Consider the following 72,089-nt stretch of genomic DNA (forward strand, 5'->3'; position numbering starts at 1 on the left):
CAATTCATACCAGTGGCTCCAAAGTAGGAGTTGGTGCTACTCAGAGATTATACGAATCAATGTAATGGGGTACAGAAAGAAAATGTTCAAGCTTCTTGTATCCAGAAATAAGAGTGTTAAACCTTAGTATACAAATAGACACAGCCCATGTATATAAATTAATTTAAAATAAATATACATATATTGGGAGGGTGTGCTCAATGTTATTTTATTAATAGAAGTAAATAATAACATGTAGAGAACAAGTCTAAATTGCCAAAATCCATGAATGTATTATTTATATTAATACAATTCAGGTGTCCAGAGTATTTAGAATGCTTTTTACTATATTATCGAATTGTGAAGGTGAGTCATACCTTATCTATCCATTCATTAACTCAAATTCATTATTTCAGATATTAGCTCACAGCCACTATGGTGAGCTAAAAAAAAAAAAAAACACCATGATAAATGCTAGGAATACAGCAGTAAAGCAGTGTAGTCCCTGCTCTCAGGAAACTTGTGCTCTAGATATGGGAAGTTTGAGGTTTTAAAACTAGAGAAAGAATTCAGAGATAGTACCAGCCAAACAAATCCCTCTTTGTATAGTGCAGAAACCATCTTAGAATAGTTAGATGTCTGATATGTGGCAGATTAAAGGATGTTGTTTTTTTTTTTTAGAAATGTCTCAGACTTCCATCTGCATCCATCCCCTTCCCCCTGTTACTACTTCTGTCCGTACCCACTGGGCTCTCAGTGGGTATCTATCTCCTTCCACTGCCCTCCTTACCCATTTGGTTTCCTAGAGGCTTTGCCAGTGCTGGCTACCATAGAACAACTGGTAGTCCACTGCATCTCCCCAGTTACACTCAAATTCTCAAAACTAGTTATTGGGAAGAAAGTGTCTGATTATGGAAGTTTCCACTAGGCTTCAAAGTGGGTCCAATACTCAGTTTAAGTTTGCAGGAAAGCTAGTTAACAATAAGTGGAGTATTTGTGGTCGTATTTTTGATTTATTCCAGAAGAGCTGGTAGGAACAAAGCTTTATTTTTCTAATTTATTTTATTTTCCTTTTTTAAAAACATTTTATTTATGTGATCCAAGGGCTATAAAAACCAAAGCGTTTGACAATTCCGTAGTGTTTATGACAGAGTATATAGCTCCATAAATTCAACACACGCAAAGTTGATGAGAAAAGGAAAATGCGTGCTTGTTTATTTAATTTGTAAGGTAGATATTTGGCCATAGCACTCATACCAAATTCAGAAAACAAAATACAGTTGAATCATCAATTCTTTGGTTCTTGATTAAATTCCAGTGGTTTACTTGGAGATGCATGAGGTTAGCAAAACTTTTTTTTATAAATTCAGAAAAAGGCAAATAAACGTTTCCATTTTAATATTAGACAGGGGAGTAAACAAATACTGTTTTAATTCAATAATTATTCTCACACAATCTTATGATACCCGGATTTTATTTTATGAGACCATTCTGTCTTTTAAGTCATATGATGAAGTGAATATATAGAAAACAACTGAATGATAAGAAGCAAAAGAGATAAGTAAAGGTGTGACCGGTAATGAGGCCAATAATTATAAAATAACTATTAAGGATTTTGATAACCTGTATTGTAATGAATTGAAGAATGGCAAATTAAATTGTACCCCAGTGTATTCCTGATTTGATTCAAAGACTTCAAAACAACTAAAGCTCGTGGAGGCTGCTTCTGCTCCCCGTGGTAATCTTAGGCACTGCAGAACGTTAAGGATGAAGGAATTACTCTGCTTTAGTAAATACTGGGGCAGTTAGTTCTGGTGATACCATGTAGAGTGGAGAAAGCAGAAACTTTCTCAGATGACTACTGGACAACTAAGCCAGAAGTAGAATGATCCCACCTCATAAAAACAAGTCAATCAGGCCAAGAAAGCAGTAGTTATTGGGTGGAAATATTTAAAAGAGGGTAGGGACATATATTCATTTAGGGACATATATTCAGTTTAGATGTAAATTTGGAGTCCCAGGGTAACACAAAAGTTTAAGCTCTTGGCTACTAGCCAAAAGGTTGATGGTTCAAATCCATCCAGAGGCACCTTGGAAGAAAGGCCTGGTGATCTACTTCCAAAAAATCGGCAAACGTTGTGCAGCACAGTTGTACTGTGAAAATATGAGGTCACCATGAGTTGGAATCAACTTGACAGCAACCGAAAGAAAAAATTAAAAAGAAAAGATGTGGAAAAATCCTTCAGGATCCTCCTGTCCCTGCTTAGAGACAGGGTTCAGATACTTTTTAACTAAAAAAAAAAATAAGTAAATAACTACCATATTTTTATGCAAATAATGCATGCCTTTTGCTTTGTTTGCTGGCTGTGCCCTCTCCCAGCGAGGCACCCTCACAAGTGCTGCCAAGCCAATCCTATTCCATATGTTGCTGTAAAAAAATTTACATAATGCCCTTACAAAAATACCTCACGAGGGAGAAAGTGAAGCTAGCAAACAAATGCAGGAAGAGCGTGTTATTTGGTAGAAATAAGATTTCATTAGTGTTTAAGTTAAAATACATTTATTTTGAAGATATTTTAATACAAATTGTGTACACACTTCAATGCAATATATGATTTAGAACTTAGGACTTCATTGACAAATTAACCAATAAGTTTTACCTGGTTAACTAACTTTTGTGTAGATGGCAACATAAGGGTTTTCCTGCCTTTTATTTATGATTTTCTTGACTTTGAAAGATATAATGTAAGAAAGTACCGTTATCATTTTAAAATACTATTAGTATCAATCAGGTTTTAATTGACATTGCATAACCAAAACCAAATAATAAAAGAAATAATATTTTCTGTTTTTTTTTTTAAACCAACAACAGTCATTCATAATCTCTGATCACAGTTTTTATCAATGTTTGTTAAAAAATCTTACTCATTCTTATTGATTGATTCATTCACTTAATGAAAGTTGGCCACCATGTTCCAGGAATTTTCCTCAGAATTCAATAATGGAAGAAACAGAATTTATTTCTCTGATTTTATTTTATATGGACACAATAAATTTGAACTAATAAAGTAAAATATATAATCCAAATATTAAAATTGTTTTCTTACGAATTGAAGCTTCAATTAAGATTTCATAAAAATTAAAAAAAAAAAAAGTTTCTCTGGTTAAAATGGTTTAAATAATTTAGTCTTACTCAGTTTATTTACTTACAATGATTACCAAGGGAGATAACATGACTAAATAGTGGCAAAATAAAAACTCAAATACAATTTTCTGCCTTCTTCATTTCCTTTTCTACTTAATTTGCAAGCTTACTGAATTTGAGCCTAGTTGAAGACCCAGAGGGGAAGCAAAAATATGGCATGCTCTCTGTGCATCATAGAGCCTGGAAAGGGGACAGACATTCTTAAGTTGGCTAAAGTAGGCCTTTTTTATCTCTTAGGGTTTGATAATGAAAATGTATTGTCCATTTTGAAATACTAGACACTGAGCTTGGTGCTGGGGGTACAATACAGAGCAATTTTTCTACTCTCCGTATTAATGGAAATGCACACAAAACCTCCTCTTGTTATTTGAAATGCTGTTGTTTCTGTAGAGACTATTTTCCTTTTTATAGACAGACCTAAGTGTTCCTTCTCTGCTCCAGTGTACCTTGCAACGTTTACATAATAGCAGGATCCTTACGGTATTGTCATTATTTGAGCATATGTCTGCTTCTCTGCTAACATGTTATCTACTCATCTTTGAATAGGTCTTAGTGTGCTGAAGATTGTTACTGAAAGGGAGTGCATTTAGCTCCTGAGATATGAGTTACTCTAGGCTTATTTGAAAGGTAAATCTTCAAGTATCTAAATTAAACCATGACAGCATGACTCAAAGGGAACACATTTTTAATTCTCTGTTTGATAGTATATGTTTCGTCGGTACATTGAGAAGCAGTAGGGTGTAGTGTTTAACGTGTAATGCTCTGAGGTTAAACTTTCTATTTGAATCCCCTTATACCCCTTTAGAGGAGCCCTGGTGACACAGTGCTTGAAGTGCTTGGCTGGTAACCGAAAAGTCAGAGGTTCAAACCCACCAGCCACTTTGCAGGACAAAGATGTAGCAGTCTGCTTTTGTAAAGATTACAGCCTTAGAAACCCTGTGGGGCAGTTCTACTCTGCCACATAGGGTCACTACAGGATTGCTGTGGGGTCACTATGAGTCAGAATAGACTTGATGGCAATGGATTTTTATACTCCTTTAAGGAGTACATGGGTGGTGTACACCGTTAACACACTTGGCTGCTAACCAAAAGGTCGGCACTTTGCACGTACCCACATGTAGTTTGGAAGAAAGGCCTGACAATCTACTTCTAAAATATCAGTCATTGAAAATCCTATGGAGTACAGTTCTGGTGTGACATGCTTGGGATCTCCATGAGTCTGAATTGAATCAGTGGCACCTGGTTTTATACTCCTTCAAGTAAATTTATCTTTCCATTGCCTCTATTTCCACATGTACAGCCTACACACTGAAGTTAATGTAAATCAATGAGTTAAACTCTCTTTCAAAATGTGCACAGTGGGGAATGGCTTGCATTGATTTATTCTGTTATGGTCAAAATTGGTATGGTCTAAATGTTTGGGATATTTGGTGAATTATAAAAAGTTAATGAATTATCTGCTATCAGAATATTGATTATAGGGTATTCAGATGCTAAAAATTAGGTAATATCTCAGGAAAACTTCCGAATAGGTTTATGAACCATTGTTGTTGTTGTTGTTAGATGCCGTCGAGTTGGTTCCAACTCACAGTGACCCTATGCACAACAGAACGAAACACTGCCCGGTCCTGCACCATCTTTACAATCATGGTTATGTGGGAGCTCATTGTTGCAGCCACTGTTTCAATCCACCTCGTTGAGGGTCTTCCTCTTTTCCGCTGCCCCTGTAATCTGACAAGCATGATGTCCTTCTCCAGGGGCTGATCACTCCTGACAACATGTCCAAGGTATGTAAGACACAGTCTCGCCATCCTTCTGGCTGCACTTCTTCCAAGACAGATTTGTTCGTTCTTTTGGCAGTTCATGGTATATTCAATATTCTTCGCCAACACCACAATTCGAAGGCTTCAACTCTTCTTCGGTCTTCCTTATTCATTGTCCAGCTTTCACATGCATATGATGTGATTGAAAATACCATGGCTTGGGTCAGGTGCACCTTAGTCTTCAGGGTGACATCTTTGCTCTTCAACACTTTGAAGAGGTCCTTTGCAGCAGATTTGCCCAGTGTAATGTGTCCTTTGATTTCTTGACTGCTGCTTCCATGGCTGTTGATTGTGGATCCAAGTAAAATGAAATCCTTGACAACTTCAATCTTTTCTCCATTTATCAAGATGTTGCTCTTTGGTCCAGTTGTGAGGATTTTTGTTTTCTTTATGTTGAAGTGTAATCCATACAGAAGGCTGTGGTCTTTGATCTTCATTAGTAAGTACTTCAAGTCCTCTTCACTTTCAGCAAGCAAGGTTGTGTCATCTGCATAACGCAGGTTTTTAATGACTCTTCCTCCGATCCTTATGTCCCATTCTTCATATAGTCCAGCTTCTTGTATTATTTGTTCAGCATACAGATTAAATAGGTATGGTGAAAGAATACAACCCTGATGCACACCTTTCCTGACTTTAAACCAATCAGTATCCACTTGTTCTATCCGAACAACTGCCTCTTGATCTATGTAAAGGTTCCTCATGAGCACAATTAAGTGTTCTGGAATTCCCATCCTTCGCAGTGTTATCCATAGTTTGTTATGATCCACACAGTCAAATGCCTTTGCATAGTCAATAAAACACAGGTAAACAACCTCCTGGTATTCTCTGCTTTCAGCCAGGATCCATCTGACATCAGCAGTGATATCACTGGTCCCATGTCCTTTTCTGAAACCAGCCTGAATTTCTGGAATTTCCCTGTCGATATTCTGCTGCAGCCATTTTTGAATGATCGTCAGCAAAATTTTGCTTGCATGTGATATTAATGATATTGTTCTATAATTTCCACATTTAGTTGGATCACCTTTCTTGGGAATAGGCATAAATATGGATCTCTTCCAGTCAGTTGGCCAGGGAGCTGTCTCCCATATTTCTTGGTGTAGACAAGTGAGTACCTCCAGTGCTGCATCTGTTTGTTGAAACATCTCAATTGATATTCCATCAATTCCTGGAGCCTTGTTTTTCACCAATGACTTCAGAGCAGCTTGGACTTCTTCCTTCAGTACCATCGGTTCCTGATCATATGCCACCTCTTGAAATGGTTAAATATCGACTAATTCTTTTTGGTATAATGACTGTGTATTCCTGCCATCTTCTTTTGGTGCTTCCTGCATCGTTTAATATTTTCCCCATGGAATCCTTCACTATTGCAACTCGAGGCTTGAATTTTTTCTTCAGTTCTTTCAGCTTGAGAAATGCTGAGCGTGTTTTTTCTTTTGGTTTTCTATCTCCAGCTCTTTGCACATGTCATTATAATACTTTACTTTGTCTTCTCGAGATGCCCTTTGAAATCTTCTGTTCAGTTCTTTTACTTCATCAATTCTTCCTTTTGCTTTAGCTGCTTGACTCTCAAGAGTAAGTTTCAGAGTCTCCTCTGACATCTATCTGGGTCTTTTCTTTCTTTCCTGTCTTTTCAGTGACCTCTTGCTTTCTTCATGTATGATGTACTTGATGTCATTCCACAACTCGTCTGGGCTTTGGTCACTAGTGTTCAATGTGTCAAATCTATTCTTGAGATGGTCTCTAAATTCAGGTGGGATATATTCAAAGTCATATTTTGGCTCTCGTGGACTCAGTCTGATTTTCTTCAGTTTCAGCTTGAACTTGCATATGAGCAATTGAAGGTCTGTTCCACAGTCGGCCCCTGGCCTTGTTCTGACTGATGATATTGAGCTTTTCCATCATCTCTTTCCACAGATGTAGTTAATTTGATTTCTGTGTGTTCCATCTGGCGAGGTCCATGTGTATAGTCACCGTTTATGTTGGTGAAAGAAGGTATTTGCAATGAAGAAGTCATTGGTCTTGCAAAATTCTGTCATTCGATCCCGGGCATTTTTTCTGTCACCAAGGCCATATTTTCCAACTATTGATCCTTCTTCTTTGTTTTCAACTTTCGCATTCCAATCGCCAGTAATTATCAATGCATCTTGATTGCATGTTTGATCAATTTTAGGCTGCAGCAGCTGATAAAAATCTTCTATTTCTTCATCTTTGACCCTAGTGGTTGGTGTGTCAATTTGAATAATAGTCATATTAACTGGTCTTCCTTGTAGGTGTATGGATATTATCCTATCACTGATTGTATCGTACTTCAGGATAGATCTTGAAACGTTCTTTTTGACAATGAATGCAACACCATTCCTCTTTGAGTTGTCATTCCCAGCATAGTAGACTATATGATTGTCCGATTCAAAATGGCCAATACCAGTCCATTTCAGCTCAGTAATGCCTAGGATATCAATGTTTATGCATTCCATTTCATTTTTGACAATTTCTAATTTTCCTAGATTCATACATCGTACATTCCAGGTTCCGATTATTAATGGACATTTGCAGCTGTTTCTTCTCATTCTGAGTCGTGCCACATCAGCAAATGAAGGTCCCGAAAGCTTTACTCCATCCACCTCATTAAGGTCGACTCTGATTTGAGGAGGCAGCTCTTCCCCAGTCATCTTTACAGTGCCTTCCAACGTGGGGGGCTCATCTTCCAGCACTATATCAGACAATCTTCTGCTGCTATTCATAAGGTTTTCACTGGCTAATGCTTTTCAGAAGTAGACTGCCGGGTCCTTCTTCCTAGTCTGTCTTAGTCTGGAAGCTCAGCTGAAACCTGTCCTCCATGGGTGACCCTGCTGGTATCTGAATACCAGTGGCATAGCTTCCAGCATCACAGCAACACACAAGCCCCCACGGTACGACAAACTGACAGACACGTGGAGGTTGTGAACAATATCAAAGAAATAATAAATTATAGATGTGTTTGTGACTTGTGATCTTGCATAACAAAAATACAACTCAATGATCAGAATATTATTATATTTGTCAAACTATCCAGCATGCTGGAGAGCTGTCAGAAACTGCCTGGAGTGTCACCTGGGCATGGCTTTGACACTGAGGTCCAAGAGCGTGGGTAGTAGAAAAAATCAAAGGCATTTGAGTTTGTGTTGTTTAAATGAATTTTATTAGCATAGGGCTGGTCAAAATGCATATATTTTGCTAAAGCAACAAAATCTCGTACAATAAAATCAGTCACATTTATACAATTAGAAATTTTATTGACATCAGTTGTGCAACTTGTTCTTATCAGTGTGATTTTTTGTTCTTAAATTCCTTTGTTCCCTACATGGATGAACCAGGATTTGTTGTGCTATGTTATCAACGTTATCAAAGCCTGTCCTCATAAATTGTATACACAGCTTGATGAGTCAACTGATGTTGATGATTCTGTTTAGTTATTAAGATGTATGAAGTAGGTAAAGAAGAAAGTGATCACAGAGGAGTTAGCATGCTTTGAAAAATTGTAGTTAATATAAAAGGAATCAATGTGTTCAATCATATCATAGACTTCTTTAAGAAGCCTTGATACCTAATGCTGCTTTTAGTTGGCTACAAAAAGCATCTGGGAATATTTGTGTCTGGGGAAAGAAAGTATGATGCATGTTGCATCATCATTCTCTTGCTGCTTAGGCTTTGCCAACAAATACGAAATATAGCTTTTTCTACTATGTGGTACACAATAAATTTCATTACAGTATACTCTTTAGAGGTTTTTCCAGAAAAATAGTTATCAAGGAAAAGATCATTTGATAAAGAAATGTGATGTGGCTCTCCTGGGGCCAGGTAGTTACTGCCTTTTTTTGAGAGAGGTCGAAATGATAATTTAGTTTAGGACTTAAATGAAAAGAAAGCGGATCCTTCTGCTAGTAAGTGTGATAAATGCATTTCTTCATAAATGAATCCAATGAATATCTGGAAGTAAGTGGGAGGAACACACTAGAATACAATGACACATTTTATGTTTTATTTTTTAAAAAACTACCTCTTTTGTTAAAGCATTCTGAAAAAAATATGTTTCAACTGAATTTCATTTTTTGAAGAGGCATTTGTTTCAGAACATGAAGAATTGGCCATTGCGATTGAAGTGACCATATTACTTGAATCCATTTATTTTTAACTGTGTGAGGAATAGTGATTTGATATATCAGTCTATCTCTGTGCCTGGTTAGAATGTGAATTAATGAAGCTTGAGTATTTAGTGTGTCCAGCCAGCTCTGTTTCCATAATTAGCAAAAGTAACTACATGCACTAGAATATTCTCTTAGGCTGTGGATACTGCTCTCAATGTTATCCCCAAATATAACATACTCTACCTACCTGCCCAGAATGTCAAAAAATCCAGTATCTCTGTCTCCAAAGATGTTAAACCTAGGTGCTTCCTCACATTCAAAGGACAAGTACTGATTGTTGTTAAAACTCACACTATCCAAAGAAATCTTCAGCTCACCCAAGCCTTTGTCATTACTGTCACCCCATTCATTGCACTTTTACTGAAACATAGCACTATTGATTTTATCCAAGGGGTAGTCTGGTTGTGACAGGCTTGCTATGAGAGTTGGAACACAGATATGCCTCCTCGAGAGACAGCCAAAGCATCAAAAGTTCCAACAGTTCGTCCTACCACAGTGTCAGAGGATCATGCCCAGAATTGGTGGCCAGGCTGAGCCACTTCCATCAACCCTAGCTACTGCAAGGATTAAAGATTTCCTTCTCAGGCTATAGTGGTCCTTCAAGGCTCCAGGAAGGAACATTTTCTCTCAGCCCACAGTTTTCTTTGTCGGCTTCCTTACTCCACAAATTTGTCCTGGATACCCTACATTGCAGAACACTAGATTCACGACACATATACTTTTCAGGGAGTCCAGAGAGGCTGAATGGAGCATGATTCAGAGTCAATAATTTCACAGACACAGAAAGGTCCTTTTTAGACCACCAGACTTGATGTGGAATCAACTGGTTGTTTCCCTTTTTACCTCCAGGTGATTTTTTTTTTTTTTTTTTCACTCTTTCTTGTCCCTGGAGCAGTGTCACCTGCTTTAATCCTATGGGAGTTAATAACTTAGATTTTTTGGGATGAGTGATTGGGCTCTTTATTCCTTTCTCCTCAAGAGACCTCTGGGCTTCTTAGTCAAATTGGCCTTTTCCTCTTCAGAAAAATTTAATAATGGCAAATCCATTCTTTTCTCAAAAGAAAGAAAAAATGTTCTGCCTTATTGGGCAAGATACTGTTTGCATTTAAGACGGAAGAATCATCACTTTTGCATATCAGAGCAAAAACTATCAACTGCCTAAAGAGAAGTGATAAGATATATATGGCAATTTTCAAAGTAGTTCCTCATTTCTTAATAATATTGAACAAGGTAAGACACTGAAGGAAAATTAAAAAATGTTTGAGGCATGCAACTTTTTAAAAATATATTATTATTACCTCAAAACTAAAGTATATCATAATTTTATATTTATAATTTTCTTAATACAAATCAGTATAAATAATGTTTTAGAGAGTTGTGAGGAGCAATTTTGAAATAAATTGCAATATAGGTTAAGACTCACTGGTCTGTCACAGATTTATGAAATGGATTAGGAAAAGAATATTTTGTACAATGAATGAATGTGTGATTTAAATAGAATTTGCAGTTTAAAACACTTATAAACATTACTTGAAGTGATTCCCTGTGTATGAGTGGAGTGGAAAGTGGGTACCATACCAATATATTTTTAAACTGATACTCAACAGTATTGAAATAATATTGGTAGAAGCACAGTGACTAACATGAATTCTGTGACAAGCAGTCAAGTGAGCTGCAAAGTTTCAGATCCATATTTTAATCCAGAGAAGATTGAGATGACCTCCTGCTTGTTCTGTCTTTATCAGGGCTTCGAATTCAGCTACTGTTATCCTTAAGCTAATGCTGTCTCCACTCAGGCAGTAGTGACTCTGACTCATTGTATGTTCTCTCAAGACCTTCTTAATCCTTATATTTAATTGAGATTTTCTCTGTAATGCAGAAGTGCCTCTCCCATACCATAATGGTCAACAAAGATGGTATTCTTTTGTATCAAGAAGGAGCAATGGATTATGAACATAATAAACACAAAGTGCCCTGGCTTGGGTAAGAGAAATTCTGTCTGGGAGCAGATTTTTCACTCTTAAGTATAAAAATCTACACAGAGAGAAGAACACATTAAAATAGTAATTGAATGATTAGGATGCTATTCAGAACCTTCATATCCTGCCAGACATTTATTTTTCGTATCTTTCCTCTGACTCAGTTAGCAATACTACAGCATAGCTAAGACTCGTAGCCTAAGAATTTTGCCTAAAAGAATTCAGGACAAAACTAACTAACATTGGAATACTTTAGGGTATCTGGCACAAAGTAAATTGGCGTTTATTTTAATAAATTGGTAAAATTTAATATCTAATAAACAGTATGTCCCCAGGATTCCAGACCAGTTCCCTTTGCTGTTGTTGTCAGCTGTCCTTGAGTCAGCTACAACTCATGGCGGCCTTATGGATAACTGAATGAAATATTGCCTGATCCCATTGGAGTCAATTGTTACGGCTATTTTACCAACCCACCTCGTTGAGGGTCTCTTTTGTTTTTGTTGGCTGTTGGCCCTTCACGTTACCAACCATGATGTCCCTTTCTAGCAGCTGGTCTTTCCTAATGATATGTCTGAAATAAGCAAGAAAAAAATCTCACTGTCCTTGCTTCTAAGGATCATTCTGGTTTTATTTCTGATTTGTTCATTTCCTTTGTACTTGGGTTAATTTTACATGAAATTTTAAGCAACATCTCATATTATTTACCAGCCTCAGCCTGTGAGTCAAAATGAAACATAGTATGTATTAAATGTCTTTTTTATACAAGCTGAAATGTCCACTGGCTGCCCTTTATTTTAGCAATGGCTTAGCGTCCCATTTACTCTTTAATCAACGTGACATTCACTTAGTCCTCTGTCTCCTAGCATCATTAAAAGCATAAACATTTTCCACCTAAAGAAGGAAAATATTTTCTTTTCAGGTATAATTCAAATGCCTTAACAATTTTTTTTTTTTTTTAACATCCTTATCCCTATCATTGTATCCTGAGCCCAAAATAGGAATACAGTTTCCATTTGGCAAGCTCTGTTTGACTTGTCTTTTATTATACATGGTTTCCTCCTTAAAAGGCCTACCTTGTTTGATAACATTCTCACCAATTATAGCACTCCTTTGTACTAAGGCATTGTTTCCAGAAGGCCCCTGTTAAAATGCAAATATGCCATCTGGCCAGTCCTTACCTCATTAGCTCACACCGTCACAGCAGCACATATTATGTATCATATTAGATAGAGAAAAGACACTGAGCTGATGAACTCTGACTAAGAGAAGACAGTTGGAAAAATCCCTAGTAGGAGATATTGTGGAAGGTCAATAGGGCAGAAAAAGGAGACAGAGATGTGTAGTGGGGGGAAGTGAAGACAACATTTAAAAGTTTTGCCATTTCATCCAGGGACTGCCTGTGATGGATCCATATAAATACAGAATGTGAAAGCTGGAAGAACATTTTGAGAACATGCAACCATACATCTTTACCTTTGTTGTTGTTGTTTGTTAAGTGCTGTGGAGTTAGTTCCGACTTCTAGTGACCATATGCGCAGCAGAACAAAACACTGCTGGTCCTGCGCCATCCTCACAATCTTTCTTATGTTCAAGCCCATTGTTGTAGCAACTATGTCAATCCATCTCATTGAGGGTCTTCCTCTTTTTTGCCGACCCTCTGCTTTACCAGGCATGATGTTCTTCTCCAGGAACAGGTCCTTCTTGGTAACATGCCCAAAGTAAGCTAGACAAAGTCTCACCATCCTCACTTCAAAGGAGCATTCTGGCTGTACTTCTTTACCTTACAGATGAGAAATGAGAGTCTGAAAATGGCTTAAAGACCTGTCCACAGCCAGATTATCATCATTACCTCTAGAAGCCCACAGGGCCAGCACTTACCTAAGGCCTTAGTGTTTAACAATGTGTAAAACTCCATAATTTTTCACATGTAATGTCATATGCACATATGGATTTTACTTTCTCCAGCTAGTGTTGAAATCCCTTAAATTTCCTTTTATTTCTTTCCACAGTAGCTGATATAGTTAGGGTTGTGCTTGTTCTAAGCACTGTTGTCCAAGGTCAACCTCCCAGTAGAGTTAAGAATTCAGAGGAGTTAAGCTCCCAGGCTGATGCAAATGGTTAACTCACTCCACTGCTAACTGAAATGTTGGTGGTTTGTGTCCACTCAGAGGAACCTTGGACAAAAGGCCTGGAAATCTATTTCCGAAAAATCAGTTATTGAAAACCCTGTGGAGCACAGCTCTCCTGTGACATACCTGGGGTTGCTTTGAACTCAATGACAACTAGTACTTCTATCAGTAAGTTCCCAGGTAGCCCTGTCCCGGTTGCTGGGTGTTAAAGCACTTAGCAAAATTTCTTCTAGCTTCTCAATCCCAAACTAAAGTCCTGACACGGAGAAGTCTTCTTTTCCTGTCCTGAACACCATCTGACTCCCCAGTTTCCTGACTGCCGCACTTGTGACTATGAGATAGATGCCTAACGGATTCAAAGGGTTGTATTCCAGAGGTTTTTTTTGTAGGAGAGGCTTTCTTTCTGCAAATCCATGCAAGTATTGTTTTCTAATCTTTGAACAGGTGCAGTATTCATACCTGAAGAGAATAATTATGGTTTTGGTTTTGAGACAATGACAGATAAGATTTAGCAGAAGGTACCCAGTAAACCTCTGAGATTCTGACATGTTTTTATAAAAAAGATAATAAAAATTTGGAATTTTCCTCAAAAACCCTAATTTCAAATATTCTATTCCATTGTCCATCCTCACTTCTGGAATTAAACAGTTCCACCTGTGGAAAATTTAAAAACTTGGAGAAGTTTATTAAGTTATTAAGAAGACTATAGAAGCCTTTTCCACTGAAACCTCACTAAAAAACCTTACTGAAACCTCACTAAAAAACCTTAATAGCTAGGAATAAATGTCATAAACATCATAGGTTTTATATTTCTGTGCAGAGATTGCCAGTTGCAAATTCAACAGTTCCACCACCCCCTTGTGAAGTCTCCTCAGCATGAGTGGAGAAGCTGAGCACTACATTTCTGAAAATTCCTTTTTCTCTGTGAATCCAGGTTAGAGTTTTGCAAGTGAGAGGCACTGGCTGGAGATTCGAGCAGCAGAAGAAAAGATGTTATTCTTTGGAGGCAGTGGCAGAGAGACTCAGGAGCACATATAAGATTCAAAATGGCTCTCTCAGTGGGCACTGAAGAACTACACACTTGACTGCTGCTGACTGAGATAATTAGGGGTATTTCCCAGAGATTACCCAGAATTGCAACAGCTTCTTATGGAAAAGCTAAATCCTATGATAAAGCCATTCACATCTGATGCTTTCTGGTTCCTAGACTGAAACCTAACAAATATGTATTATTTATATCATGTGAAAATATCATAATCTATATAGAAAATATTTTTTTAAGATTCTGATTTTGTTGTTTAAAGTTATATTAAATACACTCTACCATTAAATATTTTAATGATTTTATATTTAATCATTTTTGGGTATTTAATCATTTCTTGAGGAAGACCCTCAACGAGATGGATTGACACAGTGGCTACAACAATGGACTCAAACATAGCAGCAATTGTGAGGATGGCACAGGACTAGGCAGCGTTTCATTCTGTTGTACATAGGTCTGCTGTGAAGTCAGAGCTGACTTGCGAGCACCTAACAAACAACAACAAAATCATTCTCCAATATTTGGCCCTTAATTTTTTTTTATTTTTAGTATCACCAGAAAAGGTGAAATTAACAGAAAGCAAGCATATTTTTTGTCTATAGTTCTTATTATTTCCTCATTAAGGAAAATTTTTTTTTTTTTAACCCAGAAATAAGTTTACTGGGGTAAAGAATAGAATCATGCTTTAAAGCATTTAAAATATATTGTTGATTTTTGCATATAAAGATTATACAGATTGAACCCTCATTAGCAATATTTGACTGCTTTCATTGTTCTGCCCCATCGTTACTATCAAGGAATATACTCATTCTTGTCAGATGATGTATTACGAAATGTAGTTTAGAAAACATAGCCAGTCACCTGTTGTGCTTTGCACAAAGTCCAATAGATGTCTGATGATCAATGATAATAGAAAACTTGGCAGGGCCTTTCCAGAGAATAGAGTGGATTTTCAAACTGATACAACATGTAGTTTGTGCCCAGGAGTTCCAAAATGCATCTAAACATGTCCTTCTCAGATGGAGAGCTGAAGGTTCTCATTGAATATTTTTGTTTTGATAGCATACTACTACTAAATGAGTCTCTAATCATCAAAGCAGAAACCCTGGTGGTGTAGTGGTTAAGAGCTGTGGCTGCTAATCAAAAGGTCAGCAGTTTGAATCCACCAGGTGCTCCTTGGAAACCCTATGGGGCAGTTCCACGCTGTCTTATAGGGTCGTTATGAGTTGGGATCAACGCGACGGCAACAGCAATCATCAAGGCAATTGACAAATGTTTGAAGAGGAGCAACCTGTTCATTGGGCCATGCAAGGAGAATACAGCATGAAGCACCAGATGCAACTAGAATTCAATAAAGCATTAATGGCACACAATCTTCCTTTAGATTATAATCCATAAACCTGGTATTAGTGCGACCTGTAGATTTTAAGTAAAATGTTTAGTTTTTTAGTCCTTTGAGGAGTAGTGTAGACCTCTTACAATATAGAACTTGAACAATAGACTGTAAAAAAGAACCGTCATGACTTTTCCTGTATCTCTAGCCCATTGCCTAGTAGTGTGTAAAGGACTAATGTCTTGAAAAAAGCTAACTTTTGTTGTGATGAGTTGAGATATTTAGAGTCAAAGTAGAAACGAAGAGAAGCTATAAACCCAAAAAGAAAAAGAAGAAGCCCTTAAAAGATATCTGAAAGACAGTTTCACAAAAATGGGGGAAATTTTCTAAGAAAACAGATGAACAAGCAAACAAACAAGAGAAAAAAACCAACAAATTAGGTTGGCTCTCAATAGCCAGAAGCACTTTCTAGGCCTTGAGTAATTTGAATGTAGAATCATGAATAATGACATCCATCAACTAAAACTAAAACCAAACCCATTGCCTTCGAGTCAATTCCAGTTCATAATGACCCTATAGTGACCCTATAGGACAGGATATAACTGCCCCATAGGGTTTCCAAGGAGAGCCTGGTGGATTCAAACTGCCAACCTTTTGGTTAGCAGCCACAGCTCTTAACCACTACGCCACCAGGGTTTCCATACAACTAGAAGCTATAAATTTCTGAGTCATAAAATTCCTATCACTTCATCACTTCTTTTAAGTATGTCTACACAAAATTTATGCCATCACTTAAAATATTATGTATAAAATAATTAGGGCAAATTTTAGTTAAATGTGCACTAATTGAAATTATGCTCTGGTACCTTTGTGACTAACCTCCACTGCTTCTTCCTCCTTCTCCCTTGATTTTGTTGTTGTTAGATGCCATGGAGTTGGTTCCAACTCATAGTGACCCTATGTACAATGAAAGAAAACACTTTCCTGTCCTGTGCCATTCTCACAATTGTTGCTATGTTTGAGCCCATTTTGTAGCCACTGTGTCAATCCATCTCATTAAGAGTCTTCCTCTATTTCACTGAACCTTTACTTTAACAAACGTGGTGTCCTTCTCTAGGGACTGGTAACTCCTGGCAACATGTCCAAAGCATGTGAGATGAAGTCTCGCCATCCTCCGTTCTTAGGAGCATTCTGTACTTCTTCCAGGACAGACTTGTTCGTTCTTCCGGCAGTCTGTGGTATATTCAATATTCTTCATGAACATCAACATTCAAAGGTATTAATTCTTCTTCTCTTCCTCTATGTTGATACCTTATTCTGCATCAAAACTCTTTGAATTTTTGCAAAGCCAAGCTCTTGGTCTATGTGGTCACATTTTCCTTCACAGAGAGGAGTGTAAATATATATATCACACAGAAATTCAGACATACAGACAGACAGATAGATGATAGATAGATAAAGACAGAGAGAGAAAGAAAGGGAGCGATAGAGACATAAGAGAGGCAGCAAGAGAGAGAGGGAGGGAGTAATGAAGGGGGGGAGAAAACAGAGAGAGAGAAATCTTTTAAAAATATTTCTCTTAGTCCACAGCTCCCTTTCTTGCATATATTATTTGTTTAAGAGGAATGAAAATGACTCTTTAGTCTCTCCCTATCCCTCTCCTCATTTTCCTTTGATATAATTTTACTTTTGAACTCTTTGTTGAGTTTTTTGTAAAATGAGTTAAAGTATATTCCTTAACAACTGACTGAGAATTTTTTCCCTCAGCACTGCCTGATTTTCATTTTGCTTTCTATATAAGAGACTTTTGCAGTATTACCTTAGCAAAATAAGTCCTTAGAAATTCCTTAGAATCTACTGGTTTCTCATTTAGAACAATGCATTTAAAAACAAAGTAATACTTTTCACAGAAATATACCATCATCCAGAACAAATTACATAATCTGCAGGACCCAGTGTAAAATACAACTATGGTACCCTTTGTTAAATAATTATTAAGACAGACAGCAGCAATAGCAGCAGATCATTAAACCAAATGTGGGCCCTTCTAAGTGTGGGATCCTGTGTAACTACACAGTTCACACACCCATGAAGTGGGCCCTGCCCTCACCTGTAAGAGAATTAAGAAAACAGAACATAGAGTTAAAAACCTTCACATGTGAAGGAGGCCAAAGTAAACTCAGGTAAAATCAAAGCCAATTTGTGGTACCCTGCTCCATTCAGGAAAATGGCCTGTGTTAGATAGCCATAAACAATAAATTTCAATGTGTTCTACAGATTTGCCAATGCATATCATTGGCCAACGTAGAACTGAGTGTTTCAATCATGTCACTATTGGCATGTTGAACTGGATAAATTTTTATCGAAAAGGGATATCCTGTGCATTGTAGGATGTTTAGCAGCATCCCTGTCCTCTACTCAGTAGCATCACTCCCCACAAAGTTGTGATAAACGAAAATGTCCACAGACATTGCCAAATGTGTCCAGGGGCAAAATCACTGAACAAATGCTGTTGAAACGACCTTATTTTCAGACTTTAACGTGCAAGAGACTTCCCTGGGGTATTTGTTACAAAGTCAGACTCTCCAGAGTTTACCTTCAGAGATTCTGAAAGTGTAGGTCTTAAGTGGAGCCCAAGAACCTACATTTAATAAGAACCTTAGGTGACTCTGATATAGGTAGTCTAACTTTACAGTGTTTGGAAAGAAGTAAAGCCAGAAAGGTCCTTAGAAGTGAGAGTGGTGAGACTTCATCTCACATACTTTAGACATGTTATCAGGACGGACCAGTGCCTGGAGAAGGACATCATGTTGATAAAGTAGAGGGTCAGAGAAAAAGAGGAAGACCTTCAACAAGATGGACTGATGCAGTGGCTGCAACAATGGACTCAAACATACCAACGATTGTGAGGATGGCACAAGACTGGGCAGTGTTTCTTCCTGTGGAACATAGGGTTGCTATGAGTCAGAACTGACTCCACAACACCTAACAACAACTTTACACTCAGAGAAATACTGGCGTGTAGATAAATTAATGCAAATAGAGCTCTACCATTAGATGAGTAGAGTTTAACGATGGTTAGATGTTATTGTCATATTTACTTAGGACAACACACACACATATGGGCTCTAGATTAATGTTCAAGTCTCCAATTCGATTTACTTTTGTAGACACAGACACAATCTGCTTTGCAATTAAGTAAGCACCCATCTGGCAGAGAGAAAATTTGGAAGCTGTAAAATGAAACAGGTAAAGATTTTTCTGTGTCAGCAGGGCAGCCTGAAACAATGATTAGCTAATGGAAAGTACTATAGAACTTAGCATTTGTGACTTATTCAGGGTGAATTGGAATGGATGGCCCCATTGAAACAATACCTGCTGTCAGATTATTAATGACCACCCCTTCTTTCTAACTAAGCTTGAGTAGTTAAGTATTTATTGAGCACAAACCAGGCCAAATATCTGAAGGCAAGCTCAACAAATTTGCCCAATCACTGACAGTATAGTACTAAAAAATTTAGAAATGAATTAATTTCCATATGATTGACAGAATTTTCTAATTTGCTTCCAGATGTTTGGGATTTTATTCTGTGACATGTTCAAATGGTTAACCAAACAATAGGGAATCATCCCTTTTTTTGAGTATGCTCCCCACCTTTTCTGTGAATCTCTAAGTCTCTCTCAGTGTATTTCTGCCACAGGGACTCTGATCCAGGTTCCGCCTTCTGAGCCTACTGTCATCTTTGTCCTCATTCAGGAAGACAGATCATGTTTGATTAATCTCAATTTATGAATAAATTAAAACTCAAGAATTTTAGTATTAATTTTACTTTTTTTTCATCTGTATCCTCATAGCCACTGACCAGGAAGTCTCACCCTCCTCTCATATTTAGCTACAACTTCAAGAAACTCAATCCAAACAAATTCCTGAGAAGCTCTCACTATTATCTTACTCTGACCTAGGAGGCTAGAAATATTTGAACCAAGGTTGTTACATCCTTCTTTTTAAATAGCCTCTCTAGAAGGGCTGGGCTTTACAGGAAACTGAAGATCAGCTGAAAAGAACAAGTAAACAAGGAATAGAAAATATTATCATTCTCGTCTTCTAAAAGTACAAGTTTGCAGCATCTTTAGAAGGTATTTCTTTTGAAAAGAATCCATTTGGTTCTCAAAATCGGCAATGCTTTTGTACACATCTGTCATTGCCAAATGGTTTTCACTGTATTTGTTTGGTTTGTTTTAAGGCTTCTATATGTTCATCAGGGTTCATTTCCTTGCTGCCATGAATGTCACTGTTATAGATTGAATTGTGTCCCCACAAAAGATATGTTGAAGTTCTAATTCCTAGCAGCTCAGAGCATGACCTGGTTTGAAAATAGGGCTTTTGGAGATGTTATCAGCTAGGTTAACATGATGTCATACTGGAGAATTGTGGGAACTGATCCTACATGACTGGTGTCCTGATAAAGGAGGAGAAGAAAAATGGGGCATGGAGCCAGAGGAAGGCTGCCATGTGGTGGTGCAACTATAAGCCAAGGAAGGCCTGGAACTACCAGAAACTAGGAAAGAGGCATGGAACAGATTTTTCCCTCAAAGGCTAAGAAGAAATCAACACAGCCAACATCCTCATCTTAGACTCTCAGCCTCCAAAACTGTGGAACAATAAACTTCCATTCTTATAAGCCACCCAGTTTGTAGTGTTTTGTTATGGCAGCCCTAGAAAACTAACTCTGTCACCTATTGAACGAAGTACTTCTGGGAAAAAAGAACATGTGGGTATATATAATTTACAAAGCATAAGATGACAAAATCTGGGCATCCGAAAAAACAAACCCATTACTGTCTAGTCGATTCTGACTCATATTGACCCTATAAGACAGAGTGGAACCGCTCTGTAGAGTTTGTAATGAGCACCTGGTAGATTCGAACTGCCAACCTTTGGTTAGCAGTTGTAGCTCTTAACCACTATGGTACGAGGGTTTCCATCTGGGTATCAGGAGGTTTACTTTTAATCTAAAATGTTCGTTGTTCTTTCCTTCACTTTATTAATTTTCTCAAGGCTACTAATAAGTATGGGTTAAGCTCATTTTAAAACCTTTTCTAATTTGGAGTTTTAATCAGAATCATAATATCTCAGTAAAGACCATCGCACAGGATTTGAAATATACATACCAACAAAAATGGATAAAACTATGAAGGGCAATCTATGAATATTTATGCACATAAACATGGATTTTATGAACATGCATTTCAACTTTCTACACTTCACTAGAACAGTAAAGAATAGACAGTCATGTCCAAAGAAGGAAAAATGTACATCTAGGGGCATTACAAGGATGTCATGATACAGATAGATTCTTCAAAATATGCTTTGCATTGTCACTGGTGGGACATAATACTCAGGGTTACTTTAAGTTCTTCTAGAAAATAAAGAGAAAGAATGCTACAATTTCAGGAAGTATTTGTACCTGGATTGAGTCTGAGAAGGACCTAGTTTCACCAGAAAAATAGATGTCTTCTCATATAAAGTCACAAGATTAAGACAATGCAGATGTTTGAATGGGAGAGGAACTTGTCTGCATGAACTACCACCTTTCCCATGCTGATGGGTTAGGTGAATAATTGTTATAGTCCTCATGGCCTTGGATGTTATGATCTCTGCTTTCCCACTTCCTAGCTGTACAACTTCAAGCACATTTTCTCTCTGAGCTTCACGTTTTCATCCATCAAAGGGTAGTTGCCTATCCAGAGTTCACTCTAGAGCTTTTTCCCAAACCATATGGCTCATAGTTTTCACTGTTCAAACATTTTTAACCTTCTAACTTACTTGTTTCATGTTATATTCTCAGAAGGTCTTCAAAGATAAACAACTAATTTATATGAATTTTTTTTTTCAAAGTTTCATTTTCCTAACGCTTTGGAGAAGTTCCACTCTGTAACACACAGGTCTCCATGAGTTACAATCCACTTGATGGCAATGGGTTTGTTGTTTTATGTTGAAAAATCTCTTTCATACACATGTATCTTATTTTTCTTCTCACAATAACCCTGTGAGGTAGACAAGACAACTATAATTATCTCCTTTTTTCAGATGGTGAAATTTTGTCTAAGAACCATCGTCACTTCCCTAAGAACATATGCAGAGTAAATTACAGAGAGGGACTTAAACTAAGTCTGTGGATTCCTGGCCCAGTCCTCTTTCCGTAACTCCAAGATGCCTGCTTATGCCACCTTAGCCCCAGGGACACAGGAAAAGCAATCATACCTAAGAGACAGCCATGCGTTTAACAGGGAATTTCACTTATCTCAATGGTCTCTCAAGAGTGTGAGAAAGGGTAGAAAGTACAGATTCTCAAACAGGGCAACTAAGTAGTGAATTGTGGAGTTAAAGTCTTTCTTTGCTTTCTATTTTTTATTTATTTTTTTGAACATTTTATTGTGTTTTAGGTGAAATTGTACACAACAAATTAGCTTCCCACTTAACAATTCATACATAATTTGTTCCGTGACATTGATTGGTATCCCTGCAATGCATCGGTATTCTTCCCATTTCCACTCTGACTTCCCTATTTCCATCCCTCCAGTTTCCCTGCCCCTCCTTGCCTTTTCATCTTTGCTTTTGGGCAAGTGTTGCCCACTTGGCCTCATATAGTTCATTGTTCTAAGAAGTACAGTGCTCATGGGTGCTATTGTTTATTTTATAGGCCAATATATTATTTGGCTGAAAGATTACCTCCGGGAGTGGCTTAAGTTGCAGGCTAAAAGGGTGTCTTAGGGTAATAGTCTTAGATTCTTCCAGTCTCTATCAGTCCAATAGGTCTAGTCTTTTTTATGAATTTGAGTTTCGTTCTGCATTTTTCTTCTGTTCTAACCGGGACCTTCTATTGTGTCCCTGGTCAGAGCGATCGGTAGGGATAGCTGGGCACCATCTAATTGTTCTGGTTTCAGGCTAGAGGTGGCTGTGGTTCATGTGGGCCATTAGTCCTATGGACTGATTGTTTCCTTGAGTCTTTGATTTCTTCACTCTCCTTTGCTCCAGATGGGAAGAGAATAATAGTTGTATCTTCGATATCCATTTGCAAACTTTTAAGACACCACACGTTACTCACCAAACTAGGATGTAGAACATTATCATTATGCCAAATGACCTAGATGTCCCCTGAGACTGTGGTCCTTAGCATTGAAGTCCAGTAACTCAGTCCCCCCAAGGTGTTGGGATATGTCAAAGAAGTTTCCATAATTGTGCCCCATATGCTAGTATATATATGAATATATATGCAGCAATACAAATATATGTATAAAAATGCCCATGATTATACCTATACATGCATATGCATATACTTCTATCTACCCTCCTTGACTTATACAGCATACATATTTACCTATGTAACCATTCACAAATTTTTGGTTGTTATTACTGTTGTTGCAGAATTGTATATGACATTTACCATAGTTGTCCTTTATTTTTGCTTACCTCCCAGTGTCTTCATTTACATTAGTCACATTGTGCTGACTTCCCCCATATTGTGTATTGCCTTTCCCTTCACCAGAATTAACATGTGTCTACTGTCTAGTGGGTGATTTTCCCTCCCTCACCCTCCCATCCCTGGTAGCCATCAAAGGGCATTGCTTTCCGGTGACTTTTATAAAAGTGATGACATACAATGTTTGCGCTTTTGTGATGGACTTATTTCATTCATCATAATGTCTTCCAGATTCATCCCTGTTATAAGAAGTTTTGGGAACTCATCATTATTCTTAATTTTTGCATGGTATTCCGTTGTATATATGTACCACATTTTGTTTACCCATTCATCCGTTGATAGACACTTAGGTTGTTTCCATCCCTTTGCTAATACGAATAATGATGCAAGGAACATGGGTATGCATACGTCTATTGGTGTCACTGCTCTTATTTCTCTAGGATATATACCTAGGAGTGGGATTGTGGAATCATATGGTATTCCTATTTCTAGCTTTTTGAGGAAGTGCCATAGCTTTTTCCATAGTGGTTGTACCATTTTACAATCCCCCAAAGAGTGTATGAGAGTTCCAATCTTCTCACAACAGTGCTGGCATTTGTAATTTTCAGTTTTTTTTGTTCAGTGCCATTTTTGCAGGGGTGTGATAGTATCTCATTATAGTTTTGATTCAGATCTTTCTAATGGCTAATGATTGCAAACATCTTTTCATGTGTTTGTTAGCTGCCTGAATGTTTTCTTTGGTAAAGTGTCTGTTCATGTCCTTTGCCCATTTTTTTGATTGGGTTGTGCGTCTTTTTGTTGTTGAGGTGTTGAAATTTTCAACATGTTTTAGGGATTAGACCCTTGTCAGATATGTCATAGCCAATTTTTCTTTCCCAGTCTGTAGGTTCTCTTTTTACACTTTCGGTAAAGCATTTTGATGAGCTTAAGTATTAAGTATTTAATTTTTAGGAGGTCCTGGTTATCTAGTTTATTTTCTGTTGTTTGTGCATTTTAGTTATGCTTGATAGTGTATTTATGCCATAAATTATGATGCCTAGCTTTGCCCCTATGTTATCATGCAGGAATTTTATATTTTTAGGTTTAACATTTAAGTCTTTGATCCATTTTGATTTAGTTTTTGTGTAAGGTGTGAGGTATGGATCCTGTTTCATTTTTCTGCAAACAGATATCCAGTTTTGCCAGCACAGTTTGTTAAAGAGACTATCTCTTCTCCACTGAATGGACTTCAACCCTTTGTTGAAGATCAGCTATCCATAGCTGGATTGGTTTACTTCTGGATTCTTAGTGCTGTTCCTTTGGTCTATGTGTCTGTCGTTTTGATTACCATGGCTGTATAGTAAGTTCTGATATCAGGAAATGTGAGGCTTCCTACTTTGTTCTTCTTCTTCAATAATTCTTTAGCTATTTGGGGCCTCATTCCTTTCCACATAAAATTGGAGATTAGTTTTTCCATTTTGTTAAAGAATGTTGCTGGGATTTGGATCCGGATCTCATTATATCTATAGATCACTTTGGTTAGTACTAACATTATCACAATGTAAAATCTTCTAATCCATGAGCACTGTATGTTTTTCCATTTATGTAGTTCTCTTTTGGTTTTTTGCAGTACTGTTTTGTAGATTTTTCTAGTGTTAGTCTTTTATGCCTCTGGTTAGATTCATCCTAGGTATTTTATCCTTTTGGGGGCTATTGTAAATGGTATTGTTTCCTTGATTTCTTTTTTTGGAGTTCTCCTTGCTAGTGTACAAGAGTCCAACTGATTTTTGTGTGTTGATCTTTTACACTGCCACTTTGCTGAAAACTTCTATTAGTACCACTAACTTTCTTGTGGAATCTATGAGATCTTTTATGTATAGGATCATGTCATCTGCTGATAGCAATAGTTTTACTGCTTCCTTACCAATTTGGATGTATTTATTTCCCTTTCTTGCCTTGTTTCTCCGGCTAGGACTTCTGTTACAATACTGAATAAGAGTGGTGATAATGGACATCCTTGTCTTGTTTCCATACTCAAGGGTAGTGCTTTCAATCTCTTTCTGTTGAGAATAATGTTGGCCATTGATTTTGAATATATGTCTTTAATTATGTTGAGGGATTTCCCTTCCATTACCATTTTGCTGAGAGTTTTTATCAGTATTTTATTAAATGCCTTTTCTGCATTGGTTGAGATGATCATGTAATTCTTTTTCCTTTGTTTTATGTGTTGAATTACATTGATTGATTTTCTATGTTGAACCACTCTTCCATCCCTGGTATGAATCCCACCTGAATACGATGTATTATTATTATTATTGATACACCGTTGTATTCTGTTGGCTAGTATTTTTTTTGAGAATTTTTGTGTCTATTCATGAAGGATATTCTTCTCCAATTTCCTTTTTTGTGACATCTTTGCCTCTCTTTGACATCAGGGTTATGCTGGCTTCATACAAAGAATTAGGGAGTATTCTTCCCTTTTCTATGTTCTGGAATAGTTTTAGTAGAATTGGTGTCATCTCTTCTCTGAATGTTCAGTAGAACTCTCTGGTAAAGCTATGTGGCCCAGGGGTTTTGTTTTGTTTTGTTTTGGGTTGGGTGTAGGTCTTTAATTCCATCCTATGCAACATCCAACCTGAATAAATGTAAGCCTGGCATTTATTCTGGAATTAGTTTTTTCCTAAATTTTCTTATTAGAACTGAGAAGCAAAGTGATTCTGGCCAAAGTTGTCTATAGAGTTTGATCTGATTTTTAGTACAACTTTAGGAAGAACATTTTAGCCTGACTGCTATCATCTTTGCTAATACATCTGTGTTCACTTATATTTCTCGTGAAAATAAAAATGTTAGAATTGAAAGATATTATCTTTTTTTATCAAGCCCTAACACAGACATAATAAATGAGTGATCTTCAGTAAGTTTTATTGAAATCATCTTTCTAGATATTTCTAGGTGTATCATTCTAATTTGGATTATCTATTCAGCCACATTAGATATGTGATTATTGAGGCCATTCTCTGATATGAAATATATTTATTGTACATAGTAGGATGAATTGTGGCCTCAAAGATATCAGGTTCTAAGCCCTGGAATCTATAAATGTTACCTTATTTAGAAAATGTGTCTTTGTAGATGTGATTATGTTGAGGATTTTGCGATAGGTAGATTATCCTGGATTATCAGAGTAGCCTCTAAATATCATCACACTTATCTTTAAAAGAGGGAGATAGAGAGAAATTTGATATAGACAGAGAAGAGAAGGCTCACAGAGGAGAAGGCAACGTGAAGACCCACACAGAGATTGAAAAGATGTTGCTACAAGCCAAGTAATGCTGGAAGCCACCTAAAACTGGAAGAGGTAAGGGAGGGATTCTTTGCTATTACCTCCATAGGCAATGTGACCTTGCCAATAGCTTGATTTTGTCCCAGTGAAACTGAATTGTACATCTGGCCTTCAGGACTGTGACAGAATAAAAAATATCTGTTGTATTAAGTCACCTAGGTTGTGATAATTTGTTATGGCAACCATAGGAAACAAACACAATGAATTTCATAAATTGTTATGTCCACCAAACCTATGAGGTAAGCATTTAAACTTATGGCATTTAAATGACTTGTTTAGAACCAACAAACTATGACACTAGTGTCTTGTTCTGAAGTTGGTCTAACACCTGAGATGTCTCTCTTAATTTATATGATCCGTCACCTCTGAGTGCCATTTCAAACAATAAAGAACAATTCCCTTAATTTAGAGGTTATTTTTCCTAGAGTTAAGTTCTAGGAAGAGTCAGAGTATTGTGATGAGTCAAACAGAGAGATACTCAAGTACTAACCAATAAAAATTTCTAAAGTACTTGAGAGATTTTCCAACTATCTTTCTGTTATTGATTTCTAGTTTAATCCCATTGTGGTCTGAGAACAAACTCCGTGTGATTATTACTATTTTTTTTTAATTAGTTAAGTTGTGTTTTATGGTACAGAATATGATCTATTTTAGAGAACACGCTATGTGAGTTGAAGAAGTATGTATATTCTCTTGTCAGATGGAAGTTTTATAAATGACAATTAGGTTAAGTTGATAGTGATGTTCATTTGTGCCTATCTGATCTATCGATTACTGACAGAGAGGTGTGGAAGTTTCCAACTCTGATGGAGGATTTGTCTATTTCTCCCGGCACTTTTATGAGTTTTTGCTTCATATATTTTTATACTTTATTGTTAAGTGCATACATATTTAGGATTGTCAAGTCTTCTTGGGAATTAATCCTTTTATCTTTATGTAGTGGCCTTTTTTATTGTTGATAGTATTCCTTGTTCTGAAGCCTGCTTTTTCTGAATCAGAAACCACTAAAAGCTAAAACTACTCCAGGATTCTTTGATTAGAGTTATCATGGTATATTTTTATCTATCCTTTTACTTTTAACCTAGCTGAATCTTTATATTTATTTATTTCTCAACTTTTACAGCCTTTATTGATAGGGTATAGCCTTTATGCCAAAATTCAACTCTCAACATACAACCTCGTTTCCCATCTAAAATTAAAGAAAGTGTATTTTATTTTAAATGGGACATAGAAGTGCCAAGGATTAAAGTATAACCTTAAAGTTTTAATTTCACACCTCTAATATTGTAAAAAAATAATAATTCCTAATATCATGAAAACATGATAAAGTAACTACACAAAAAAAGTGGATGTTTAAGTCATTTCATTCTGTCTTAATATTATATAGTGAAAACTGCCTTCAGATAGCATATTTTATATAAGGTACATTTAAAATAGCCTAAATATTTACAAAGAACATTTAACTTAAATTTCACAGTTGTTTGTAAAATGGCACTTGAAAATTGACCCATACAGAGAAATAAAAAGCTCATCAAGAGATGGTGAAGTATAATATAAGCCACAATGTTAAAACTTCAAAGCTCTCTATAGAAAAATCAGTAAAGATAACTCACTCTTTCTGGGAAAAAAGCATTTAGCATTACAAATTTCAAGTGTAAATCTTATATATGAAGTCAATAAGGAATACATTTAAACCTTGCAGTGCCCCGTAGTTATCATCTATTTTGTGGAAAACAATAAAAATGATGTACTTTTTGAATATGTGTATCTCAAAACCAAAAAGTTAGTTTTAACTTTTTCTTTTATTGGCAACATTTGCTGCATTTTTAGGTTTGGGTTCCCATAGGGCATTTTTTTTTACAAATCTTGAAGTTGCACTTTTGTCCAGCTTGCCAGCCTTTTTCTTGTCTGTTATTTCCTTGACTCTGTTCACGTATACTCTCATTCTTTCCAGTTCCTGCTTTACTGGATGTCCCATAGGATTAACTCCTGGAATTGCCAAATAAACACAAAACATCAAATTTAATATGTATATAGAAACTAAATTCACTTTTGCTTGTTCAAGTGGGTCCAGCTTCTGCAACAACTCATTTCTAGGAACAGAAATCTTGGTCTTCAGTATCTTAGCCACAGCACCAAGGGGATTCTTGAACGCTGACAAATACTTTTGAATTTCTACTGGATAAAAACAAAAACCAAACCCACTGCCGTCAAGTCAATTCCGACTCATAACGACCTTATAGGACAGAGTAGAACTGCCCCATACAATTTCCAAGGAGTGCCTACCCGATTCCAACTGCTGACCTCTTGGTTAGCAGCTGTAGCACTTAACCACTATGCCACCAGGGTTTCCTGCTACTGAACAGTCTTAATTTCTTCACTTGCCATTATGAGCAACTCCCTGGACTTCCACTCGGTCTTCTGGAAAGCAGTCATGTGAATCTTTAAAGTGAGTTTCTTGTAGATAACAAATAGTTGTTTATGTGTGTGTGTGCGTGTGTGTGTGTGTGTATTTAATCCACTATGACAATTTCTGTCTCTTAACTGGTGTGATGAGACCATCTTTTTAACTGCTTTCTATTCATTTAGATTGACCTTTGTTTCTTTTTTCTCTCATTTTCATCCTTCTGTGGTTTTAACTGAGCTTTTTATATTTTTTCATTTTATCTCTTCTTTTATTGTGTTACCTACATATTTTTAAAATTACTTTTTGTGGTTTCCCTAGAGTTTACAATATACATTTTTAATAATCTAAGTCAACCTTCAAATAATACACTACTGCTTCACATGTAGTTCAGATATCTTATGACAGAGTAGACCCAATTTCTTCACCTCATCATTTGTGAAATTGCTGTCCATCTTCCCATTCATCCATATGCTATAATTGTCCTTAATCATCCAGTGCATCTTTACTATTATTGCTACTTTAACAGTAGTCTTTTAGACCATTAAAGAATAAGAAAAATGAAATATTTTATTTTGCCTTCATTTATTCCTTCTCCAATGCTCTTTTTCTTTTTTTTCCCCCTTATATCTATAAAGTTTCTAACCACATTCTTTGAGCACCAATTTTTTTTTTTAGGAAAATTTGGCTGTGTCATTTCTATACAGAGAAAAGAAAGGCAACGTTGTCAATCTTCTTGTAAGTTTGCTGTGCATTTGTTTTTATTACTAATAGTGTAGGAAAGCATCTTTTAGTTTTATAACTCATTATTGGTAGTACCACATGAATTTTTAGAATTGTTCGTCAATTGTGGAAACCTGTCTCAAGTTTCTTTTATGTAACAGCTGTAAGATTTCAAGGATTTTCAAATTTTCTTGTGAAATGACTAATCTAAATACTTTGAAAATTGAGAATTCTTACTGAGCGTGCTGTCAACATCCTAGTTTTACCTAAGTTTATTATAAGCTTGTGTTGTTTTCCTTGATAATGTTTTATGGGGATATATATGTTTTGGGAATGCATAAAGATACAACTTTACACATAGATATATTTGATATTTTCTGTGCTGTTATGGATTGATGCCCTAAAATCATTGTAATTCAGATAATTCTATTTTGCATAATTTCTTTCCACAAAGGGATTAAAATTGTACATTTATTATTGTATAAGTTGCATTATCACAGGAGAAAATTTCTATGTTTGAACTAGATGTAAATGAAAACCAAATGTTTCTCTTATGATTTTACACACTGGATGTTTGAAAATGTTCCCAAGGATTGCTTCTGGCTCCATGCATTTCAATCCTTGTCTTTACTCAACAATCCAGAGACTTGCTGAACACTTTGAAACATGTTTGTTTCACAGTGTTCATACCACTGCTGGCCCTGCTGCATTTTTTATTACAGTGGGTGAATCAGAACAGTGGGTGAGTAGTAATATTCTTGGAAAACATTCTTTCATCAGGATGGCTAGTAATAGCTCCCTTATACATGGAGGTGAATGCACTCCACATAAAAATATTTCACTAAATCAAACTAAATATTTTTACAACTCAGCTTTCTCTTTTCCAGGTTCTAAAAAGATTCATGGCTATTCTAAAATTCACTAAAGAAAAAAGGAAATGTGAAGGAATATAATTTTAAGCAAAAAGCGTCAGTAGCCTCAACCAATGCTGGTTAAAAAGCATACTTATGCAGATGGAAAAAAACAAAATGAATGTCAGGAAAGACTCTGAAATTTGCTTTTGAACATAGAGTAGCTAAAGTGAATGGAAGAAATGATGAAGTGAAAGAGCTGAACAGATTTCAAAGGGCAGCTACAGAAGACAAAATAAAGTATTAAAATAAAATGTGCAAAGACCTGGAGGTAGAAAACCAAAAGGGAAGAATATGCTAGGCATTTCTAAAGCTGAAAGAACTGAAGAAACAATTCAAGCTTCAAGTTGCAGTATTAAGGGATTCAATGGACAAAATATTAAATGATGCAGGAAGCATCAAAAGAAGATGGAGAGCATACACAGAGTCACTGTACCAAAAAGAATTAGTCAGTGTTCAACCATTTCAGGAGGTAGCATGTGATCAAGAACCTATGATACTGAAGTTAGAGACCCAAACTAAACTGAAGGTATTGGCAAAAAAACAGGGCTGCAGAAAATGACAGAATACCAATTGAGATGTTTCAATAAAATCATGTAGCGCTGGAAGTGCTCACTCCTGTACGCCAAGAAATTTGGAAGACAGCTTCCTGGGCAACTGACTGGAGTAGATCCATATTTGTGCCAATTCCAAAGAAAGGTGATCCAATAGAATGTAGAAATTATCAAAAAATATCATTAATATTACACGCAAGTAAAATTGTACTGAAGATCATTCAAAAGTGTTTGCAGCAGTACATCTACAGGGAACCCCCAGAAATTCAAACCAGATACAAAAGAGGATGTGGAATGAGGGATATTGTTGCTTATGTTAGATAGAGCCTGGCTGAAAGCAGAGAGTACCAGAAACATGTTTTCCTGTGTTTTATCAACTATGCAAGGCCATTCGACTGTGTGGATCATAACAAATTATGGCTAACATTGGGAAGAATGGGAATTCCAGAACACTTAATTGTGCTCATGAGGAACATGTACTTAGACCAAGAGGCTGTTGTTCAAACAGAACAAGGGGATACGATGTGGTTTAAAGTCAGGAAAGGTGTGCATCAGGGTTGTATCCTTTCACCATACATTCAATCTCTATGCTGAGCAAATAATCCTAGAATCTGGACTATATGAAGAAGAATGGGCATCAGGATTGGAGGAAGACTCATTTACAGCTTGTGCTATGCAGATGAGACACCCTTTTTTACTGAAAGTGAAGAGGACTTGAAGCACTTAGTGATGAATATCAAAGACCACAGCCTTCATATGGATTACACCTTAACGTAAAGAAAAAAAACAGAGGAAATACTGAAGTTGTCAAGGATTTCATTTTACTTGTATCCACAATCAAAGTCTGTGAAAGTAACATTCAAGAAATCAAAGGACAGATTACATTGGGCAAATCTGCTGCAAAAGATCTCCTTAAAGTGTTAAAAAAGAAAAAATGTCTTTGAGGACTAAGGTGTGCCTGACCCAAGCCATGGTGTTTTCAATTGCCTCATATGCATGTGATAGCTGGGCAATGAATAAGGAAGACAGAAGAAAAATTGATGCATTTGAATTATGGTGTTGCAACAAATATTGAATGCACCATGGACTGCCAGGAGAATGAACAAATCTGTCTTGGAAGTACAGCCAGAATGCTCCTTAGAGGCAAGGATGGCGAGACTAGTCTCACATGCTTTGGATATGTTATCAGGAGGGACCAGTCCCTGGAGAAGGACATCATGCTTGGTAGAATAGAAGATCAACAAAAAAGAAGAAGGCCCTCAATGAGATAGATTGATACAGTCCTTGCAACTGCGGGCTCAAACATACCAATGATTGTTTAGGATGACGCAGGATCGGGCTTTGTTGCATTCTCGTGTGCATAGGGTCTCTATGAATTGGAACTAACTTGTAGGCACCAACAACAAATAACGAATAGTAAGTCAAAGTTTCCAGATGCTATAACACCAGAGGATCTCTTAGGTAGGCATGTTAGACAATGGTTTATTAAGGCATTGAAAAAGTGGTAAAAAAAAAAAAATTCTTATTTCCATGTTTTGGATAATTTTCTCAAGACATAGGCTAGATCACCTCTTTACTTTTTAAGGAGCTTGGCTTGATGTATAGGACGATGAGGAATCTGTGCTATTTTAAGCAAGGTAATGGTGGGCCTATTTTACTTTTTAAACTTTAAAACAACTACTCTGATAACAGAGGGGAAGATGAGTTGTACCAAAATAGTTTGGAGATAGGTTGAACAGATAGGTAATTATTGTCAGATTACAGGTGTGTTAGATAGCTGGGAGTGGGAGTATGTGGCTTTGTCATAGAACGGAATTAAGTTTAACTGGTGTTAACTGGGACTGAAACTCTCAAACAACGGACCCAGCTAATTATACTGCTAATAATCAACCTCTCAGGTTCTTTTCTTTGTACAAAACTTTCTACTAAAAAAGGATTCATGGGCTATTTCCCTTTACTTGCAAAATTCACCAAGATTCCACTACGATATACTGAAATCTACTGTATATGGGAAACCAGTTTTGTAGATGTTCTAATATGATTCTGAAGGTTTGTGTTTTTATAAATTTGGTATTTTCCTGTAAACCTATATAATCCCTTTCCTTTTCTTTAGAAATGCAGAATTGTTTAAGTAGTCCTTAGGGGTATTACTCACTTTATAAATGATACTTTTTAAATGTTCTTTTCATTTTGATTCCTCACTAATGGCAATGCTCCAAATAATAAAATATTGCTATCCTTTTAAAAACAAACTTTGAAAGAAGGAAGAAATTAAAATTTCACATAATGTAATGATTCAGGGTTTCTATTAGCATTCAAAGAGTCCAAATGTACTGTGGCTTCTCTTTAGAGCAATGACCTTTCGCCTATGTGGTTCAACTGGGAAGTCAATCCAGTCTTTTAAGCTGGATTTCCCCTGTTGACAATTAATCAACAGAGTATTCCCGAAATATCACTTAACTCATCTCCTACTGTCCTTGCATGAATCATAGCTCTGGAAAGAAAGAGTCAGCACACTTTACTAATAGGATCATAAGACTAAAATGATGGTTCAACCCCAAGATTGTATCTAATTGAATTTAGAATGTCTTATGCTTAATTGAGAATAGAACTTTACCAATATCAGTATATAAGCTATGATTTCCTTCTTGTTGTGTCCTGTTTTCTTTATCTTTGTCCACAGAGAGAACCATCAAGGTCTGCACTTCTGTTTCCTTCAGGCCCCATCTTCAATATCTCTGAACATTGAGGTTAAAATTTAATTTCCAGATAACAGTAGCCTTCTAGTGATAAGCTATAGAAAATCAAGCACTGTACAGATTTCATTCTGGTAAATAAAAGGAAACATAAGTGGATCGGTACATGACGTTATTAGTGTTATTGAAATTTACAATGCCATAATTTGAAGTACCCCAAAATTAGAACAGCCAGACTCCATTCTGGGTGAGCTACTCTTAGAAAAAATAACAAAAGATTCTTTGGGTCAAAGCTGATATCAAAAATAATGGCTGTAGTTATCCACTGGAATTGAGTTGCATTTATTTTCAAGAGTGGTTTTGGCAATTTAAGTTTGTTATATTATCAGGAAAGAATAGAACTACATGGAAAAAAAAAATGCAGAAAACCTTCTTGACAGTTTTCAGAAACCTAATTCCTAGGCACGATTTCCTGTGTGGTTTTACCGTGGTGATAAAACTAGTCTTTTTTTCTGATGCTTGCTAGCTTGTTTATCAGCACATGCCAGTTAATCAAATACTAATGATGGAAAACAGTGAAGTGATGTTATTTGATTTTGGCATATGCTAACAATTTCAACTGCAACTTAACAAAATGTTTCATATTTGGGAAATAATAGCATGAATAGTTCTTACCTCCCAATCTACCTAAACATATAACCCACACATATATAACACATTTACTTGTTACTTGAGAATATAATCTAATTGATATATGGAAACTATTTTTTCTTAATGTTGGTATCATTTTTAACCTCTAGATGTAATAATATTTCATAACTCTTTGGGGAATGCAAAATAGTAAGTAAAAAAAAATGCTTATAAATACTCAGTTCGAAAGATAAAGATTTAATGGAATTCGTTTCTGCTCTCGTCCCCTCCTCGCCATCAAAGTATCTCATCAGAATAAAATCCAATATGTTAAATGATATTACAGGAACCATTTCCTGAATCAGACTATACAAAATTGCAAATCCCATAGTACTGAAGAAAATAATTACAGTATCGCTGGTTTCTAGAACTTGACTCAAAGTTTTATATTAAGTAGAGCTTTGATAAAATATGGCAGGATATCATGACTGAAAAAAGTATTTTTTTCATCCAGTATGAAGAATATCTAGTGATTGAAGACCAGTCATTTTTCTCTGCCCCGTGCACAGGAGTTACAGGCGATGAACCCAAAGAGTGGAAATAGATGCAAAGATGAATTACATTCATTATGTTAAGTGACAAAGGAATGTAATGTTGAAAATGTCTTGGCACAGGAAAGGTCATTTTCAGTAAAGCAAGAACAAATGTAGGTGAAAATAAGCTTATGGTGGTGCAGTGGTTAAGAGCTTGGCTACTAACCAAAAGATGGGCAGTTCAAATCCACGAAGCCATTCCTTGGAAACTCTATGGGGCAGTTCTACTCTGTACTGTAGGGTTGCTATGAGTCAGAATCAATTTGACGGCCACCGGGTTTGGTTTTGGTTTTATTCTTTGATTAACCTTTTTTTTTAGAGGGCTGGTCATACACCCCTTCTCGTAAAGTAGGCATTATGAATACACATGCCTCATATTTTTATTTAAGCCCTTAATAAAAAAATTTGCTGTGATGAATATTATATTCTATATATGCTTAATGTCCTTGTATTTAGAGTTCAACTGTCTTAAATGATTAATAACAATATTAATTATACTGGTTATGATAATAGATAAATTTATTGAATTATTACTATATGCCATTAACCACTCCAATTTTTTTGTATAATTATCTCATTTAATTATCCCTAGAAGGTATTATTAATGTGTCCCCATTATGAATGAAAAAGCAAAGGCTTTGAAAGTTTGGGCAACTTGCTCAAGATCCTATTTCCTTCTTCCCCAAATATACAAACAATATGTTGTGTTTGTTTTGTTTCATTTGAACATCTAATGGTAGTTTACAGAGCTGTATAACTATATAAACTCAAAATGTACAACACTTTCTTGGGTTGTAGGTCTAAAGTATGGTCATCTGTCTCTAGGCGATTTGCAACAATGGTCTCCTACGTTCAGATGATTATTTTCTTTCTTTGCTGTTATTTTACTGTGTAAGTTCTTTTATTATTTAAAAAAAACCCAAACCAAACACTACAAATTTATTTGCATGTTTTTCCTCTCCTAATAAACTTCAAGATTCTATAGAACAGTCACGAAATCTTCGTCTTTGTTGTAATTCTAGCACAAACACAGAATGGTAGGAGATAAACATTTAATAGAATATTTGTTGAATGAATAAACAAATGACTGAATTCAAAGGTAATAATGCCTTGATAGAAGTGGAATGCTGTTTCTCATCCTGAAATTTCAAAAACACACAATATAAAATATGCTGTTTTTTATTTACCAGACCAAACACGTTGCCCGTTGAGTCTATGCAGACTCATGGCAATCCCATGTATTTCAAAGTAGAACTGTGCTTCATAGGGTTTCAATGACAGTAATATTACAGAAGAGCTTTGTGGCACTGCTGGGTGGATTTCAACCACCAACCTTTTGATTAGTCCCTGAGCTCAAATTATTTGTGCCACCCAAGGGCCTATCTACAGAAAATAATATCTATGGCAATTAGTTTTAAATTGCTGAACGATCTCTCACGGCTGGTGATGGGAACAGTAGTGGCCAATAGAAACTGCTTTTTAGTGCCCCTCCTGTAGTGGCGCCTTACCTGCCATGCCTTAGTTACACTTCTGGTGCCACCCAGATACTTATTCTATATTTACATGCAAGTAAATGTTGACCCTTCCTTCCTGTCTCCCTACACACAAAGAGGAGCCATGTTCTGTGATTTCAAGTTCAAGGAGGTTGTTTATCACAAGTCTAGTTTCCATCTACTCTATTTACTCATTCTCCTGTTGCCTGTTTACTTGCAGCTTGAATATTTGTTGCTAGCAATTCCAGTGGAGTCACCAAACTCATCGTTAAAGAATGCTGCAAGCTTTCATCACAGAAATGACCCAAAGACAGTATGATCATGTTAGGTCATATGTGTGTGTGTGTTAAAGTTATCGTACATCTAGGACTCTTAATTCACACTTATACCAAAAAACAAAATTATAATTAGGACTGAAAGTTTCCTTATAAAAAAAAAAAAAAATTTTTTTTTTTAAAGTTTCCTTACTTATCTTTAATTTGGAATTCTTTATACTTCTAAGCACTGATTTTGTTGTTGTTGTTATTAATTTAGGCTGAGAAATCAGTATCAGCTAAAAAAAAGCCTTGTACATTTCTAAAACCAAATTTCACTTTAAACAATAATATTTTGCCCAACTTCTGAGGAATATGTTAGAACAAAATACAGTTTGTGTTCTTGTAATCTTTACTAGCTCTTCAAATGTTTTTGAAAAGTATGTTGGCAGGTGATTAGTCAAACGAAAAACCTACTGCATATTAAATACTTGAGTAAGCTTCTGAGGTGCATACTATAATTTCTTGTAATATGGTTTTTCAAGACACAGACATACAATGTCCATGGGTGGTGAAAATGGTTTGCACTTGCATACTAATCTAAAGGTTGGTGGTTTGAACCCACTCAGTGGTGCTGCAGAAGAAAGACCCGGTGATCTGCTTCCATAAAGGTAATGGCCAAGAGAATTCTGTGGAGCAGTTCCACTCTGTAACATGTAGGGTTGCCATAAATCAGAATCAACACGACAACAGATTTCTTTGTTTGTTTTATAACAAAGGCAAAGTTCCTTGACATTAATTAAAGATCTCATTAATATTTTGTTTGTCCCATAAATATATGCCCCATTAAAATTGCAAAGTGTTCCTACCCTGAAACCTGCTTCAGTGGGACAATATGACTAATATTTTAAAAGTTATTTGTTCTGAAAGCCTATATAAATAGTGATCAATATATTTGTAGGCAAATTTTGACAGAGAGACACCAAGGTAATTCACATATGCCTAAGACAATAAAACTATTCTTCCAAGAGTTCTTAAACAGGAGTCCTTTGGCCTCTGGGAAGTCAATAAATGAGGTTCTGAAATTTTACGAAATCCTCTTACTGTGTGTGTGTGCTTTCCTTGATAGATGCCCTTAAACTTTCTTCAGATTTAAAAAGATGTTCATGACCCTCAAATTGATGTGAACTATAGTAAGAAAGGATAGATGCTTTAAAAATTCTTTGTCTCTTAACTCAAGAACCACAGTGAGCAATATCAGTGATGACTGAATCAAACTGCAAAATATCGTGTTACTGATAGTGTCATCATTGTTAGGTGCACTCAGGTAGGCCACTACTCACAGCGACCCTATTCACAACAGAATGAAACTCTGCCCAGTCCTGCACCATCCTCACGATCATTGCTATCTTTGAGCCCATTGTTGCAGCCTCTGGGCAAATCCATCTCATCGAGGGTCTTCCTCTTTTTTCACTGACACTCTGCTTTACCAAGCATGATGTTCTAACCCAGGGATTGGTACCTGTTAATAACATGTCCAAAGTATGTAGGACAAAGTCTCATTATCCTTACATCTAAGGAGTTTCTGGTTGTATTTCTTTCAAGGCAGGTTTGTTTGTTTTTCTGGCAGTCCATGCTACATTCAATATTCTTCACCAGAACCATGATTCAAATGCATCAGCTCTTCTTTGGTCTCCATTATTCATTGTCCAGCTTTCCCACACCTATGAGGCAGTTGAAAACACCATGGCTTGGGTCAGGTGCACTGTAGTCCTTAAAGTGACATCTTTAAAGAGGTTTTTCGCAGCAGATTTTCCCAATGCAAAACGTCATTCGATTTCTTGATTGCTGCTTCCATAGGTGTTGATTGTGGATCCAAGTAAAATGAAATCCTTGACACCTTCAGTATTTTCTCTGCTTTTTTTATCACGATGCTCCTTATTGGTCCAGTTTTGAGGATTTTTGTTTTCTTTATGTTAAGGTGCAATCCATACTGAAGGTTGTAGTTTTAGATCTTCCTGAGTAAGTGCTTCAAGTCCTCTTAACTTTCAGCAAGCAAGGTTATGTCATCTATACATTTCAGGTTATTAATGAGTCTTCTTCCAATCTTGATGCCACCTTCTTTCTCATATAGTCCAGATTCTTATATTATTTACTCAATGTACAGATTGGATAAGTATGGTGAAAGGATACAACACTGATGCAAACTTTTCCTGATTTTAAAGCAGGCAGTATCCTTTTTTTCTGTTCCAACGACATCTCTTGGTCCATGTGCAGGTTCTGCATGTTAAGTGTCCTGAAATTCTCATTCTTCCGAATGTCATCCGTAATTTTTTTATGATTCACTCATTTGAATGCCTTTGCATAGTCAATAAAACACAGGTAAACATCTTTCATTGATAATTACTGGTGATTGGTATGCAAATTTGGAAACAAAGAAGGATCAGTAGTTAGAAAATATGACCATGGTGATAGAAAGACACCAGAGATTGCATGATAGAATTTTTCAAGACCAACAACTTCATTGCAATAACTTTTTCAACAACATAAATGGTGACTATACACGTGGACTTTACCAGATGGAATACACAGGAATCAAATCCACAACATCTATGGAAAGATACCATGGAGAAGCTCAATGTCATCAGTCAGAACAAGGCCAGAGACCAACTACAGAAAAGACCATCAATTACTCATGTGCGAGTTCAAGCTGAAACTGAAGAAAATTAGAGCAAGTCCACAGGAGCCAAAATATGACCTTGAGTATATCCCAACTGAATTTAGAGACCATATCAATAATAGATTTAATGCATTGAACACTAATGACTGAAGACAGACAAGTTGTGGGATGACATCAAGGACATCATACATGATGAAAGCAAAAAGTCACTAAAAAGACAGGAAAGACCAAAAGGGATGTCAGAAGAGACTCTGAAACTTGCTCTTAAATGTAGAGCAGCTAAAGCAAATGGAAGAAATGATGAAGCGAAAGAACTGGACAGTAAGATTTCAAAGGGTGGCTTGAGAAGACAAAGTAAAGTATTATAAGGAATGTGCAAAGACCTGGAGTTAGAAAACCAAAAGGGAAGAACATGCTCGACATACCTCAAGCTGAAAGAACTGAAGAAAAAATTCAGGTCTCGATTTCCAATATTTAAGGATTCTATGAAGGACGTATTGAACAATGAAGGAAGCATCGAAAAAAAATGTAAGAATACACGGAGTCATAGAACCAAAAAGAATTGATTGACATCCAATCATTTCAGGAGGTAATATATGATCAATAACCAGTGGTATTGAAGGAAGATGCCAAACTACACTTAAGGGAATGGCAAAAAACAAGGCTCGAGGAATTGACAAAACACCAATTGAGATGTTTCAACAACGCATGCAGTGGTGGAGTCGTTCACTCGTCTATGTCAAGAAATTTGGAAGACATCTTCCTGGCCTATCAAGAGGAAAAGGTTCATATTTTTGCCCATTCAAAAAAAAGGTGATAAAACAGAATGCGGAAATTATCGAACTATGTCGTTAATACCACACACAAGTAATATTTGTCAAAGACCATTCAAAAGCGATTGAAGCCGTGCATCTGCAGGAAACTGCCAGAAGTTCAAGCTAGATTTAAAAGAGGACATGGAATGAGGGATATCATTGCTGATGTCAGATGGATCTTGACTGAAATCAGAGAATACCAGAAAGATGTTTACCTGTGTTTTATTCACTGTGCAAAGGCATTCGACTATGTGGATCATAACAATTTCTGGATAACACTGTGAAGAATGGGAATTCCAGAACACTTAATTGTGCTCGAAAGGAGACTGTACACAGACCAAGAGGTGGTTGTTTGAATGGAACAAGGGGATAGTGCATGGTTTAAAATCAGAAAAGGTGTGCATCAGGGTTGTATCCTTTCACCATGTTTATTCAATCTGTATGCTGAGCAAATCTGAGAAGCTGGACTATGTGAAGAAGAATGCAGCAACAGGATTAGAAGAAGACTCGTTAACAAATTGATGTGCAGATGACACAATCTTGCTTGCTTAAAGTGAAGAGGACTTGAAACACTTAACTGATGAAGATCAAAGACTACAGCCTTCAATATGGATTGCACCTCAACATAAAGAAAACCAAAATCCTCACATCATGATAAGTGCAGAAAAGACTGACATCAAAGATTTCATTTTACTCAAATCTTCAACCAGCACCTACGGAAGCAGCAATCAAGAAATCAAACTACATATTGGAAAAATCTGCTGCAAAAGACCTGTTTCAAGTGTTGAAAAACAAAGATGTCACTTTGAAGGCTAAGGTGCGCCTTACCCAAGCCATGGTATTTTCAATCGCCTCGTAAGCGTGCAAAAGCTGGACAATGAATAAGGAAGACCGAAGAAGAATTGAACCCTTCAATTTACGGTGTTGCCAATGAATATTTAATATACCATGGATTGCCAGAAGAATGAACGAGTCTGTCTTGGAAAACGTACAACCAGAAACTCCTTAGAAGCAAGGATAATGAGATTTAGTCTCACATACACTTTGGACTTGTTATCAAGAGGGATCAATCCCCGGTTAGGGACATCATTCTTGGTAAATAGTGGGTCAGTGAAAAAGAGGAAGACCTTTAAGGAGATGGATTAATGCAGCTGCAACAATAGGCTCAAGTATAACAATATTTTTAGGGCAGTGCAGGACTGGGCGGTGTTTTTGTTCTGTTGTACATAGTGTTGCTGCAAGTAGCAACGGACTCGAAGGCACCTAGCAACAACAACAATCATCTTTCTGATACTCTCCACTTTCATCCAAGACCCATGTGATATCAGCCCTGGATTTTACCTTTCTTTGGAATGGCCACATATACCCCTCTCTTCCAGTCAGTTGGCCATGTAGCTTCTTCCAAATATTTTGGCATAAATGAATGAGTGCTTCAAGTTACATCCTTTTGTTGAAACATCTGAACTGGTATTCCATCTATTCCTGGAAACTTGTGTTATTTCATAACTGTTGATTTACTTTAATGCTGTTATCCTGGAGGCAGATTTTTATCTTGATGACTTTATTATTCCTGGCATGATGACCTTTGTCTTCACTAGTTTTCATATAACATCACTCTGATCATATTGATTTCATTACTTGTACTCTAAAGTAGCACTTTTTTTCTAATTTCATTTTACACCATATCCACATTTTTTTTTCTACTAGATCTTCTACTTTTATATTCCAAATTCATTTGTCTATTTCATGTGCATTTTTGTAACTTTTCTCACTTGTCAATATGTATTTACCCACCACCCCCAAACCCAGCAGTCCTTAAGGTGTTTAGCCTGAGAGTGCAGTATCAGTTGTGATGTTAAGAAGAAAGTGAAATATCCTTTATGAGATAGTAGAAGAAGAGAAAGAGTGTGAAACATGGAGAAGCCTAGTTCAGAAGGATTCTCCTTAGCTATGTGTCCTTGAGGATCTCTCCTCTGTGAACTTCCGTTTCCACATCTGTAAATAATAATTCACAAAATTATTCTGAAGATAGAATATGACAATATTTATGAACAAAGCTAGCAAAGTGAAAATTTGGGCACAAATGTTAAAATATTGTCTTTGCATTCAGGCTTATCTTACCCAGATTCCTCATCCATGGAAGGGCAAGTCTTCTCCGGTTCTTTGAGCTCTGTTTTTGATGTCTTTACCCTGGAGGTAATAGCTTGCCTAAGGCCAGACGTGCAGGCCTGCTGCATGGCAAGTTCCCTCTGCTTTTGTTTGGCAGGCTGTGCTGATTTATGGGGCTATTTGATTTATTTCATGTTACATGCCTTTGACTGTATAGACTCTATAGCAGTCATTCAAAATGCAGACAAACACATCATATGCTCTTTAATTACTCCCACCCCCCTTATTATCAATCACTGCTAATATCAGTGGAACAGCTGTGATTCATGCCGTGAAATTAACGTCAGCAAACTTGGGTGCATAAAAGTGTATAGCAGAAATTCTGCTTATATTTTTTTAACTTAATGTTTTAATTCTAAAACTTGCTACAAGGAAAATGATATTCAGAATCAGGCTTGTATGCAGGGATGGGGGGAAAAAGAAATGACTGTTATGAGAGAGGGAAGGAAAGAAAGGACAGGAGTAAAAGCAGAAAAATTGTTCAGGGAAATGAGGAAAGGGAAAAAAAATAAAGATAATACAGCAGCTTTTAAGGTGCCCATCCTGACTTCTGAAAGACTGTAATCTGTAATGCCACACACACACATACGCACACACACGTGCACACACATAATAGTCTCCGTGGGCTTTTTGGTGGTGGTGCTGGTGTTGCCTGCTTTCTTGCAGTTTGAGTACCTTTTGTTAACAACTCCGATGGAGTAATTAGACTCACCAAGTATACTATTTCTACTATAAATTATTTTGGTTGTAATAATCCTAGCTTCTTATGTATTTTTAAATTATCTTTATTTAGACATATATCTGTAAATTGATCTCAAGCTACTGTCGTTGAATTTCTCTCTGATTCTCTTCTAATTTCACCACCTCTTTGTAGATGATCCCTTTTCTAGTCTCCATTTTCTTTTTACTTACGCTAACCCTCCTTAAGTTTAGGAATTCTATGGACATGTATTTCAGACAACATTACAAGGATGGCCACTCTATGATCTCCCCAACAGTCTACTCTTGTAGAAAGCTTCCTACCATATCATAATCCTATCAACTGGGAAATATTACAGAGAGGATAGAAGGATTGATTAAAAAAGAATTCACGTTGAACAAAGGGATGAATTGTTAGGAAAACTTAAATGCAACCATGTTTCCATCAGGTATCTTATCAGCTGCCGTAAAATCTGCACTCTGTCTTGGTTTTCCATAGATAAATGTATGTATATCTGTATTTGGAGCCCTAGTGGCACAGTGGTTAAGTGTTTGGCTGCTAACCAAGAGGTAGGCAATTCGAATCACCAGCCTTTCCCTGGAAACCCTATGGGGCAGTTCTAGTCTGTCCTATACAGTCGCTGCGAGTCAGAATTGACTCGACGGCAGGGGGTTTGTTTGTTTCTGATTATATCTGTATTTGCATTGGTATCAGTATCTATATCTACCTATCTACTTACACGATATATACTTCGTTTAATTGCATACAATGATGAGCACTTTAAAATTTTGTACAATTTCGTACGACAGCATACGACAGAATTGCATGTTTGTGCTATTGGCGAGAAGATAGAACTTCTGAGCCTGTGTGAAACCCTAACACTCCTGGATAAATAGATACGTGGTAGCAATGGCAATTACTTGACTGAGATTTTCTGAGGTATGATGCTAGGTTCTTGTTGTTGTTGTTAGGTGCCGTCGAGTCAGTTCTGGCTCATAGAGACCCTATGCACAACAGAATGAAACACTGCCCGGTCCTGAGCCATCCTTACAATCGTTATGCTTGAGGTCATTGTTGCAGCCACTGTGTCAATCCACCTCCTTGAGGGTCTTCCTCTTTTCCACTGACCCTGTACTCTGCCAAGCATGATGTCTTTCTCCAGGGGCTGATCTCTCCTGACAACATGTCCAAAGTATGTAAGACGCGGTCTCGCCATCCTTGCCTCTAAGGAGCATTCTGGCTGCACTTCTTCTAAGACACATTTGTTCGTTCTTTTGTCAGTCCATGGTATATTCAATATTCTTCGCCAACACCACAATTCAAAGGCATCGACTCTTCTTCAGTTTTCCTTCTTCACTGTCCAGCTTTCACATGCATATGATGCGATTGAAAATACCATGGCTTGGGTCAGGCGCACCTTAGTCTTCAGAGTGACATCTTTGCTCTTCAGCACTTTGAAGAGGTCCTTTGCAGCAGATTTACCCAATGCAACACGTCTTTTGATTTCTTGACTGCCGCTTCCATGGCTGTTGATTGTGGATCCAAGTAAAATGAAGTCCCTGACGACTTCAATCTTTGCCCCGTTTATCATGATGTTGCTCATTGGTCCAGTTGTGAGGATTTTTGTTCTCTTTATGCCGAGGTGTAATCCATACTGAAGACTGTGGTCTTTGATCTTCATTAGTAAGTGATTCAAGTCCTCTTCACTTTCAGCAAGCAAGGTTGTGTCATCTGCATAACGCAGGTTGTTAATGAGTCTTCCTCCAATCCTGATGCCCCATTCTTCTTCAAATAGTCCAGCTTCTCGTATTATCTGTTCACCAAACTGATTAAATGGGTATAATGAAAGAATACAACCCTGACGCACACCTTTCCTGACTTTAAACCAATCAGTATCCCCTTGTTCTGTCCGAACAACTGCCTCTTCATCTATATAAAGGTTCCTCATGAGCACAATTAAGTGTTCCGGAATTCCCATTCTTCACAGTGATATCCATAATTTGTTATGATCCACACAGTCGAATGCCTTTGCATAGTCAATAAAACACAGGTAAACATCCTTCTGGTATTCTCTGCTTTCAGCCAGGATCCATCTGACATCAGCAATGATATCCCTGGTTCCATGTCCTCTCCTGAAACTGGCCTGAATTTCTGGCAGTTCCCTGTCGATATACTGCTGCAGCCATTTTTGAATGACCTTCAGCAAAACTTTGCCTGAGTGTAATATTAATGATATTGTTCTATAATTTCCACATTCGGTTGGATCACCTTTCTTAGGAATAGGCATAAATATGGATCTCTTCCAATCAGTTGGCCAGGAGGCTGTCTTCCATATTTCTTGGCATAGACGAGTGAACACCTCCAGTGCTGCATCTGTTTGTTGAAACATCTCAACTGATATTCCATCACTTCCTGGAGCCTTGTTTTTCACCAATGTCTTCAGAGCAGCTTGGACTTCTTCCTTCAGTACCATCACTTCTTGATCATATGCCACCTCTTGAACTGGTTGAATATCGACTAATTCTTTTTGGTATAATGACTCTGTGTATTCCTTCCATCTTCCTTTGATGCTTCCTGCATCATTTAATTATTTTCCCCATCGAATCCTTTACTATTGCAACTCGAGACTTGAATTTTTTCTTCAGTCCTCTCAGCTTGAGAAACTCTGAGCTTGTTCTTCTCTTTTGGTTTTCCATCTCCAGCTCTTTGCACATGTCATTATAATACTTGTCTCTCGAGAGGCCCTTTGAAATCTTCTGTTCAGTTCTTTTACTTCATCAATTCTTCCTTTTGCTTTAGCTGCTCAACATTCAAGAGCAAGTTTCAGAGTCTCCTCTGACATCCTTCTTGGTCTTTTCTTTCTTTCCTGTCTTTTCAGTGACCTCTTGCTTTCTTCGTTGATGATGTCCTTGATGTCATTCCACAACTCATCTAGTCTTTGGTGACTAGTATCCAATGCATCAAATCTATTCTTGAGATGGTCTCTAAATTCAGGTGGGATACACTTAAGGTCATATTTTGGCTCTTGTGGGCTTGGTCTGATTTTCTTCAGTTTCAGCTTGAACTTGCATATGAGCAATTGATGGTCCATTCCACAGTCAACCCCTGGCCTTGTTCTGACTGATGATATTGAGGTTTTCCATCGTCTCTTTCCACAGATGTAGTCGATTTGATTTCTGTTGTGTTCCATCTGGCGAGGTCCATGTGTATAGTCGCCATTTATGTTGGTGAAAGAAGGTATTTGCAATGAAGAAGTTTGGTCTTGCAAAATTCTATCATTCAATCTCTGGCATTATTTCTATCACCAAGTCCATATTTTCCAGCTACTGATCCTTCTTTGTTTCCAACTTTGACATGGTGCTAGGTTGCTGCTCCTGAAAATCAGCATTTGATGCACCTTTGAAATTGTTCAGAGGATCTGTGATCCCTTCAAATTATTTCAGTTGAGATATTTCAACAAACAGATGCAGCACTGAAGGTGCTCACTCGTCTATGCCAAGAAATGTGGAAGACAGCTTCCTGGCCAACTGATTGGAAGAGATCCATATTTATGCCTATTCTTAAGAAAGGTGATCCAACCGAATGTGGAAATTATAGAACAATATCATTAATATTACACTCAAGCAAAGTTTTGCTGAAGGTCATTCAAAAATGGCTGCAGCAGTATATCGACAGGGAACTGCCAGAAATTCAGGCCAGTTTCAGGAGAGGACATGGAACCAGGGATATCATTGCTGATGTCAGATGGATCCTGGCTGAAAGCAGAGAATACCAGAAGGATGTTTACCTGTGTTTTATTGACTATGCAAAGGCATTCGACTGTGTGGATCATAACAAATTATGGATATCACTGTGAAGAATGGGAATTCCGGAACACTTAATTGTGCTCATGAGGAACCTTTATATAGATGAAGAGGCAGTTGTTCGGACAGAACAAGGGGATACTGATTGGTTTAAAGTCAGGAAAGGTGTGCGTCAGGGTTGTATTCTTTCATTATACCCATTTAATCAGTTTGGTGAACAGATAATACGAGAAGCTGGACTATTTGAAGAAGAATGGGGCATCAGGATTGGAGGAAGACTCATTAACAACCTGCGTTATGCAGATGACACAACCTTGCTTGCTGAAAGTGAAGAGGACTTGAATCACTTACTAATGAAGATCAAAGACCACAGTCTTCAGTATGGATTACACCTCGGCATAAAGAGAACAAAAATCCTCACAACTGGACCAATGAGCAACATCATGATAAACGGGGCAAAGATTGAAGTCGTCAGGGACTTCATTTTACTTGGATCCACAATCAACAGCCATGGAAGCGGCAGTCAAGAAATCAAAAGACGTGTTGCATTGGGTAAATCTGCTGCAAAGGACCTCTTCAAAGTGTTGAAGAGCAAATATGTCACCCTGAAGACTAAGGTGCGCCTGACCCAAGCCGTGGCGTTTTCAATCACATCATATGCATGCAAAAGCTAGACAATGAATAAGGAAGACTGAAGAAGAGTCAATGCCTTTGAATTGTGGTGTTGGCGAAGAATATTGAATATACCATGGACTGACAAAAGAACGAACAAATGTGTCTTAGAAGAAGTGCAGCCAGAATGCTCCTTAGAGGCAAGGATGGCAAGACTGCATCTTGCATACTTTGGACATGTTGTCAGAAGGGATCAGTCTCTGTAGAAGGAAATCATGCTTGGCAGAGTACAGGGTCAGTGGAAAAAAGGAAGACCCTCAACGAGGTGGATTGACACAGTGGCTGCAACAATGAGCTCAAGCATAACAACGATTGTAAGGATGGCTCAGGACCGGGCAGTGTTTCGTTCTGTTGTGCATAGGGTCTCTATGAGTCAGAACCGACTTGACGGCACATAACAACAACAACTCATTTAATCAGCTGCTTCATCTTGTTACATGGTCTGGTTAGTCTTTTAGAATAGTGCTTTCCAACCTTTAATGTACACATTTTAATGTACATCTAATTCTGATATATGACAGTAGGAGGCATTCAATAAACGTTTGTTGGCTTAATAAAATAATGAATTCATTCATTCATTTTTTGATAATTCTATAGGAAAAACTGCTAACTACTGGGTAAAATGTAAAAATTTTGCAAAATAACTGGCATAAACTATGGGAACTAATATTTGTTGATAACTTATATCTGCAGTGCTAATATGTTTTTTCATTTAAACATCACAACAACTTTGTGATAGGCATTAGTGACTCAATTTTTTATCTATCAGAAAAATGACATATCCAAGAGTTAAATAACTTGTCCTAGGCCACTCCACTAAGGAAATGGCAGACCGCACTGCCACATAGGTATCTCTGAGTTCACGTCTATCATTCTTCCACTAGACCATATTGTATTTTAAGAGCACATAGCCTGGTTGGGGGGGAAAAAATATCTATCTGTAAAAGTTTGAGTAACTGATTATTTTAAATGAAGAAACTTGTCCCAAAATTCCAAAGTTGCTTGCCAAATGGTTTTAACGGGTTTAGTGATTGGCTATGAATTGCTGCGCGTCCTTTTTCATTTTTTAATATCATTAAATGTTCCTAAAGCCAGGGAAAATATAAACCGCATCTTAAAAAGGCAAAGTCAAAGTAACAAAGTACGTTTGAAAAGGGCAAGTTTGATTTTCTATTTTTATGGCCCTTCTCTAAGAAGACAAATTTTTATTTTATCATATTTTTTCCTATTCTAGAACATACCTCTGATTTTTTTTTTTTAATTTCTAAAGCATTCAGAGAAGACCAGTTCTTCAAGTGAAAATTGTCACTTTGAGAATATGGCTGATTTATCAGGTGCAGATTTTGTTGTTTCTTGCAGAATGTCTGATGAGGTGAGATTCTTTCTTAACAAAGTCTTCCAGATTAGTATCAAAAGTCTGAACAATAGCGCTGAAATCAAGGGCATTCCACAGAAAAGCAATCCATTGTGATGGAGTAGATAATGTGTTTTCTTGCAAAGCAAGAAGATAACTATTATGGGGATGTTATTAATCTTCCTTGAAATCATTTTAGCATTCCAATATGCTATGTGTTAAACTATTTTCTTTTTCTTTTTAAGGAAACACAAAAGGCATAGAGATTTATTGTCAAATTACAGACAGCTCTGTAGCTCAATCAAGGACATTAAATTAGCTATTTTCTCATGTCAGGTTTATAGTTTGTAAAACAGTATGTAAATATATATTAAAACTACCCTTTTATGTGGTAAAAAAGAATTGGAATGGCTCAATTAGCCAAAGCCAGTTACGCCTGTATGTGTTTAATGTAGATGTGCATATTTTTTTCTAAATGAAAATATACCTGGGACAAATGGAAAAAGGCCCATGTGAAGAAAATGGAAATGTACCTTTTCTTCAATACCATCTAATTTTATCATTTCTCCAATGATAATTTTAATTTGGTGACAGATATGCTTGAGAGAGTAAATTGTTAGTGTAGTTCCTATATAAATCATTTTGGTTGTAATAATGCCAGCTTTCATGTGCTCTTATAAATTATCTTTATATAGACATAAACCCAGTGCCGTCGAGTCGATTCCAACTCATAGCGACCCTATAGGACACCCCATAGAGTTTCCAAGGAGCGCCTGGTGGATTTTAACTGCCAACCCTTTGGTTCACAGCCGTAGCACTTAACCACTACACCACCAGGGTTTCCATATGTATATATATAGACATATCACCTATTAATTTATCTAAAAGAATATTTATTCATCATGTGTATGTAATACAATGACAGACATGTATTTTCAACAAGTGAAATCTTATCTTCAAAATTATTACTTTTTTCCTGATTTTACTATTTAAGGTGTGTATGTAGTAAATAAATGTTCACAAATTATTTGATGTTACTCAACACATTTTTTTCATTTATTTATTTTACACACTTTCTATTTTATTTGAAGCTTCTTTCAATTTTAAACACGTGATTTCATTTTATCAGCAGATTAGGAACGGTGATAGTTTATGTTTTTGTTTTTTGCAGCCGACAGCCTATTGTCTGACGAGGATGGGAGGAGTGTGTTAGTAGAGTAGTGAACCATTTATTTTTTTCAAAATATGAATTTTTTAATTCACTCAGCAAACATTTTTAAGCACTGGGTTGGAACTTGGATACAGAAAAGTGGTGAGAACATGTTCCCTGGCATAAAATATTTCACAGCAATAGGGCAAACATCGCTATAGAAATTAAAATAAAGTGTGATAAATATTACGATAGAAGTGTACAGCATGCAAGGAAGCCATAGAAAAGGAGCTCCTACCTCTGTCTTCAGGAGTCAAGAAGCTATGTAATGCTGAAGGCGAAAGTTGGAGACTGTGTCAGAATAGACCATGTGGGCCAGTGCAGGAAATCAGGAAGAAAAAACAACATACCCAATGACTATGATGCCTGTAGAGTATAGGATATAAATCTCTGTAAATTTACCAGCATGTGCCACATCCTATAGAGAGTTTTAATGAGTGTTTATTGAATGATACAAGAAAAGATTTAATGGACTTACAGTGACTTAAACCTAAATAATAAATAGTTGATTAAAGAATGCCAGGCAACAATCAACAGTTTTCAAGAGTGTTTGAGGAACCTCCCTGAAGCTAATGAAATTGCATCATGTAGGTGATTTCTATGCTACTAGGAAAGTGCTTAATTTTTATTTCAATTGCAGGCAACATTTCACCATGGAAGCATTTATCTTGGAAGACTAATCAAGCAAACAGATAAACAAACCAAACAGGTTAATTATTTTATATATATTGAAATGTACTAATGTTTCACCTTATGCTATTCCTATTTTTTTTTTTTTATACTAAGCCCTGGTGATGCAATGGTTAAGAGTTCAACTGCTAACCAGAAGATCGGCAGTTTGAATTCACCAGCCACTCATATGGGACAGTTCTACTGTGTCCTATAGGGTTGCTATGAGTTGGAATCGATTCGACGGCAATGGCTTTTTTGGGGGTTTTGGTTATGCTGAGCCACCTGTTAAAGCTTAATCGATCAAATTGTCTAGTAGTTTATTTATATGTATATGGCAAGCTTTATGTGGGCAGAGGTGAATATAGAATAAGCAATCAGTCCAGGTACTGTGCTATGACATAACAGCATCCACCAAGTTACACCTACTCAATTTTGTATCCCACCGTAGATGTAAAAAACGCTTCAGTGAAATTATACAAGGTGAAATTACTGAAAAAAAAAAAAATAGGTCTTTATGGAAGAATCAAGGAGACCTTCTTTAGAGGAGAGATCTCGATGCCCATAGTATCAACCCTAAAAAAGCTCATTGTCTAATGTGAAAACCCTTCATTAGTCCATTTATAAAATAAAATTTATAAATGTACAATTAGGATGAGTGAAATGAAGCAGTTTAGGATTAATTAAAGTCATATATTAGGAATACCTTATCTAGACTGTATTGATAGGTCAGGGAAAATAGCTGAATTGAAGGGTTGGTAGGTTGGTCAAGTGATGAGAGAAGGGAAGGAAGAACACTTCAGAAAAATGAATAAAATCTGAAAAACTTGCAGTCATGAAGGAGATGGTGAATTAAATATTCAAGAGGATGAACTAAATATTCAAGGGAATGAATTAAAAAAAGAATGAGGAGTCAATAGTAGTGGGAGCATGGCAAGTGAAAGGCATGAGATAGGATACAAGTAAGAATTGTAAGTCATTCAGATACATTCAGCCATTTAATAAATACTGATTGAATTATGGCAGGCAATTTTCAAGGTGCCAGAAATATAGAAGAAGAAGAAGAAAAAAAAAAAAGAACTGTAAACCTTAAGGATTTAATATTGTAGAAAGGATTAAGAAGAAAAAAAATTAATAAATTAACTTTTAACATACCTGGGCCATGAGAAAAATAGGGCAATCTAAGGGAATATAAAAGGTGGAGTTGAGGGGGGTACTCTTTTAATGTAGACTGATTAAGAAAGACCTCTCTAACAGAGGAGACATTTGAAAAGAGACTAGAAAGAAGTAAGGGAATTGAAATGAGGCGTCTGGGGAAGAGCACTCCAAGCAAAGGGAACAAGTTCAAAGGCCCTGAGGTGAGCACACATAGAGTATTCTAGAAACAGCAAAGAAAACAAGGTGGCTCAATACAGTGGGTAGCTGAACAGTTCATTTAATTAAATACAGTAGTAAGAGGTGAATTAAAAGACAAAGAGGGGATCAACAATATGGAGAGCCTTTAGACCATGGTAAGATTTTGGGGGTTTATTCTGAATGAAATGGAAAGTCATTGGAGTTACTGCACAGAGGAAAGTTATAATCTTATTTATATAACTTGGCTGATATATGGAGATTAAACTGTAACATGCAAAATAAAAGTAGGAAAAGTAGTTAGGGGGTCATTGGAACAATTAGAAGGAGGAGGGTGGTGACTTGGACTAAGATATAGCTATGTAGACTGAAAGAATAACAAATATATTTTTGAAGGTACAGGCAAACAAGTTGCTTGAGGGAATTAATATGGGCTGTGAGAGAGAGGCAAACACACACAACAGACATTTCTCCAAGTTTCTTAGTCTAAGAAACTGGAAAAATAGAGATTTCATTCATTGAGATGGTAAAGACTATGACAGAACCGAGGATTAGAGAAAGAGGTTGGTAATGGGAGTCAAGACCTCTGTTTTGGGTATGTTAACTTTGAGAAAGCAGTTAGACATTCTGGTGAACATATTATAACCAGTTAGAAATTGGTTATACAAGTCTGGAGTTCATGGGAGTTGTTAGTTAACACCTTGGGTTGAGAATATCCTAGAAGTGAATGTAGATAGAGATGAAGATCAAGGACTGAGACTCAGAAGAACATACTAACATTTAAAAGTCAGTCTGCTGAATGGAGATTGAAAATGACTAAGTGACTTTTAAGGTTCTTCAGGAGTGGTATCTTGGAAATCAGTTGTGTCAAAGATTGCTGTTAAGTTGGATAAAATGTGTGTAAACCATTGAATTGGCAACTTGGGGACGCTGACAAGAGGAATTTTGATGCAGTTTAATAGGAATGAAGCCTGATGTGAGTGGGCTTAAGAAATAATAGTAGGTGAAGAAGTTGTTTATTATTAGAAATAATGGTAGATGATGAGGCAATTTAGATAAGATTATTAGATAAGAAGTAGGTTTAGATAATGACTGAGTTTTAAGGTAAATGGGAGCAGGGAAATGCAGTAGTGATTGGAGAGCTGGAGTTTTAGGAAGGTGTTTTGTTGTTGTCTTTATTGTTGTTTAGGATGGGCAGTACTAAATCATGTTGTATACAAATGGGAATGAACAATTAGAAAGGGGAAAAAATAAAGATTCAGAAGAGAGGAGACAATGGCTGGAGTGAAGTCCTTGAGCAGGTGAGGTAAGATGATATTAATGTAAAGGACAGAGGCTGGCATTGAATAGGAACATGGAGAGAAGTCAGAGTGTACAAAAACAGATACAGGTAGATATGGTATTAGGAGTACAGGGGAGTTTTCATTGCTTCTATTTTGTCAGTAAAACAGGAAACAAAATCATCAGCTGAGAATGGGAAAGGAAGAAGAAGATTTGGGGATTGGAGGACAGAAGAAAAGATGTAGAATAATTATATTAAAAAGGGAAAGGGATTATACACAAGGGAAATGTAACGATGTTTGGTGCTCAGAAAGTGAAGGTAAGACTTGTCATTGTGGTTATATGTTTGATCTCTAGCCTTGTGATTAAGGTTGCTTTTTTTTTTGGTCAGGTAGGCCCTTCTTTGTCTCTTTCAGCTTCTAATAGCTGCTGGCAATCCTTGATGCTCCTGGGGTTATAGATACATTTGTCTCCATTACGATGTGATGTCTGTCTTTCCCCTCTCTGTGTGTTTCTGTATCTATTGTGCTCTTTTTATAAGACAGCACTCAGAAGTAATTAGGTTTTGGACCCACCCTACTGCAGTATGGCATGATTAACATGACAAAAAAAAAGGCCTATTTCTAGACAGGGTCATATTTACAGGTAGAGAGGTTGGGACTTTAATATAAACTTGGGGGAACACAATTCAATCCATTTTAGTAGAAAATGGATTTTCAATGGACACCAGTAAAACGGAGAGGTTATTCCAGTAGTCAGATAAGATATTGTGGCTTCTATTAAGTTGTGAAAAGTGTTTATAGTTACTCAATTTAATCATGGAATAAAACTAACTAAACTTGATAATTGATAGAATGTAATGCCTTGAAAACTCAATGGAGCTGTTCTACTCTTCACACATGGGATTGCCAGGAGATTTTACTCAATGGCAACTAACAACAATAAAATGGCAAAAACAGAAGTTGCCAAGGATTATCTTGCAGATGCCTGGCCTGAATAAATGGGTGATTAGCCAACTATTGATTCTGAAAGTAACCCATTAACCCAGTGTTGATCAGTGGATTTTGACTCATAGCAACACTATAGAGCAGAGCAGAACTGCTCGGTATGTTTTCCAATGCTGTAATCTTTACTGCAACAGACTGCCACATCTTTCTTCTGCAGATTGCCTGGTGGTTGTGAACTGCCGGGCTTTCAAATAGCAGCAGAGCACTTTAACTGCCATGCCACCAGGGCTCCTTGTTCTGAAAACAGGGAGTACTAAATGTTTTGGGGAAAAAGTCAGTTGAGTTTGGAGTATTATTATTTTGAGATGATTGTGAGCCATACAACTGGAGATAATGAATAGGCAGTAGAAAGAAGCCATCAAGAGTTCAAAGAAAAGGTCACAGATGGAGATAGTCACTTGAGAGTAATCTGTCTATAAATTACATATAAAATGCCTGCTTATATCCTCCACATATGGGCATAGGCATTTACACCTGTGTAATAAGTTAAATTGCGTACTATTGTTGTTGTTAGGTACCATCAAGTTCCCACCGATTCATAGCGATCCTATGTATAAAAAAACAAAACACTGCCCAGCCCTGTGCCATCCTCTCAGTTCGTGCTATGTTTGAGTCCATTGTTGCAGTCACTGTGTAAATTCATCTCTTTGAGGGTCTTCCTCTTTTTCACTGACCCTCTACTTTAGCATGAAGTCCTTCTCTATGGACTGGCCCCACCTAATAACATGTCCAAAGTATGTGAGACAAAGTCTTGCCATCCTTGTTTCTAAGGAGCCCTCTGACTGTACTTCTTCCAAGACAGACTTGTACCTTCCACTGACAGTTCATGGTATATTCAATATTCTTTGCCAACTCTTTAATTCAAATGCCACAATTCTTCTTCAGTCTTCTTTATTCGTTGTCCAGCTTTGCAAGCATGTGAGGTGATTGAAAATACCATGGCTTGAATCAGGCACACCTAAGTACTTAAGGTGACATTTTTGATTTTCAACATTTTAAAGAGGTCTTTTTACAGCAGATTTGCCCAGTGCAATACGTCTTTTCATTTCTTGACCTCTGCTTCCATGGGTGTTGATTGTGGATCCAAGTGAAATGAAAGAAATCCTTGACAAGTTCAAAATTTTCTCCGTTTATCATGATGTTGCTTATTGGTACAGTTGGGAAGATTTTTGTTTTCTTTACATTGAGGTGTAATCCATATTGAAGGCTGTAGTCTTTTATCTTCATCATTAAGGGCTTCAAGTCCTCTTTGCTTTCAGAAAGCAAGGTTAAGTCATCTGCATATCAAAGGTTGTTAATCAGTGTTCCTTCAATCCTAATGTGTTCTTCACATAGTCCAGTTTCTTGGATTATTTGCTCAGCATACAGATAGAATTAGTATGGTGAAAGGATACAATCCTGACACACACCCTTCCTGATTTTAAACAATGCAGTATTCTCTTGTTCTGTTCAAATGACTGCCTCTTGGCCTATGTACAGGTTCTGCATAAGCACAATTAATGATCCACACAGTAGACTCCCTTTTCTCTGCGTTCAGCCAATATCTATCTGACATCAGCAATGATATCCCTTGTTCCACATCCTCTTCTGAATCTGGCTTAAATTTCTGACAGTTCCCTGTTGATACACTGCTGCAACCATTTTTAAATTATCTTTAGCAAAATTTTACTTGTGTGTGATATTAATGAAATTGTTTGATAATTTCTGCATTCTGTTGGGTCACCTTTCTTTGGAATGGCCAGAAATATGGATCTATTCCAGTTGGTTGCCCTGGAAGCTGTCTTCCAAATTTCTTGGTATAGTAAAGTGAGTACCTCCAGCGCTGCATCCACTTGTTGAAATATCTCAATTGCCATTCTGTAAATTCTTGCAGCCTTGTTTTTCTCCAATGCCTTCAGTGCAGCTTGGACTTTTTCCTTCAATACCGTCAGTTCTTGACCATATGCTATCTCCAGAAATGGTCGAAAGTTGACTGATTCTTTTTAGTACAGTAGCTATGTATTCCTTCCATCTTCTTTGCATGTTTCTTTCTTTGTTCAGTATTTTACCCATAGAATCTTTCAATATTGAAACTTGAGGCTTGAATTTTTTCTTCAGTTCTTTCAGCTTGAGAGATGCCAAACGTGTTCTTCCCTTTTGGTTTTCTAACTTCAGGGCTTTGCATATGTCATTATAATATTTTGTCCTCTTGAGCTGACCTTTGAAATCTCTTGTTCACCTCTTCTACTTCATCATTTCTTCTGTTCACTTTAGCTGATCTGTGTTCAAAAGTAAGTTTTAGAGTACCTTCTGAGATCCATTTTAGTATTTTCTTTCTTTCCTGTCTGTTTAGTGACCTTTTGCTTTGTTCATGTATGATGTCCTTGATGTCATCCAACAACTTGTCTGGTCTTCAGTCATTAATGTTCAATGCTTCAAACCAAATAGATAAATTTTTAAAACAGAAAGAAAGTACCTCAGATTTCCCTTGTCTTAGTTGCCTAGTGCTGCTATAATAGAAATACCACAGGTGGATGGCTTTAACAAACAGAAGTTTATTCTCTCACAGCCTAGTAGGCTAGAAGTATGAGTTCAGGATGCCATCTCCAGGGAAAGGCTTTCTGTCACTGTTGGCTCTGGAGAAAGGTCCTTGTCATTAATCTTCCCCTGGTCTAAAAGCTTCTCTGTGCAGAGACCCCAGAGCTATTTTCCTGGCTCTTGTTTCTTGTTGGTATGCAGTCTCTCTGTCTGTCTGCTGGCTTCTTTTTTATATCTCAAAAGAGGTTGGCTTAAGACACAACCTAACCTTGAAGATTGAGTCCTATCTCGTTATCATAGCTGCCACTAATGCCACTTCATTAGCAACATAGAGATAGGATTTACAACACACAGAAAAATCACATCAGATGACAAAATGGTGGACAATCACACAATACTGGAAATCATGGCCTAGGCAAGCTGACACACATTTTTGGGGGACACAATTCAATCTGTAACACACCTTTAATGTGCTTATCATTCATGCGACAAAAGCTGATAGTTTGTAATTGCTTAGCATCATTACTAGCACACAGTAGGCCACCCAATAGTAATGGATATTTTAAAGTACTTGTCTATTTATTATATTTAGATAATATGGTATACCACTTATCTAATCGCTATGAGTATATTATCAATTGTGTTTAATTAAATTTATTTGAATTCTAATGAATGTCTTGGCATACGTTTTTCTTCATATATTAGATTCTTACGCATCTGTGAACATATTCTATAGGGCCAGGTCCCCTCTTTTCCATGCAGTGTTGAACTGATTGCCAACTACAATTTAGAAGCTTTTAATGAGACACTCTGCATGAATTCAGAGCTGCACACACAGAGGCAAGACAGATTGCAGTTTTAAAGACAGTTTAGATTTGTATTGCACCCATAGAATTTCAATATGTTGTATCTGCAAAAAAAAAAAAAAGAAAGAAAGAAATGGGAGGTAACAGCCACTCTGAGGTTATATTTTTATCTGATGTAGTCTAGTGAGTAAATAATTTCATTTTTCTCACATGCCATTCTTCCTCTTTTGAGGGTGCATGTTGTAATTCAACCAGAATTAAAGCTGAACTGATCATCAAAAAACTATATTTTTAATTTCCCTCCCTCCACAATCAAGAAAAAAAAAAAACACCTTTATCTCCTAAATGTTCATTCTGTTTTAATATTTGTGAGATATTAGCGTATCAGTAATTAATTTGTTATGACTTTCTTGAAATAAAAACTCCATGTAGGTGCTATATGTATTTGCTGAATTTCACGATGAGGCTGATCAGTAGCTGATGTTGGCAAGGGATCAAAAAAGGGACATTTTAATAAATTGATGAGGTGAAAGCAAATTTGATCAAACTTCCGGAAAGCTTTCTTTATTTTTTTAAGTTATACAGTATTTAAATAATGGGAAAATTTTAGAGCCATGAAGAAGAAAATAAAAATAATTTGTTCTAGAAATAAGTACACACTCATGTAAATGTATATATACTCACACGATCATGTGCTAAAAGTTATAGTTACGTATGTTATATGTACATCACCTACACACATACACATACTTATCTATCTATCTATATCTACCTATTTATCTATACGTTTTATGGCTTTTAAAACAGGTAAAGGATTTCACTAATTAAAAAAAAAATTAATACACCCTCGAAATGTATGGAATCCTTTAAATCCATGTATTTTTTTAAATCCTTTATTTATATAAATAGAATCATACTCCTAACAAGGACCTACAAATACATGCTGGGTTTTCAAGGTACTGAAAATATAGATTGTGTATGAGAAGATCTTAATTAAAAAAAAAAAAAATTAAACTTAGAGTTAAATAAAATTAAACTGAAAATGTTTTTATAATGATTCTTAAATATTGTCCAGACACAGCCATTCATTAGTTCATTCAAAATAATTGTAATATACCTAATGTGCTAAGCTCTGGGGTGAAGTATGTATGAAAATAAGCAAGTTATGTTTGGCCTCCGCTCCTTAGAGATTTCATGCATTCTAATATAGACATAGCCATTAACAGTTTATTATATTAGTATTGATTTAAGTATTTGATATATTTAACGAAGAATAAATATATGGTTCTAAAAGATAAGATAGGTCAGACATTTCCTTGTTTAGTAACCACCATTGTTTTCATTGCAGATAAACAAAAATCCAAACCTTTGCCTTGCTGACCCTATCTAATTCTCCAGCATCACCTTTGGCCACTTCTTCCCTCACCCAATAAAGTCTGGCCAAACGTCAGGACCTTTATATATGCTGTTTCCTCTGCCTGACATTCTCTCCCTTGCTACTTAACGTTCTGTATCTTCCTTATTCTTTAGTTGTTTTTCTTAAATCTGAGATAGGATAAACCTGATTTGCTAAAGTAGCCTGCTTTTTCTAAACTTTTGTTTTCCTTTCTCATAGCCCCTTTTCAGTTCATTCTTCATGTTTCACAAAATGTAATAATATGTTTATGTAATGACTTGTTTATTTTCCGTTTTAATTTCTCAGTTTTTAACGCCATTAGGACAGAGAGATGTTGTCATGTTCATTCATCTCTGTGCATTCAGATCCTGAATAAGTGAAGGAATGACTGGAGGTAGACTTTTCATTTTCCCTTTTAACGAGATACTAAATGATTAGTTAATATTTAATATATATCTGTTTATTAAATTCACATAACAAATTATTATGATACTTCCTATCCATCTCAGTTACAAGTTATTTTTCTACAATAGCCAACAAATCATATACCAAAGAAACATCCAGATGAACCAAATTTGAACAAGAAATCACAAGCTCAATGATAGAGTAGTAATCAACCTTTCAATTCATCTTGTCATTAGCGTATCATCGTGAATCAGATAATGAAAATCAGGAGAATAATATTTCACCACTAGAAAAACTACCTCAACAATAAAATATTTAATCAATTTAATAAGTAGTTTTAAGGCATAGTTTAAAGAAACATTTATTTTCATAGCAATATCGGAATTTCCAAGTAATTATGACTGCAACACAAAATTGAATGTTAACAAATTCTGTTCTGAGATCTAAGTAACGCACAACTAGATATATTTCACACATTGTTCTTAGAATATTCTTTAATGTTAACTACTATCAGCTCTATTCTGAAACAATTACTAATTTTTTTTAAATATTAATTTTACCTTGAAGTTTTCTGTAGGTATTTTGCATGATCTTTATCATTATTACATAATAGTGTTAAAGGGTATAATTTAGTAATTACAACTTATAGAAGACAGCATTTGTTACAGTAGGCTGAATTTTTTTTTTTTTTTAATTTAGAAATGTAGCCAATTCATCTCTACATGTTGCTTTCACAATCATATTCAAACCTTAAAGAATTTGGAAGTTGTCGAGATTCTCAGACATCACATGTTTTTACTCCCCTTTCCTTTTCTCTGTCCCCTCTGTTCTATCATCTAAAAGAAATACAACCAAGTGTTAGAATAAAAAAGATGTTGCCTTACAGGCTTAACTTCACAGGAAATGAGCGTCCACATTTAATGACAAGGTCCAAGCTGTTCTGATGAATGCCTGTTCCCTAGCCCTGATTGATACCAGCAGGCTGTGGAGGATGAAAAATTGTCAGACAACAGATCAATCTGTTTTCTCCATTAAGTAATGAGGAATGAAAGGGCAGAGGCATGGGGGTAAGGGGAGGTGCTTTCTGTGATTACCTGGAGGCCCACTAAAGATGTTTGTAAATCAAGCATGCTAGCATCTTTAGGTGCTTATTATACATGCAGTGGTGTGCGTGTTTGAGCGATGAGAATCGAATACTCAACAGATACCTTCAACAATAAAACCAGGAATAAAAATGATGAGAAGAAAGGCATTAAACAAGCTGTGAATTTAAAACTTAGTATCCACCAGGGACAGGAAGAATAAGTTGAGTAGGGAGAGGGAAGGAATTAATAGAACAACCAGAATCATAGATGTTTGGAGGTTAGGAAATTGCATTAAGTCTTAGTTATGATTTTTTCAAGTGGTTTCTTGATTTGCAATGAGGATTCTTAGGAACAGCCTGAATTATAAAAAGTTTGTTTTAGGGGCATATTTCACAGGGGCTGTGACTAGGAATTAATAGGAACTGTATATTTTTATCTAATTTGGTAAACAGGGACCCACATAATTTCTACAGATTTTCAGGGAAATTATAGGCATTTTCTGCTATTTTCCTAGATTCAACAAGCTACAATTTATGTGCTACCTTTTGCTTGTATGATGTGCTTGAAATAAAACCATCTGAATGAAAATTCAGGAATTAGGATTGAAGCTTACAATGCCAAACTCAGTAGCTGACCTTTGAACTTGCCTTCTAAAATGGTTCTGTACCACCTCTGGAGGAGCCCTGGTGGTGCAGTGGTTAATCGTTCAGCTGCTAACCAAAAGTTGAACAGTTCAAATCTGCCAGCCGCTCCTTGGAAACCCTAGAGGGCAGTTCTACTCTATCCTATAGGGTAGCTAAGAGTTGGAGTTGACTCGATGGCGTTGAGTTTGGTTTTGGTTATCACCTTTAGAATTTTTGTTGTTGTTCTCTTGGTCTCAGAGTCTACTCAGTGGAGTGAGTTCAAGCATAAAGAGCAATTTCTTATAAGGATAAAAAGAGCATCTCATAGAATCTAGGAAAAGGATAAACTCAGCCATAGAGACAGACTCTACCCTGGGACCCAGAACCCAGGAATCAACCTCTCTTTCTTTCTCTCTCTCCTGCATTATTCCTTCATACAACATATTCTGTGTCCTTTATACAGACCAAATATTTATTTTTCTTAGGCTATGCTGTGTAAAATGACTTCTTTTAACATTCTACTTTTGTGTTTTGTTTTCTCTATTTAAATGAGCAGCCAGATAGATAGAATCATTAAGCCTGCATTCCAAATATCTAAACCAAACTTTGGCTGGCACAACTTATGGGAGGTGCCCAACACTGGAAAAACAAGTTTTGTCCAAATAAGTGGAATTAAGTATTCTGAGGGTGACTAGGATCTTGTAGACAAAAGGAGAGGCTGTTCCCAGAAAATGGAAGACAGTTTCCCCAAAGGGGCTTGCCTGACAGCCAAAACAATAGGTTTCTAGTTGATTTCTTCTGAGATTTTGAGGGAGATTCCGTTCCATATCTCTCTTCTAGCTTCTGGTAGCTACAGGTGTTTCTTGGTTTGCCTCCATCATCACATGGCCATTCTTCCTCTGTCTCTGTATCTTCTCCTCTTGTAATAAGGACCCCAGTCGTATAGGATTAGGACCCACCCTACTCCAGTATGAGCTCATGTTAACCTAAGTGATAACATCTTCAAAGTCCCTATTTCTTAACAGGATCACATTAATAGTTACACAGCTTAAGGTGTCACCTTATCTTTTTCGGGGGGGGGCTGCTGAATTCAATCCATAGCATAGGATATTAAATTTTAAGTTTTAATTGAGGTACAACGAAAATAGGTATCAGACATCAAAATGAGCTTTTGAAAATTAAAATGTAAAATTTGCAAGGAGATACTAAAATCTCACTCATCAAATAATACTTACGGTCCTCTTTCACATTAAAGATATAAAATTATAGATGTGAAGATTCTAGAGAATTTCAGGGAGGGTTTATTTAGAAAGGGCTGAGTCTTGGGAGCTTCATCCCTTCCCCTTAAGGCAAGAGTTTTAAAGGTGTTTTCTATGTTACCTCAAGTCAAGACCAAATATTTCCCAAGAATCATGACTTTGAAGGAATTGACTTGGAACCCTGGAGAATCAACTATTAGGGCTGAGGGAACATCTAAGGAGTCTATTTGGATTGGATGAATGAAAAATCAGGGTTGAGGAGAAGGGCAAGCTGTGGGAAAATCCATCACTTTTGACCTAGAAAGTACAGTTGAAATTTTCCTGCAGGAACCCTCCCCTGAAATGCACACGCACGCGCGCGCACACACACACACACACACACAAACACCTTGCAAGGAAAAGTCAGCTTTAAATCAGCCAGACCTAGAATGTAAGAAACCAGGTGACAACATTAAGAGTCTAGTAAAAATAGTCTAGCTATGTTTACCTTTTGGCTCTCATGTCTTTTTCAATCCAGAACAAAATAGAAAAAGCATTAGGTGAGTGGGACTACCTTCTAGGGGACTTCTCAGATGGCTGCACGTCTAGCTGGAGGGTGGGGGGGGATTAGCTATAATTTTTATTTATGTGGTAACTTCTAGGCTGACTCAATGGCAGTTAACAAAAGAAACAACAAGTTTTGAATGTTTCATTAGACTAAACATTTAGTTGCTGAATTAAACCAACAATGGTTGACAGAATGGCTGTAAGACTTTCTATTACTTAAACATGATCAGAGAAATGATAGCTTTGCCAGAGTTTTATCTAAGATCAAGGAAGAGTTCCACCTGGATAAATTTTACAGAGTAATTAGAGAGGACATGAATTTACTTTGTCATTAAACACCTTGAATTATGATTCTGTCACATACTCAAGCCTGTTGCCATCGAGTCAATTCCGACTCATAGCGACCCTATAAGACACAGTAGAACTCTCTGTAGAGTTTCCAAGGTGTGCCTGGTGGATTTGAATTGCTGACCTTTTGGTTAGTAGCCATAGCACTTAACCACTATGCCACCAGGGTTTCCATACCCTAGATACTCAAATATTCCAGTTGATGCTATTATTTAATGCAAAACTTGTTCAACTGTGTATTCATTTATGTGTTCGACAAATATCTGCTCTGTGTACTATGTGGTGGTCACTGTTCTAAGATTAAGGATACAACAATGAACATTACAGATTCAAGTTCTCACAGATTGTTAACGGAGCTTTCAGTCAAGTGGTAGAGAAAAATAAGCAGACCTTTATAATATAGCATGATAGAGTGGAACCCTATTTGGACTCAGGGAATGAGGAAAGGGAGCTAATATTGAACTGTAGTTAGAGATTTGAAGGATAAGTTGATGTTGGCCTGATGAATGGGGTGGGGAAGAATGTTCCAGTCGAAGGAACTAGTTCTGGACTGGAGAGAAAGCTTGAATTATACAAGTATTTAGAAGTTGAGTGGAAGTATGAATCCTGTAGAAAATCGAAAGAAATTCAGATAATTGGAACACAAAGTACAGGAAGGAATTTCAAAAAATATGGCTGGAAAGAACAATAGTCCTGAAGGATGAAAAGTCATATAAAAGATGCTAGAAAAAATGTTACTTCATTTTACAGGCAATCAGAAGTCACTGAAGAATTTTTAATAGACAACACATTTGTGTATGAAGAAAGAATTTTCTGAAAATAATGGTTGACTTTTTTGGCATCACCAGGAGTTGTTTTATATGAGCAAGAATGTTGTGCCCACACATATTAATAATTGAGACATTTGTATTGAAAACCTACTGTGAGGAGAAAGTCATATATTTTATTTAATCATATTTGCCAGAATGCAAATTAACTTTTGTTATCTTCATCTTACATGAACATTGAGTCACAGCGTGTTAAATGAATAGTCCATGGTTTTACAGCTAGTAAGTGGGGCAATGGGGAATGAAGCTCAAATCCTTAACTCCTCATCTAAACCATTCTCTTACCTCTGCCATGCTTTCCAGTCAAAGCTGAGGAGAAGCTTAATCATTTAACCAAAGGTAAATGATCCAAGTGTCAAATTGGAGTAAATGCATGTCCATTTTGTTAAGCCAAGATTATTTGCTTTTTGGATTCAAGGGTTGTTGCATCATTTTCCATTTCCTGGAGATGAGTTCATAAGTATAGCCTCTCTCTCTTTCTCTGCTGTGTTATACAATTATTCCCATTTACCCTTTAGAATGGTCATGCATTTGTATGGCTACAAATCCACAAACTTGCCTCCTTTCTATGGAAATATATACCCTGGCAGTCTTCAAGGCCTTTCTTGCACACTTTTAGTTCTGAGACCCACTGGTTTTATTGGATTACTCCAACGGCAACATTATACTGTGGGCCTGTACATTAGAATGATGTATCATAGTAATTCTAATGCAGTTATTCTAGTATGATTTAGACTGTAATCCTAAAGCATTATCTAGATATAACACTAAAGCAATCTCTGAGGAAATTTTGTTCATTCTAGCCAGGGAAAGGAAAGTTCTATTCCGTGCATGAATTATTAAATATGCACTTAAAGGGGTAGCAGCCCTTTTAATTTGGCAAAGCTCATTGTTTTAATTGGTGGAAATGACAAATGACCTAAAACTTGCAATATCCAGAGCCCAGGGAAACAAAGGAAAGGAGGCAGAGAATGCAAACTTGGCCTAGAATTGAGCTGTATCTCCACAAGGGGGAAAGAAATTCTAGCAATTGTTAGACAGAGCTGCCAGTTAGTGTCCCACTCCAGAAAAGACACCATAAACTTGAAGGGATGTTGGCACAATTAAGGGATATAAACATAGTGACTTTTATTTTATAAAACACTGCTCAAAGAAAATAATGTTTCAGGCCTTTGTGAATGACTGGACGTGCCATTAAAGCAGATGAAAAAGCTGGTGAAGCAGCACTTGCTTGTATTAAGATGGAAACACCCACTGTCTCCAGATTTTAGTACTTAAACGGTTTCATCTTGATGGCCTTTCTTTTATCATAGTTTAACCAGATATTAGTAGAATACAAGGAAAGAAAGCAGCTTCTGTTCCATAGCCCAGTGCTTCTAAAATTATATTAACTTCCTGACAACTCTCTGACTCAGTTTTCTTTAGATCTATAGGTGCAAAAAAAAAAAAATTAGTAAGGCAATATATAATAAACACTTTAGAACATCCAAATTTATCTATGTCAGGGACTTTTTTTTAATCAACACAGAGATGTAAGATACAGGAAAAGCTTGCCAGTAATGTGACTATCACTTTAGTTTTAGGGCATACTAACTATTATTTATCCAAACCTAACAGAAATTTTTAAGTAGTGTAATTTGTTGTGCTAGATATCACCAAAATGCTTCTAGATGTTCTGATAGTTTCATTCAAAAACCCTTAATGTTTGCATGTACTTTCTGCATATTTTGTGTCCCATATGAACATTCTGTATAGTCTACAGTATTGTCCTGATACGGAGATACCATTTGCTCCAAAAAGAAGTCGAACATATTTGTTATTACGCTTTTCATTTCCAATATATTTATTAATTTTAGTAGTGATTCTGTTATTGGCATAGAGTGACAGTTCTACATTTATTGAATGGCAGTAGCAATGGTATCAGATTTACAGGATGTCAGGTGACTTCCATCTGGGTAGCCCTGGAGCATCTGCCAGTGCATATGATCAGGCAGAGGACACAGACACCAAGTGCTGAAAAATAGCAGCCTGGCTCTCATCCTGTTGGATAAACAGAATATTTTTGGCCCCACCAACGTATCAGTGGAGCAAAAATAAAGTTGTGACAATCAAATTAGTTTCTAAGAATGGTTCCAAGTTTATATTTAACACCTGGGATGTTGTTATGGAGATGATAAATAATGAGAAATCTTTTTTTCTGGTATTTAAATGCTATTTTTTACTTGACTTCTGATAAGTTTCAGTCCCTTCTGCACTAAGTAACAGCTTTCCTAGAAAACCCAGACTAGCTTGTGGCCATTGGGGTCATGTCTCCACACTGGGGTTTCTACATGTCAATCGTTCAGTTAAGTTTGTTCTGTTTTATTCATTTAATGTTTAATGACATATGCCTTGCACTCTCTGACTTTGTCAAAAAAGAGCGTTTAAAAAGAGCAGTATAAATCAACTGTAAATTCACCATTCCTGTTGTGTGTTTATTGGGTTTACCATTGCCCATTAGTGGGACCTAACTTTATTCAAAAGCAAAGGATTGTGTTTTCGTTCAGGAATTCATAAGATATAACAGGAGAAAAATAAAGACAAACAAGATCGAAAGAAAGATTATATATATATATATATATACATATATTTTTTTTAATGTAGAAAAAGATATGGCAAGGAGATATATGCAAAAATTCCTATGCTAGCCCATAAAAAAAATTGGACCACAAATTGGAATATGTGTATTTTCACAGCCAAAGATAAAGGGAAACTGGATTAGTTATGAGAAGCACAGCACCACTAACTGAGAATTGGGTGACAGTGACAAGTAAAACTATGTTTATGCTTTCATTGCTAAGGTAATAATGTGTAATTTAATTATAAATTAGAAAGATGAATATTTAGATGCTCTACAACTGCCATTATTCCTTTGATGATTTGTAGTTGATAGTAAATCCCTTGTCAAAAATCTTCTGAAAACTTTTTTTTCCAGGAATTATTATGTTATTGACCAATAGTGAAAATAAGTAGAAATTACACTTGACAAAACCTTTAAATTTCTTAGGAATTTAGAAAAACATGAGTACTTTGGAAACATATTCTCCCATGGGTATTGTTTATTCCAGGAATATGTTCTGTTAAGACAGCATAGTTAGGTACAAATATGGCTAAAATATGGAGCCCTGTTGGCACAGTGTTTAAGAGCTATGGCTACTAACCAAAAGATCAGCAGTTCAAACCCACCAGCCTCTCCTTGGAAACCTTGTGGTACAGTTCCACTCTGTCCTGTAGGGTCATTATGAGTCAGAATCGACTCGACAGCAATGGATTTGGTTTGGTTTTTATAGCTAAAATATAGAAATAAGTCAAGTTTATCGATGGCCTCTACCCATCCCAAGGTATCCCATATCTCTCTTCTTATTCTGGTCTTGCACAGCCACTCATTCTATTGCAATATGGCACAAAAAATGACGAATGGTAACTGTCCAGGAAGCTGCTACAAACTTAAAATCTGCCATATGTCATGGCTCTGCCTTTAACTGACTCCAGGAAATAATGCCCTCTTCTTCTTTTTAACTTTTTAAATCTCAGAAGACAGCTTCTCATTGGCCTATTGTAGCTTGGAACCATATGGAGAAGGACACTTTGGAAACGCACTTCCTGTTCTAGGAAGAAGTGGTAGTGATGCTGAACTGACAATACACATTCACAGACCTTTGGTAGAGGAGACCATTGTTCTTTGCTTCCCTTTGCTTTATCTTATTGAGTTTACAATCCTTCTAACTTTTTTTTTTGGATGAATAAAGGGCAGAGTATAAATCAGATACTGAGATTAAATTTTTTCTTGATTAAAAAAAATAGGTGGCAAAGATAGTGTAAAGAGCATTGAACTAGAAGCTATGAGTCATGGGTTCTAGCCTGGCTTTGCAACTTAGGGGCCATGGGACCTTGAGTTAGTCATTTAACCTCTGTTAGCTTTGGCATGCTCATCTATTAGTTAAGGGTACTCGTGTCTGCTTGCCATCACCTATTATAATGGTTTGCTTTAGGAACAATATGTATGATGTATGTTTAAATTATACTGTGCCACTCGAGTGGCAGAGAAGTGAATGGTCCCCTTTCCAATGTTGCAAGGTATACCATGTGCACATTTAGAAAACTGTTGGACAATCAACAAACAATCGAATTGTTCAAAACAGTTTCTAACCTTCAAAAGCTTCCTTTCCCCAGTCTCTGGAAGATTGGCTGCTGGTTACATTTTAAAACCTGTTATTTGAGTCATGGGTGTAGAAGGGGTAGGGATGTTGTCATCTTTATTTTGCCTTCCCATATGGCTTATCCAGAGGATAACACCCCCTTGGTCTTAGGCTAGTCATGAACAAGCACTTATTCCTAACTTTATCATTCACTGAGTATTTATATATATTCATATATATAAATATATACATTTATATATATGAATATATATATATTGAGAATCTAGTTTTACTCACTGAATGGAACTAAGCTGGGAAAACAGAATTAAATGGCATATACAGAAATATAAGCAGACTACATAAAGCAGAGTAATAAACAGAAAATCTGAAAAAGCATGTAAGAATGGTACCTAATCCTTTCCACTGAAGTCGATTGTGATATAATGTGCAAAGCCTTCTGCCTGAGGTCTAGCTTTCATGAATACAATCACACTGCTCTACTTCCTAGATCTCTCTGTCTTCAACTTGTGGTTCCTTTTTTCAGCTTCCTGAGGAATTGTCCAGAGCAGCATGCGGGCTTCTCTGGTTATCTTTTTAGTATCAGATAAATTTCTTCCTACACCTTCCCATTGTCCATAAAGACATTTCTAATAATTTCAGTATTTTTAATATTTTGTATAAAAAAAAGAACTTCTAGAAATTTCTTCTTCGTGCCCTGAAAAATAACCCAACATATTAATAATCAAATCAACTGCTAATAGTGTAATAAAATTGAAAACTGCCTAGCTACTCTCTTGGAATGGGGGTAATAGGAGGAAGAGAAGGGAAACACAGGTTATGTAACATCTTGGTTAATTTTTGACTCAATCTGCTGGAGTAGAAATGATGAAGGAGAGAATTTGGGTTGAAGAATATTATAGAGAGGATGAAAATAAAAGAGGAAGAATTAATCATTATTTTTATAATGTAATCAACACTTATAGCAATACTGAAAAGGAGGGAAGTTAAAGGAGAGGAAGGAATCAAGATGACAATTTGATAGGTTCAGTTTGGATAGGCCGAAATTGGTTTTCCTTCTGTCAGAAAACATGCCTAGGAAATATATATTCCCATAAATATTTCTCTGAGTAACCAAATGCACAGCAATTTTTTAAGCCTTAGTTCCTTTGCTATCATGTATATCTGGACAGATTGCAACCTATCATGGTACTATCTACAGGAAAGTTTCTGGGTACTGCAGCCCCAGGGCAAAACTTCTAGCTGACTTTCTTTCGTACTGTCACCAAATGTCCTTCATGGAAACTGATGATTCTCAAATCTTTGATCTTGTTTCAGCTTTTAAGGGCACAAAGACAAGGCATTTTTTTAAAATAATGCAGCTAGTGCAATCTCCTAGACAAATGGCAAATTAATCAGTCTCTAAATCCTTGTTTTTTGAAGACTTGTGCATTTTTAAGGAAGACGGAGTAATTGTTTAGTGACTTGGTGCCATTGATTTTCATTATGGGTAGTGTTGGCTGGGTCTGTGTCAGGTCATCGGGGAGAGATAGCCTTTGCATAGCTAAAGGCAATGGGAAAAAGGCATTTCTAATTTCATAGTCACAAGAAGCTCTAATCCTTGTAGAAGTTTTGCATGACCTTCCTTTAAGAACAAACTTCGCCCATTGTATGATTTTCAGGAAATGATGACTAAAACCTCTCAGCACAGGTATCAACAGGATATCGTGGCTTCAATGGTGCAAAAAATTCCCCACCTGGGACAATTTTAAAAGAAGGACGAGTCTGAAGCAGTATGAATGAGATGATTTAAAATATTTGATTGAAATCCATAGTGAATTTCATGGCTATGGTTGAACATGCTTGGAATAGAACAATCAAATCAAATGAACATTACTTTTCTCAGCTGACAGAGCAGAAGTTTTGTGCTTTGAGAAGTTTCATTTAAATTAGGTGGTCTGCTATTTTATGAAGTTTCAACTGAAAATTTCATCTGCTGATGCTGAATGGGTTACAGTTAAAATGCTTCTTCTTAGTCCTAAGAGAGATATCCTTTCTGATATTTTCTAGATGGAATTCTCACACATTTGACTTGGACATAAAATTGTTTCACATTTACATCCAAATTTCTCTCATCTTTCCCCATTTTGCTGAAGGGTTGGTTAAACTTTGTTCACTGTTGATTTAGGGTTTCTTTTAAACTCAACCAAACTTATTTATTTCCTCCCCAATCCCTTATTTATTCAGTTGGTGTAGAATTTGGCATCAACGTTTCTATAAATGAAATGTTTTCAGAGGCTTCAATCTTTTTGAAATGAAGTCTATAATTTTTGTGCTTCACAATGGATGATTCTTTTTTCACAAGAAATCACACAGTTGTCGTATTGTGACGACTCATTGAATTACTCCAGAGAAAAGCATGACTCTGAAAAAGATTGTTGGCTTGACTTCTTTCAGATATATGCCACAGCAATTCCCTCTGTTAATGACAACTAAATGATTTGAGTCAGTGAGCTGTTACACAGCTTAGTAGAAAGAGAAGAGCTGGGCTTTCCTGGAATGAGGCATTTGTGAAATTTTGCCCTGCTAATCTATGCATTAATTTTCGTTATAAATAAAGTCATCAAGAGCTGTTAAATAAATACATCAATTAAAGTCTTTAAAAAAAGCACATTCAGATAGTGCCAAGTGAATCTTATTAGATGGGATGTTACAATATTATAGAAAACTTGACAGGTATTTTAAGAATCAGAAGAGGTTTTCAATTTAGTGACCAAATATGCCTTGTGTGGAGTTTAATCATGACCTGCGTGGAAGACTGTTAACCATATTTCATATTTTTTGTGTTATCCTCATCATACTAATGACACTTCTGGGATGCCAAATCATGGTGTGGCATTCCTATTAAGTCAGTGGAGATGGGTATTAATATTATCCTGGCTATTTTTTTTTATTCATGTGAATGCTATTCTCCAGAGAGAAAGGTAAACATGCAAATTTCTAAGCAGTGATAAATTTTTGAGACAGAAGTCTACTTGCAAATCTCTATTATTAGACTAAAAGCTCCTTGAGGATAATGCACGTTAATTCTCTGAATCATCTTTTACAATTATCATTTTTTAAATGTTAAGAACATTAGAGTTAGAAAAATATGGCTTTCGAATTCCGGAAATACCATTTATTAGTTGTCAGTTGACCTCTCTGAACATCATATTCCTCATCTGTAAAATCTACCATCTACAAATGTTGTGTTACAGAGACTATCAACTAAATGAATAGCTTTTTTCTCTGTTCTTAATAAATGTTTAATATATGGTGCATAATTTGTCATCCGTAGTGTCTGGCACCTAGTAGGCACTCTATATACTCTTGATTTTCTTTGATTCTCTGAATATCTTAGTTTGGGTTCCCTCCCAAACAGAGCTGGAGACAAGGAATTAATTGCACCTCTCCCCCTCTCCATTGATTGATGTATGCCCCATGGGATTTAACTATCCCAAACACCTGGGACACACAGATTCCTGTGGCTTTGAAGAAAATCATGAGACGAGAAAGCCTAGAGCAGCCTCAGAGAGAAAAGCTGTTGGTATACATGTACATGGAACTGTCCGCCACTGTTGTGCTGAAATCACAGGCAGGCCAGTGGATATG

At 36.5% G+C, this 72,089-nt stretch overlaps 1 protein-coding gene across 1 annotated transcript; it reads right to left on the reverse strand.

Moving 5' to 3' along the window:
- Positions 1–28,269: 28,269 nt before the first annotated feature.
- Positions 28,270–28,868, reverse strand: LOC126082930 (nuclear nucleic acid-binding protein C1D-like). The gene is made up of 2 exons (XM_049896082.1): positions 28,849–28,868; positions 28,270–28,672 (listed from the first exon to the last, which is right to left on the reverse strand). Exons 1-2 carry the CDS (start codon positions 28,866–28,868, stop codon positions 28,270–28,272), a joined length of 423 nt encoding a protein of 140 aa, XP_049752039.1.
- Positions 28,869–72,089: the final 43,221 nt, after the last annotated feature.

This window comes from Elephas maximus, chromosome 9 (assembly GCF_024166365.1).
Source record: "Elephas maximus indicus isolate mEleMax1 chromosome 9, mEleMax1 primary haplotype, whole genome shotgun sequence".
NCBI classification, from domain to species: domain Eukaryota; kingdom Metazoa; phylum Chordata; class Mammalia; order Proboscidea; family Elephantidae; genus Elephas; species Elephas maximus.

What these genes read in the sequence shown, in the direction of transcription:
- LOC126082930 (XM_049896082.1), bottom strand. Translation starts at nt 28,868, where the DNA reads ATGGCAAGTGAAGAAATTAA. An exon ending in ATGGCAAGTGAAGAAATTAA is followed by an intron (nt 28,673 to 28,848) that starts GACTGTTCAGTA and finishes TGGGTTTGGTTT; the next exon opens with TTGTTTTTATCCAGTAGAAA.